The sequence below is a fragment of the Humulus lupulus genome, chromosome 5 (genome assembly GCF_963169125.1).
Source record: "Humulus lupulus chromosome 5, drHumLupu1.1, whole genome shotgun sequence".
In the NCBI taxonomy this organism is placed as follows: Eukaryota; Viridiplantae; Streptophyta; class Magnoliopsida; order Rosales; family Cannabaceae; genus Humulus; species Humulus lupulus.
In genome coordinates, this window is record NC_084797.1 from 70,929,965 (window position 1) to 71,002,053 (window position 72,089).

A 72,089-nucleotide genomic window follows, 5' to 3' on the forward strand; every position below is an offset into this window, starting at 1 on the left:
TGAGGATGAAAGGTTGTACGGAACTTCAACTGAGTCCCCATAGCCTTTTGCAAACCACCCCAAAACTTAGAGGTGAATATGGGATCCCGACCTGATACTATAGATTTAGGAACCCCATGGAGACGCACAACCTCCCTCATATACAACTCTGCGTTCTGATCCACGGTATAGGTCGTCCTCACTAGTAGAAAGTGAGCTGACTTGGTGTATCTGTCTACTATCACCCACACCGAGTCATGTAACCCCACTGTCCTAGGTAAACCTCTCACAAAATCCATGGTAATGTCCTCCCATTTCAATTCGGGAATACCCAAAGGCTGTAGCAACTCCGCTGGTCATTGGTGCTCAGCCTTCACCTGCTGACAGGTCAAACACTTGGCCACGTACTTCACCACATCCTTCTTCATTCTTAGCCACCAATATAAGGTCTGTAGATCTTGATACATCTTCGTGATGCCTGGATGGAGTGAGTATTGTGTGTTATGGGATTCATCAAGTATCTCTCGTCTAATACCCACATCTATCAGGACACAAATTCGATCCTTATTCCGTAATAAACATGTCTCTGAAATAGAATAATCCTAAGCCACTCTGGCTAAGACGTTCCCTCTAACCTTCTGCAATAGTTCATCATCCAACTGACCCTCTCTTATCCTCTCTAAAAGGGTCGATTGTAAAGTGATATTGGCTAATCAGCCCACAACCAGCTCTATCTTCGCTCTAGTCATCTCCTCTACCAACTCCTTTGATATCTGTGTAGAGCTATATAACTATCCTAGGCCCCTCCAGCTCAACGCATCTGCCACTACATTGGCTTTCTCTGGGTGGTAAATGATATCAAAATCATAGTCCTTCACCAACTCCAGCCAATGTCTCTGCCTCATATTCAAGTCCTTCTCAGTGAAAAAATACTTCAAACTCTTATGATTAGTGCATATCTCGCACTTCTCTCCATACAAGTAATGTCCCCAAACTTTTAGTGCGAATACCACTGCTGCTAACTCCAGATCATGGGTAGGGTACCGCTGTTCATAATCCTTCAACTTTCGTGGCACATAAGCAATAACCTTTTCATTATGCATCAACACGCATCCTAATCTCAATCTCGATGCATCACAGTATACTACAAACTTCCCTTCCTCTGAAGGGAGACTCAACACAGGAGTGGTAATCAGTCGTCGCTTCATTTTTTGGAAGTTATTCTCACACTTGTCCGACCAGATGAACTTCAAATTTTTCCGCGTCAATTTTGTCATTGGTACAACAATCTTCGAAAACCCTTCTACGAATCATCTGTAATACCCTGCTAAACCAAGGAAGCTCCTAACCTCTGGGGCATTCCTTGGCCTCGACCAATCTCTCACTGCCTCCACCTTAATCCCATCTTCACCAACAATGTCTTCAAGGAATGTTACTTCTGGTAGCCAGAACTCGCACTTCTTAAACTTGGCATACAACCGATGCTCTCTCAATCTTTGCAATACCTGTCGAAGATGTTGTTCATGCTCTGCCTCTGAATTGGAGTAAACCAAGATGTCGTCAATGAAGACAATCACAAACTGATCCAAGAAGTCCTTGAACACCTTGTTCATCAAGTCCATGAATGTTGCTGGGGCATTGGTCAGACTAAAATACATGACCAATAACTCATAATGCTCATACCTTGTTCAGAAGGCTATCTTCAGTATATCCTCGTCCTTGATCCTTAGCTGGTGATAACCAAATCAAAGATCAATCTTCGAGAACACCGTCTTTCCCTGCAGTTGATTGAACAGGTCATCGATCCTCGGTAAGGGGTATTTGTTCTTTATGGTCAACCTGTTCAACTCCCTGCAATCTATACAGATCCTCAGAGTCCCGTCCTTCTTCTTCACAAACAAATCTGGAGCACCCCTAGACGAGAAGCTAGGTCTGATAAATCCCAAGTCTAGAAATTCTTGTAACTGAATCTTCAACTCCTTCAGTTCCGAGCCATCCTATATGGTGCCCTCGACACTGGCTCTGTACTCGACACTAACTCGATGATGAAATGAATCTCCCTATGTGGCAACAGTCCTGGTAAATCCTAAGGAAACACATTCAAAAACTCACGTACCAATATGGTCTCTTCCAGCCCCGCTGGCATAACTCTGGTGGTATCCACTACGCTAGCTAGAAAAACTATACAACCTCCCTATAATAGGCCCCTAGCCCTCAATGCTGATATCATGGGTACACGGGGTCCATGCACAGTACCCACGAAAACAAAGGGATCCTCACCTTTAGGCTCAAAGGTCACCATCTTCTTCTTGCAATCTATAGTAGCCCCGTATCTGACTAGCCAATCCATCCCTAGAATCATATCAAAGTCATCCATACTCAACTCGATCAAATCTACTGATAGTTGCCTACTATCTACCATCACTGGTAGTGCTCTAATCCATCTTCTAGAAACTACCTATTCCCCCGTAGGCAGTATACTCCCAAACCCCGCAGTATAATACTCAATAGGTCTACACAATCTATCAATTACCTTACTATAAACAAATAAATGTGTAGCACCACAGTCAATCAATACAATATATGAAGAGCCAACGCTAGAAAGTTGACCTGTCACTACCGAGAGGCTAGCCTCAGCGTCTGCCTGCATCAAGGTGAACACTCGAGCTGGAGTCAAGCTGTCCACCTTCCATGGTTCCTCATTCTTCACTGTTGGGAAATCCTTCTTAAGGTGTCCCACCACCCCACACAAATAACAAGCCTTTGCTCGACATTCGCTTGGATGGCGCTTCCTACATCTCGCGCACTATGGGTAACTTCTCCATGTCTCACCGCCTCCCTGGCGGCCACCCTGAGCACCCCGACCCCTCCTATCAAAACCAGCAGTGGTCGAAGTGTCAGGGGTCTTTGTCTTCAGATAACTGGGGCCTCCGCCTGTACCAGACCCTGTAAATGAAGGCACCGCCCTACGAACATCCCGTCTCGCAGCCTCCCTCCAGATCTTATTCTCTACCTCTTCAGCGGTAAGAGCCTTCTCCACAGCCTGGGCATAGGTCGTTCCCTCAAGTATTGTTGTGATTCTCACATCTTGGGCTATCGTAGCATTATGCCCTCGAATAAACCTTTCCTGTCTTGCTGCATCGGTAGGCACTAAGTCTGGTGCAAACTTCGCAAGCCTATCAAATTTTAGGGCATACTCAGTAACTGTCATGCTGCCCTGCACCAACCCAACAAACTCATTCACCTTAGCTGCCCTGATAACAATGTTATAATACTTCTGCTTGAACAGATCTCTAAACCCATCCCAACTCAAAGTGGAAACATCCGGGTCTGTGATGCCACCTCCCACCAAATACGAGCATCCTCTCTAAGCATATAGATTGCACAGGCCACCCTGTCATTACCTTCCACCCTCATGAAATCCAGGATGGAGGTGATCATGCTCATCCACTATTCACCCTTAGTGGATCTGGTCCACCCTCAAAGGTTGGAGGATGTTGTCTCCTAAACCGTTGATAAAGTGGCTCCCACCTGTTCCCAACCTCATGTGGTTGTACAACTTATGCCATAGGAGGTGGTATAATAGGGGCAGCACTCCCTGACGGAGCCTGCTATCTCCGAAGGCGAATCTGCTCTTCTTGACTCTGCAATCAGGCTTGCATATCAGCAAGTATCTGTTGCCAATTCCAGGGATTGGCGAAGGGTTCTGGCCCTGGTCATCATCTCTAGCCTCGACCCTTGTGTGGGCTAGTCGTATTGATCGCCTTGCACGCATAGTTATCCAAGTTTATCTACAATCAATGATTCGGAAGTCAAGCAATGATGACAGGTTAACAATATTTACAAATTCCACCATTGCAACTCAACCAATCTTAAGCAATCAAGATGCAAACAATTCATTTAAACATTCATTCACATGCAACAGCAATGCTAATAAGCATGCCTCATTATAATCACACAGCAGTCAAGGGCCAAGCCCTATCAGTATCTCATGCTCCCTATTAATCATACAGATTGAAACATTTATATTTCATTCAAGCATTTCAGCATGTAATAACATGTATACAATTTACCAAACCCTGAGTCGAGCATGTCTTTAGCGACGAGTGTACATGCCCAGCCAGTCTTCAGGAACCCTTAAACCTAGATCGTTACACTGTATATTTTAAAATAGTGCAAGACTTTCTAATCATGTGGTTTGAACAATAATATGTTCCTAAAGTCAACTATCAGGTTAGGGTTAAAAGATTTTGGTTGTAAACAGTTAATTTTCATTTAAAAAAAATGTTTGGTACATGGGATCTAAAAAGCAGGGTTTAAGTGACAATTTACAATCCTCTTAAGTTTAATACAAACAAAAGTGACTCTCATGGCAAAATACAAGTTTTAGGCCTCTGTCCCTGTACTTTCCCTCGGCCGTGGCGGTCGAGCAATTGACTATGTACACTCCACCCCAAGAGCTCTCCAACTCATGGTTGGTCCAGCTTTCCTTTGCCTTTACTTTCACCACGTAGTACCCGTGAGTCCCAGCATAAACGGTGGTAGCATCAAATTAATCTTAAAACAATCATTCAGAAACTCAGCAGATTATAAGCATCAAGCTAATAAAAGTAAACATGTACTTAAATAATATATTGTAACCAACAATACAAATGTTCAGAGTCAGCGCCCTTAGGCCGAACCCTTTGTTTACTAAGTTGACCCCGCCTCGCTTAGGCCTAGTCCACTGTTTTTTTAGTTGACCCTGGCTCACAGTGACCAAGCCACGTCCAATGCGCTAATTGTCAACCCCGGCTCCCTTATGTCGTACTTTAACATTTCACATAATAATAATACAGTTACATAACACATATATCCAGATACAGGGAACCTTAGTCCCAAACACAACCACATGGGTACAATTTTCTTACCTCGAATCTCGACCGAAGAATACAGAATGGTCCCGAGCACAATCCTCAGTCTTGAGACTTGGCAATAATCCTACTCACATTGTCAATGGGTAACCATCAATTTCTAATCCAAATTAATACTTAGGGAGCAAATATTAGTCTCCATGACCCCTTCCTCACTTCCTCCTTCAGCGAGCCTAACCACCCCTCGTCCGACCGGCCCGAGCGAGGCACTACGCACTGCTAGTACCATTGGGAGGGGGGCAGTTGATCAGAATCTGCACGACGCTTCAACGATTCAAGGCTTTGAATACTTCCCTCGACTCAGTGTTGATGTCGTCTTACAAAGAGGGATTGCTCAGTTGGCGAATGTAATTACTCTACCACAAGATAGTTTGTTACTTATGTTCATACTTTGTAGTAACCTCTTATTTTTCATGCAGACGCTCATGACCATCTGTCATGCCCAGCACCGATCAGTAGACTACAAGGAGTTGATCAAGGTCTTAAATGATCAACTAGTGGAGGCTCGAGCTAAGGTGGATGCTCTTCAATCCAAGTTGGAGCGGTCAGAGAAGACTGTGGCTGAGCAAGAGGACTCTCTTAAGGGGTTGGCTGATGGGAATGACCAACTAACCCAAGCCAACAAGTCACTGACCGATCGGCTAGACAGACTGACTCGTGAGAACGAGGGGTTAGCTCGCGAGAACGAAGGACTAATTCGCGAGAATGAGGAGCTGAAACAGGAGAAGGAAGCTGATCTGACTTGCTACGAGGAGATCTGCTTCAACTATTTTTATCAGGTGTGGAGGCTAAACAAGCCTCTCAACCTCGACTTTCTCACCGAGGAGATTAAGGCAGAGGAGCTCGCCAAATGTGAGGCCAGGGCTGCTGAGGAAGCTGCTAATCCTGCCGGCACTACATCTGCTTCCCCTACGCTATCATTCCGACTGGAAGGAGCAGTTGATGCCGAGGAGGGGGTTGATCAACCTACTAGAGCCGACCAGTGATCCCTCATCCTACCAAAGAAGCTTCTGCCCGACCAGACAAGTTGTTGTCCTACCAGCCTTCTATCATACTTTATTTTGTTTTTTTGTTATATACTCTTGCTTGTATGATCAAGCTGTTTGGCATTTGCGGTTTACTTTTCTTTTTTAGCTAACTTGAAACATTTAAGTCTTTTTACACTTAAAACATTACAAGTTTATTGTGAATAGTAAAGTCTCTATATGCCCTTTATTTTCACATGAGTACTTAGTTTTCTAACTTAGAAATTCTAAAGATTTCATAAGTCCATACTAAATATACTTTCTCACGCTCTTATTGCTCTAACATTTTATGAGCATAACGTTTATTATCACACGAATATCTGCTTCTAACTTAAAATTTTAAAAATTCTAAGTTACTTAAGCTTTGTCAAACAAGTTAGCTTAATGGCCTTTTTGGACTTCAAAAATTTACAAGTCAGCCTAAAAACAGATATCTTTGCTCGTGCTCTTATTGCCTGTGTTGAAGTGCACGCTAGTATACCCTATGTGCCCCCCAAGTGATTGAGGGTTGAAAAATCCTTGATCACTTGCTACTTGACCGAATTTGTCCGAGCAATTACTACTCGTGAAACACATAGAATATACAAACATATTTCAGCAGTTAACCACTGCAAAAAAATGTAACTATTTAAGCGTTGGTCATTCATCTGATGGATACCGACCAGTTGAACACTGCCCGATATATATGTATATTTATTTTTAGAAGACCTTTTTTGTTTAAATTGTAATGACAGTTGAACACTGCCAAGCAAGAATAATCAACACATATGCAAAATTTGTAGCAAGATTCGACCACGCTGCGCGTGATCTCTTTTATTACTCGTAAAAAATAAATGACAAAACGTGTCTAATAACGAGTCTCAAACAAAATAACATTGTTCAAAATAACATGACTGGTTAGCAAATAGCCAGTTCACTAACAAACTTAAATAACAAGTTAAGCACTTGATACAAAGCTACTACTCTGTAAGCAGTATTCACTGATAATATTTCCTCAAGTGCTCGCCATTCCAGTAGTTCCTGATCAGCTCTCCATTTAACCGAGCAAGCTTGTAGGTGCCGGGTGGCAAGACTTGCTCAATTTGATACGGTCCTTTCTAATTTTATCCTAGCACTCCAGCTGTCGAGTCTCTGATGAACACCTTTCTGAGGACCAAATCTCCGACGTGGAACTTTCGATCTCGGATTTTGGAATTGAAATAGCGCACCACTTTTTGATGATGAGCAGCAACTCTCAGGCTTGCCTTCTCTCGTCTCTCCTCGAGGAAATCCAAAGATTCTGCTAGAAATTGATGATTCTCCTCCTGGTTGTACATGGTCCTTCGGTGAGATGGGGGGTTTACTTCCACAGGTAACATGGCTTCATACCCATACGCCAAGGAGAAGGGGGTATGACCAGTTGCTGTCCGAGCAGTAGTCCTGTATGACCAAAGGACTTCTGGCAATTCTTCCGCCCAAGCACCCTTAGCTCGTTCTAGACGCTTTTTCAGGGTGTCCTTCAAAGTTTTGTTTACAACTTCAACTTGCCCATTGGCTTGTGGATGGGCCACCGAGGAGAAAATTTTTGTGATGTCATTCCGAGTGCAGAAATCGGTAAATATGTCACTGTCGAATTGGGTGCCGTTGTCAGACACTATCTTCTTGGGCAGACCATAGTGACATATTATATTCTTAACCACAAAGTCCAACACTTTCTTCGAGGTGATCGTGGCAAGTGGTTCGGCCTCAGTCCACTTAGTGAAATAATCCACTGCAACCACTGGAAACTGCACTCCTCCTTTCCCTTTGGGAAATTTCCCGATTAGATCAATGCCCCACACTGCAAAAGGCCATGGGCTCTGCATTTGCTTTAAGACATTCGGAGGCACCCTGGGTACTTTAGAAAATCTCAGGCACTTATCACACTTCTTTACATACTCCATAGAATCCTTGTTCATTGTAGGCTAGAAAAATCCTTGCCGCAAAATCTTTTTAGATAGGCTCTGCCCCCCAGCATGATCTCCACAGAACCCTTCGTGCACTTCAGCTAATAAAGTTTTTGACTGGTTGGGTGTTATGCACCTGAGTAGAGGTAAAGAGCACCCTCTTCTATACAACACCCCATCTATCATAATGTACCTAGCAGCCTGCCTCATAATCTTCTTTGCTTCATTACGATCATCTGGGAGGGTTCCTTGCTCAAGGTAAGCAATGATGGGCGTCATCCAAGTGCTAGCTATTGTGATAGGCATGGCTTCTTATTCATTAATGCTCGGCTCCGCCAAATATTCCACTGGTACTATGTTCAGAGTTTCGGCATCTTTTGCACTAGCTAACTTTGCTAGAGCATCTGCGTTAGAGTTCTGCTCCCGTGGTACCAACTTGATAGTGTACTCCTCAAATTGTGCTAGCAGATCCTTGGTCTTATTTAAGTATGCCACCATGCATAGGCCCCTTGCCTGATATTTCCCCAAGACTTGGTAGACCACCAATTGGGAATCGCTGTTCACTTCCACTGACCGGGCACGCACATCTCTAGCCAGGCGCAAGCCTGCTAGGAGGGCTTCATACTCCGCCTCATTATTAGAAGCATTGAATCTGAACCTCAGTGCACAATGAATTTGGTGCTTCACTGGCATGACCAATATAATTCCAGCTCCTGAATGATGCTCATTCGACGACCCATCAACAAAAAGTTGCCAAGTAGGAAGTTCATCTTTCTGCTCGGTGACACGCTCTTGCTGGTCGGGAACATCAGCGATCCCGGTACATTCAGCAATGAAATCTGCCAAAGCCTGACCCTTAATAGCAGATCTTGGTTGGTACTTGATTTTGAATTGGCCCAACTCAACTGCCCATTTAAGTAGCCGACCAGACGACTCCGGCTTCTATAAGACTTGGCGTAGAGGCTGGCCAGTAAGGACTTTAATGGGGTGTGATTGGAAGTACGGCCGCAATTTTTGTGATGCAAGTACCAAGCAATAAGCCAACTTCTCGATCATGGGATACCGGGATTCTGCTCCTATCAACCGTTTGCTGACATAGTACACCGGGTGCTGCACTCTATCCTCTTCTCGTACTAGGGCAGCACTAACAGCATGCTCCGTGACTGCTAGGTACATAAAGAGGTCTTCTCCATCAACGGGCTTCGAAAGAACAGGAGGTTGGGCCAAATGTTCTTTTATGGCTTGAAAAGCTTGCTCACATTCTACCGTCCACTCAAACTTCTTGCTTCCTCTAAGCAGGTTAAAAAACGGGACACACTTGTCCGTTGATTTAGAGACGAACCTGCTTAGAGCTGCAATCCGCCCAGTCAAGCTTTGCACATCCTTAATTCTGGCCGGAGACTTCATTTCTATGAGAGTCTTTATCTTTTCTGGGTTTGCCTCTATTCCTTGGGAGTTCACAATAAACCCAAGAAATTTTCCAGAACCCACTCTAAATGAGCACTTGAGGGGGTTTAACTTCATGCTGTACTTTCTCAGTATTGCAAAGCACTCCTCCAAGTCTCGCACATGCCCTTCAGCTTCCTTTGATTTTACCAGCATATCTTCTACGTACACCTCCATGCTCTTGCCGATTAAGTCACGGAACATACCATTTACCAAACGCTGGTAGGTAGCTCCTACATTCTTCAACCCAAAGGGCATGACCCTGTAGTAGTATAGCCCTACATCTATTCGGAAGCTGGTATGCTCTTCATCAGGAGGAAGCATGCTAATCTGGTTGTACCTCGAATATGCATCCATGAAGGACAATGTTTCATGACCAGAGGTTGCATCTACCAACTGGTCTATTCTCGGTAAAGGAAAGCAATCCTTTGGGCATGCTTTGTTCAAGTCAGTAAAATCTACACAAGTCCTCCATTTTCCATTGGGTTTGGGCACCAACACTGGGTTTGAAACCCAGGTAGGGTAATATGCTTCCCTTATAAACCCATTCTCCTTTAGCCGCTCTACCTCCTCCTTAAGAGCCTTTGCTCGATCTTTGTCAAGCAATCTCCTTTTCTGCTACAACGCTGGATAGCTTTCATCCACATTGAGCATGTGGCTGATCACAGTTGGTGAGATACCCACCATATCCTTGTGAGACCAGGCGAAGACATCTTGATTCCTTCGCAAGAATTCTACCAGCTGTGCTCTCACCTCTGCTTTCAACTTTTTTCCAATTTTGACCCCTCTGGTCGGGTCATTCTCATCTATTAGGACCTCCTCTGACTCTTCGGACGGTCCCACATCACTTTCATAATCCCCAAAGCGAGGATCAAAGTCCCTTCCCTCGCTTTGGGCAACGCACTATTTGGTGACTTCATCACCGGATGGGATTTTCTACTCTTTTAAACCAAGAGTGCTCTCTTGGCCAAACTCCTCTAACATCTCTTCCCGATCGGTTATGACTGCAAAACTCAGGTCGACATCCATCTTGTCCACCTCCTCTCTCTCAGCACATACAATCATGTTGCTCTCCTTGGCCCCCTTCCTTGCTTTAGCTACCGAGGCATTATAGCACTCCCTAGCCTCCCTCTAGTCTCCTTGGACGCAGCCTATGCCCGCACTGGTCGGGAACTTCATGGAAAGGTGCCAGATTGAAACTGCTGCATGTAATTTTGTGAGCAGTGGTCAACCAATAACCACATTGTAGGCGGACGGGCAGTCAACAATCAAAAACTCGGTCATCACTGTATCATGTTTGGGAGCCTCCCCCGTCGTAACTGGCAACTTGATCGTTCCAGCTGGTGACAATCCTTCTCCAGTGAACCCATAAATGACTTGAGAACACGACTTCAAGTCATTGATAGATAGCTTCATCCTCTCGAAGGATGACTTATAAATAATGTTCACAGAACTCCCTGTGTCGACCAAACATCTCTTCACCTTCATATTGGCAATTTGGACTGTCACAATAAGAAGGCCGTTGTGAGGATACCTCATGTGTCAAGCATCTTCTTTAGCGAAAGTGAGGGACTCACTTTCGTATCGTGGGTTCTTCGGTGGTCGCTCCTCCACTGTCATAACTTCGGAGGTTGATGCTTCATCCAACTCATGACGAAGGGTGCGAGCATACCTCTCCCTCGCCTTATTTCTATCTCCAGCAAGATGTGGACCTCCACATATGGTATCTAGTGTGAAGTCCACAGGTTCAGGTTGCAAAGGTGGGGATCGTTGCCGCTTGAACCCAGGATTGTTGTTACTCCCCTCTCCCTGGGTCTTCTCTGCTCGATGCTTCTTCAGCTTCCCCGACCGGAGGAGAAACTCTATCTCATCTTTGAGATGATTGCACTCATTCTTGTCGTGACCATAGTCTCCATGGAAGCGACAAAACTTGTTCATATCTCTCTTACTCATCTCCTTCTTGATAGGTGGGGGTTTTCGATAAGGGACCTCTTGATGACTAGCCAAATAGATCTCTGCTCAGCTCGCCGAAAGAGTGGTGTAGTTGGTGAATCGAGGTTCATACTTAGTGGGCTTGCCGTTTGGTCCCAACTTAGCCTTCTTCTCATTGTGGCTGTCAGCCCCGTTATTCCCATGTTTCTTACCACCATTTTGATCATTTCCACCATTCTTGGGAGGATCAGTCGATCCGCTTGGGTTGTTCAGGCCCTTCTCTCCCTTCTCAATCGCATCATCCAACTTCATGTATTTGTCCGCCCGGTCCAAAAATTGTTGTAATGTTGAAATTGGATTGCGATGAATGTTGTCCCACAAAGGACTCCAATAGATAATGCCAGAAGAAATTGCCACCATCTTCCCCTCATCTCCAACTGCAGTAGCTTGGTTAGCTTCTCTCATGAACCTTTGTATGTAGTTCTTGAGAGACTCATCCTTTCCTTGCTTAATATCTGCCAAGTGATTGGCGTAAACAGGAGGGGTCCGAGCAGCACTAAACTGCCTGCAAAACTCCTTTCTAAAACTTTCCCAAGAAGTGATGAGATAGGCTTAAACTTCCAATACCACTCTTGGGCAGTGTCGGACAATGTGGTGGGGAAGACTCTGCAACGATAGTCATCACTCACCCCGAGCAGCTCCATCTGATCTTCGAACTTTCCAACATGCCTTATCGGGTCTTCCTTTTCTGTATAAACTGGCAGTACCGGTGCTTTGTATTTCGCTGGTGGTTGAGCTGCTCTAATTCGAGCAGAGAAAGGGTTGCCACTCCTGTGGTCTACTGGATCAATCGCAGATGGCTGTTTTGACAGACTCTGGATTGCTGCTGTCAGAGCATCAAGCTGGGCTTGAATTCCTGGGGCCACTACTTGGGACTCATTTTCGGGACCGCCTGGTCGGGCACTCCTATCCAGCAGACCATCATCGAGTATTTCTACTCGACTGGTAGGTCGGATTGGCTCTTGCCCTTCGACCGGGACGATCCTTCTTCTATCAGCAATGACGTCCCTTAGATCCTTCTGAGTGGTGTGCTTTCCCAATCGATCGAATACTATACTCCGAATCTTCTCGAAAGGCTTGCTGGGTGGAACATGCTCCTTGCCATTGCGCTAGTTGGGATGCAGTGGTTGCCTTCCTGTCTGAGCCGGGCGATCTTTTCCTCCTCGATGATTGTCATTATTCTTCTCCTTCGACTGGTCAGTCTGATGACTGTCAGCTTCATCACGCCCATGCCCATCTTTGAAGTGGGAAGTTTCTTTACCTCGAGGAGCTCTATTGTGCTCCTGCTCAGGAGGTGTTTTCTTGCTACCTGACTTATGACTTCCTGTCCTGGAAGTCTCTGATCGGTGGCTCCTTGAGGGGGTTCTGGAGTTCCCCCTTTGAGTTGAGGCAGTGTCTGACCGGACTCCATCTTCCTCACGACCAGGTGGGTTACTACCACCCCTACTTGGTTCGCGAGAGTGGGGTCTATCAGTGTTCTTACGACCAACTTCTGTGGTCCTTGCTCCTGGGGTGGCTGCCACTCCAGGTACAACTTAGGCATTGGCCCGGGTCAGCTGCGTAGCTACCTCCAGAGCGAGTGAAGCCTCGCGATGTCGCCTATCAGCCTCCTCCTGCAGTCGCCGGATCTCCTCACTCCTGGCGTCCATTTCTCGTCTTTGCTGTTTGAATGCGGCATTCTGCCTAGCCATTTCTTCAGCGAACGACTCCTGTCTGGCATTGAACTGTGCCATCTCCTCCTAAAAGGCACTCATGGCTTCCTGGAGCTCTTCAACCTCTGGGGTTACATCTTCGAGCACGACTCTAGGCTCAGTTTCATGATCTTGAAGGCTAGGACCTTCTGATCTGGCAGGCTCTTTAGAGGAGCCTGTCTTCTTGGAGGCCGCATTGGTGTTCTTAGGCGCCATAATACTTCAGGGACCGTCTGTCTTTCTCTTCAGGCTCTCAATGAAAGCACCAAAATGTTGATCGCGTTTTTGGCCAACGACATGAGAACGTCAAAAACGATAAAACATTCAAGAGAAAATAAACGACACAGACGATTTTATAGTGGTTCAGCCCCAATGTGATGGAAATAGCCTAATCTACTTAGAGTTATTATTATATATCTACACTCAAGATCAGATGAACCTGAGTCAACTGAGTTTCTTCAGTGTAGATTCAAAGAATACAAGAATTCTCTCAAATACAAGTACTATCTCTCTCTAGAAAATTCAGATCAAAAGTTCAAAATTCCAAAAGTCCTCTTTATGATGCCATTAGCCTTGTATTTATAGGCTTAGGATCGTACAGATGATATCCCCATAATCGGGATATTTTATTATTCTCATTATATTTAAATTACACTAATATTCAAAATGTAACAATACACAATATTCGGGGGATAAGTTGAGAGATTCCTGTGTACGCCAAGACCGATTCTTGTTGAAACCGTTTCTGGGAATCTTGACGTAGTCCTACTCTATCCAATCGATCCATATCTCACTCAAGCTAGTCCACCACACCTTCAATGGGCAGACACGCTCTTGCTTGGGCAATCATGCACTTGACTGGGCAGACATGCACTTAGCTGGGCAGACATGCACTTGACTGGTCGTACATGGTCATATCCGATCGGCCAAGTTCATGCCTGGGCAGACAAGGTCATGCCTGGGCAGACAAGGTCATTCCTGGGCAGACAAGGTCATTCCTGGGCAGACAAGGTCATGCCTAGACAGACAAACACGTGACTGGTCGGACAAGGTCATGCCTGGTCGGTCATGACACTTCTCAAGCTAGTCAAAATTCTTCATCGGTCTACTGGGTTACTCCTAAGCCAGGTCACCCAACCATTCCTTGCCACTTGTCATTTCTATCGCCACATCATCATTTTCAAATTTTGGGGATAACAATGGGGGACACGGGTCGCGATCTGCCCTCATCCGAGTTGCGGTGCGCCTGACAAACAGAGGCCCCCAGCCTCAAAAAATCATGCAAGCCATGACGCCTGAAGAACAGGGCCTGACCCGAGCCCCTAAACCTAGAAAATCCTCCATTTTCTTAATGTTTCCCCTTGAGCCTGACCTCAATTCACACCCCAAACTAGTAGCCAAACCTGAATTTAAGCCAAGAACTCCCATCCCTTTGGTCTAAACATTATACCCAACTCATAATCAACTTTTACTCTTATTAAATACTCAAATTCAACCAAAACCAGCTAACACAATAGGACTTATGCAAACTCTAGTTTCCAACATAGTCTTAGCATATAGTTCAACATGCTCTGTATAAATTTCTTACCTCAATTGTAGCTTAGATCCTCAGCTTGAACTTGATTGATCCCAGCTTAATTCCCTCTATTTTCTAGCTCTAATCCCAGCCTAACTCCTTGAATTCTCCTTCTTCTAGCTGCAAGTTCTCCTTAGAGTTGTAAAGAGGGAGTGAGAACGTGAGATGAAGTGAGAGAAAATGAGTTGAGGTCTTGTATATTCTTGTGGTTTCTATCCTACCTAGAACCAGCTGGGTGGGTTACCCTTTACCGAGAAAAGACTAAAATTCCCTCTAAAACCCTCTTAGCGTTTTTATTGCCCTGAGGGTAAAGTGGTCTTTTTCCATATTCCCGCTAGCTCCTTAAGTCATCTTACCGCTTGCCAATTAATCCCATCACGCCCAACTAATTACCAAATACTTATTCAATATCTAATAAATCCCAAAATATTCTCTAGTTTCCCAAAATACCCCTAGGATCCTTCCGAGCCAGGTATTAAACCCCGTTATGACTATTTTGCTAACCCGCTCACTAGGACTGTCTCGAGCCATATACTACAAATATATCCACATAATAATGTGGTCTCAACCATATATCACATAAAATTACATTTATGCCCTTAAAAGCTATAAAGGGCCCACATACATATAATATATATTCCTATAATTATATTAATCATGCATTCCACATAATCACACATTTAACCAATTAAAGATACATATATCTAGTTATGCCCTCCCGACACGCTAATCAAGGCACTAAGCCCTATTAGCAAATTTTGGGTCGTTACATTTACCGTGAACTATTTAAATTCATTCCCCACAATCTTAATCCTCTCATACCAATACAAGATTGTAGTCACAATAACGAATTAGGGAATATTTTGTTATTCATATAATATTATTCAAATAATAATACTAAACAATCAATATATGCAAAAATTCATTTCAATTATTTATTTCATAAAAACATTGTGCAATAGATATGCTTTAAAGGGAACCATTCCTATCAATTTCTTGGTACTTTCTTCTTCAATTTTCTACTTCTTCTCAAGTGCATCCCAAATTTTATTTTCCGATGTAGTGTTTGGGTAAATATCACAGAGACGATCTGAAAGAACATTGAGAATGTGGCCTCAACATATGAGCTCCTGTTTTTCCCACTTCTTCCTTTCTCTAATTAGTTATTGAGAGTCATCATCCTTTGGAGCATCTAAAGTCTACAAATCTTTGTCAAGTATGTAATGAAACTTCAAGGTTGAAAGAAGGAACTTGATTGTCTTGCCATCACACAAAGTTAGAACCATCGAATCGTTCTAGTCTTACTGGATCTTAGGACACAAACTTGAAGGCTGAAATGGATGAACTTTCCTCCACAGTGTCTGATTAGTACAAGAACCTTAGAAAAAAACAATCTTGGAATATAAAACTAGGGTTTGAGGTTAGAGATTTTTTATTGTTGGGGATATGGCAATACACAAACTTTGAATGTTACAATTCAAATAAACAAACCCAAGATGACCAAGTTCACAATAGATGTATAACACATATAAGAACAAGTGATAGAATAGACCTTTGGAGAGAAAAACCCTTAGTTACATAAAATCATAAAGACTATGATTTTTTGTGAATCATCGAAGATGACAAAGGCTTGACACAAATTGATTTTTTTGTCCAAAAATCTCTCTTCCTAGCCTCTTCTTAGAGATTGCTTGAAGCTACTACGAGTTGGAATGAGATTGAGATTTACAAGCCTTAATCTTCAGGCAAGTCTGGCATTCTTAATGAAGCTCTTGGAGAAAACTAGTAATCTTGTGAGTTAGAGAGAGAGAGAGAGTGTGTGGTTAGTGATCAATTCACCAAACTCTCAAATGAACCCCTTAAGTAGTATAGGAACCCTCATTAGTCTCAACCAATGAGATTAGAACTAAGTTTTGGAGCAAAAATTATGTAATTGTATGATCCCTACGGACCACATTGACGTTGCGTTGCCTGCACCCAGGCGATGTGTCGCCACCATACAAGTGATGCATCGCCTGTCTGAGGGTTTGTCTCCCAAATGATGTGTCGCCTCCTACAGGCAATGCAACATAGGTACCACTGAATTAACACCTCCAAACTCGCCCGAAAACATCTCAAAATGCCTCCAAAATTTTTGGGTGCTCTTATACACTTCAAAGAAACACTTTGGACCAAAAAAGATGATTTATAGATGCCTCTACCAAAAGTCAACCCGCTCATGTTAATGTTGGTGGAATTTTTATGGTTTTTGCACCCCCTTTGTTCCTAACCAATTTCACTATGCATTTAACCAATCATAACAGCTAGCTCATTAAAACACAGGTGCAACTCAACAGATGTCTCAAAATAGGGTCGAAGAGAAGCTAGAGGTAGAGAAGCAGCTCAAAGTTTCCTCCTTAAAGGGAGACCAGAATTTGTGCTTAGAGAATGAGTATTTATTCTAGGCCTTTTGAGAATCCCAAGACCATTCGTTAGCCTTAGAGACTCACAATGGCGAAGTAGAAGCTCACAACTGGGAGCTTGAGGTTTGCCATAAGGAGTTGGAGGTCCATCTTTCAAAGATGCCTGGCTCATTCCCATAATCCTTGGGTTCCACTAAAGCTAATATTACCCAGAAGATTCTCCATTCTCTGTGATTAAGTCATTCAAAGTATTACTACGCTACTCTGAAGAATGTGTGGCTTCTCTTATCATCGAGTGGGAAACTTTGGCTAAGGATTTCTAGGATGAAGATGGGGGTGAGGTGGTTCGCGAAGATGCAGATACAGAGGCTCGGAGCAGAGAATGTTTTTTAGGGGATCGAGCCTCCCAATCTTGATCATTTTAATAAATTTCTTTTGTTGTAGAGACTTTCTTAAAGTTCTCCTGTTATAATGTGTAAATATATATATTTGAACTTTTGATACTTGGAGGGGCTTTTCGTTCCCTTTTTCTTTGTGAATGAACATGCCTATTTCATACACTTATTCAATTTAGCTTGTTGAGTATTATGATCTTTTTGATAGCCCCATGGCCAATAATTCTATCGATCTTGACACTTAATATTTTTTGTATGCACACACTTTTATTATTTTAGTTGAGAAGCCTCCTTCCTGATTGTACTACTTTTGTGAAAATCATTTTGGAGTTCTCACTTTTCTTGACAAATTTTGTGCGAGAAGATGATTTGTCTCTTGTGTAGTTTCTCCTAATTTTGGTCTATAGAGTGAGAATGTTTAGTTCTATATGTACATTTCCAACCTTTTATGACCTGATGGTCTTGGGAAAGTGCCAAAGTATTTATCAAGCCTTCTCTCATACTCATTATAGTGTTCTAAAGATGAGCATGTCATCACAAGTGTTCTAAACTATGTAGTATGTTTTTTCACATCCACACGTTACATCCAAGTGAGCAATATGATTTCTATTTATAGAGGTCTCTTCCACCATTTGATACGGGAGTTATAAATATGCACACAACAACTATAAAATATTATAGCTAATGGAAATCAAATTCAAGATATGTAACTCATTTTACACATCAATTGGTGAATATTTGTGAGAGTTACAAAACTTATGATCATCATTTCTTAAGAATTGTAACTCCACTTTATATGTTACAAAATTTATTATGATCATCATTTCTCAAATTGTAACTCCACAATATATGTTACATTTGACAAAATAACATTTGTCACACTCTATTATTTGTCACATAATTCATTTAATCAAAATATTATATTATTCATGAAATAATATAACATTCCCCACTTGATTAAATGACACTTCTCTAGTGACAAATAGTTTGTAACATTGATTTAATCAATCAAGAACATTATATTATAAAATAATATAACATTCCCCCACTTGATTGAATAATTCAACTCTCTAAAGGAACCAATGCATTAGTACATAAAGTAAAATGTCTTTCGACTTGAATTTTACCTTAGTATAATTATCACAAAGTTTGTTGAAATTTTTGTTGCGGAAGCATTGAATCACTATTCATTGATAACAAACCGATGATAATACACACACTTTTGCTATGTTCACTTGAGAACCTCATAGATCGCTTTTGCAGCGTCAATGGCCATGTGCACAAATCCATTCATGAACTTTTCTTGAGAATGAACTCCCAATTCCCATGAGAGACGACACCACCCCTCAGTCCATATAGGTGAAACTTTTATTGTATCTTGTTACTCTTAAGATACTTGTCATTTCAACACTAAGTTCCATTAAAAAACCTTTCGGTTTTAACCCTCAAATTAGTAACATTTAGAACTAATATCTTAGATGGGACAATTTTAAGTACTATACACATTCACTTAATTGACTAGTTTTTACCTATTGAACCTAACACTAGTTTGAGTAACTAATATTAAGATAGGTTACCATCAACCATGAATCTCTTTAGAGGGTTTTAGTCCTATCCCTCAAGATGTACTAAATCTTTTGTAAGAGATTTGGTTATTTGTCAAGTGTTCACTTAGCTTCTCAAAATTTTGATTCCATTTTGAATCATTTTCTTTTCTCCTGTATGCATACTTAATGAGTCATCACTCTCTCACTATTTTATTCAAATGTGTGCTAGCTATAGTTTGAATAAAATATTTACACCTTTAATTTATCAAAATAGTGAGTTTGACCCAAGTCAACACCCCCACTATTTTAACACTTTAATACTCAAGATAAACACATCTTCTTGAATATTGATTCTAGAAGCTTCTTTGATTCTATTACTCCTTTCTTGTTATAAATTGATTATTTCTTGAACAAAATATATCACAAACTAACCTTAGACATCAAGCACAAAAAAAAAAAACGTAGACGTCAAGCATTTCTATATCACCCATATTATTTACATAAAACTTAAAATGTTTTAAAATGTGGAATTCCAAATCACATAACTTGTATATATACACTTTAATAAGATGACCAAATCAATTAATCACTTCTAAAAATAAATTGACTAATTTTGGAGCATCAACCCTACATTTCCCATAGATGATAAAATGTCAAGCACTAGAAAATACCATTTACGAGTCACCTTTTTAGGACACGCACCTAAATGCAAGCCATAAAAATTGTCTATGAGAGTCCTTAAAAAAAATTTAGGACACGCAATGAGTATCCTAATAAAAAATATAGGGTCATAAAAAAAAGCTGAATAGGAAATTTGAGTGTGAAAATGAGTGGTGATTTTTAAGGGCTCACTTTGGGTGTCCTAAAAGAGTATTACGGGCGCCCAAAGAGTGCCCTTAAAAATATTAAGTAAAAAGGGATAAACTAAAATGGTTTTCTATAAACTAAATGTAATACTATTGAAAAAGTATTATGGTTTCTAAAATTAAAAAATAAAAAGCGCTCTAACTATTTTTTTCACAAAAAAAAATTGCACAGAACACCAAAGTCTTAGGCAGCAAATAAATAAAATTTTAAACTGGAAGACTTTCAAAAGAATAATTTATGAACCCTAACACTAGCATTGATTCTCTTCCATTGTTACTGAGCAGCGGCAAGAGCTACGAGCTTCTCCTCTTCATTAAGGATGAAGCCTCCATTAACAACCTTTCTGTCATTGTTTTTGAATGGCTAGTTTCTTATCTTTAGCTCTTCACTGGTCAAATGGAATGAAACCTAAAGGTCGCCTCTTCACTGTTATTCCCCACCGTCTACTGAAAGGAGCAACTCTCACTGTGTTAATCCTCTTTTTCTTGTTGATCTAAGATTGCATATTTCCTCTTAGTCTTTCTTATACTCGATTTCAGTATCTCTTAGGGCTATACACATGATGATTATGTTTAGCTTTTTTTTTTTTTGGATTTGTTTTATTTGATCATATTGGTACCAAGGTTATATAGTAGACTTTAAAATTTTCTTTCTTATGATTTCTTCTTCTTTATTATATATATATAGATGAATATGTATATATAATGGGTTTTCGCCATTTGAGATCATAGTGAGAAAATAAATTTTAATTTGCCTTTAGATGAAGACACCCATTGATGTGGTAGCAAGTTCAATTTAAGGACCTGAAGATTGGAAAAAAGAAAAATGCTTGTGGAAGAGGAAATCTTCTAAAAAGAGCCCTTGCGAAACCAAAAGTCTTGGTTCTTTATCTTCATTTATGAGAGGTGCTTTGACAATTAAGTAATATTTAGCTGAAATAGTTCTAGATACTTTTCTTTTTTGATTGTTTAAATTTATATTAATTTACTATGGCTTCAACGTTTTCTTCGTTGTTGCCACTCAGTGAGTTGACCCCTTGAATAGGACTGCTGCAAAATAAACGAGTTTAATATGTAAATAAACCTGCCTACTAATGAATTTTAGAGACTATAGTGATTGATGACCTCTTTGATACTCTAGAAAACAATGAATAACAACTTTTACAAAAGTCTAGTTCTAGGTATATAACCTATCTGGTTATAGTTTATTTTTTCTTGTATTTATTTTTTGAATAATACAAATTCTTATAGATTTTGATTTTAGTCACTTTGACAGTGTGGGGATGAATTTAGTTAGAGACATGCAAGCAAGACATTCATACCATATTATTTAATATATTTCTTGTTTTTAATTTAACACTAAATTTCGTTAAAATATGATTGCTAGTGCATGTGAAGAGCATTTAATAGTTTGATAACATGGTAGAAAAATGAAGCACGACATTCAAATGTTAGCTTATTCTTTTAATTTTTATTTGGCAGCCTTTCACAAGTATTGAAATTGTTGACATTTGAGATTGAGATGTTTGCTTTGGATCTAGTTTTTTATTTTTTTATAATTAGGACATTGTTATATGTGTGTATGCCTATCTTTATTTAGTTTCCTTTATGTGACATGGGTATAATTTTTGTTTTATATAAATAAATATATATATATAGTTTTCTTTATTTGTTTGCACATAATATGTTTGTTGAAATGTCTCTAAAAGATAGTTTGAATGCCAAATAATTTTCTTTTGTTAGTTTGAATGGAATTTTTTTTCATTTTCTTTCTTTGATGATAATGACTACCATTGTTGATTTAACAGAAAAATTACAACATTTAAGAATACTATTTTATTTTCTAAGATTCTAGTTGGTGTGTATTAGGTTCTAATCATTAATTCATTGAAACTATTTTTTATGCTTAAAGGTTGTGTGACTTATGTCTTACTATTTATTGACGATTTTTTTAACATAGCTATTTATGTAATGTATACTCTATGCTCATAGTTTGTTTGGACTTGATTATAGGAGATACATTCAAATAATTCAGTTATGGGCTGAGTTAGAGTTTTAGGTCACCAACTTATATATGAAGTTTTCAATTTCTTCTTCAATTGTTATGAGTTTTTGAGGATTGAGTTTTGTTGTCTCTTTTATCAATTTAACTTTGCTTGTTGTTTCAACATCTCATCTTAACAGTTAATGCAATTTTTCATTATATATATATATATATAGAGAGAGTGAAGTTGGCTCCTTGCATTTACTTCATAAAATGCCCAAGTTATGGAAATAACAAGAGTATATAGCTTTTCTGTTTGGGAATTAATTTTTGTTAATTAGTTATTATTTTTTTCTATGGGTTCGTTGTCAAAATTATTCCTTTCTCGTTTAGTAGAGTAGTTTGACTTCTTATTCTTTACGGAGGATCTTTATGAAAGATCATTTTTGTTAGCAAATATAAAATTAATAGAAAGAACAAAGAACTCATCAGTATAAAAATATGCTTTCTTGATTATCTTATCCATAATTGATTCCTCTTATGTTTATGCAACGCTAGGCTCTTATTTTAGATCATTTGAAGATGCCTCTTCATATTTATCTTTGCTTAAACTTTAACTTAATGAGAGGTGGTAGTGTAAAATTTATTGTTGTGTTTCATTGAAGATCAATTAGAATTTTGGGGAATATTCATATAAATAGTTTTTATGAATATGGAATAATTTCCTTTAAAGCATCCATCGATGAAGGTGCAAGACCTAATAGAAGAAGGGCCTCACATAGAGAGGCACTAGCCATCTACAGGCGCATAAGTGCGCAATCTCCCTAGGACAAGGGCCTCACATAGCGAGGCCCAATCTTTGTGTGCTGGCGCATAGGTGCGCATCTCCTTGCGAGGCCCAATCTTCATGTGCAAGTGCATAGGTGCGCATCTCCCTCAGCCAAGGGCCTCACATGGCGAGGCCAAATCTTTGTGCGCAGGTGCATATGTGTGCATCTCCCTCGGACAAGGGCCTTGTATAGCGAGGTCCAATCTTTGTGCGTAGGTGCATAAGTGCGCCATCTCCCTAGGACAAGGACCTTGCATAGCGAGGCCCAATCTTTATGCGCGGGCGCATAGGTTTGCATCTCCCTCGGACAAGGGCCTCGCATAGCGAGGTCCAACCTTCTTACACCTTCACATCTTGACCTCTCACAACATGCTTTCCCACACTTAGAAAATTACAAGAAAACTTGGAGAAAAGATGTATCTTGGAAATGTTTGAAGGAGCATCCGGTACAAAGCACACGTATGGGTACAAGATGTACAACCTTGAGGAAGGCGAAGCAGTGACTCTGACATCTGTATCCGACAAGTAGGGGTGGTACTAGTTAGTACAAAGAGTGGAGGCACTACATGAGCACCCCTAACCACGCACCAGGGCCGACACCACGACCTCTGCACCACTACCCTAACAGTGTACCAATGTACTATTTTGTCCCAGGGACCACCATGTATCAGGGGCCATTATAGCCCAGCTATTAATAGACCTCAACCCCTCAAACTAAGGGGTTAAAAAATTTATGGTATACATAGGAAGTCAAGCAGTATACGTGTTTTCCTCAATTGTTATTATTCTACAGTCTTCTTTTTCAAGCTTTTCTTAAATTCTACCTACCTAGTTTTTATAATACGCTTTGAGTTATCCGATCTTATATCGTTGACGAGTTCTCACCGTCAACAGTTTGGCGTCATCCGTGGGAAGAACACGTATCAATCCATTGTTCTTCCATCAATTTCAACAAGGAAAAATTCAGAGGTGTTCAAGATATGCCTACGTGAATCACAAGATGTTGAAATTCATCTGGATGGGGACAAGATGTTGAAAGACCCTCCACCGCCGGAGAACGGAGGTATGCTTGAGGAGCATCCAACCCATGGATGAGAGAAAGAGGCGTCATCTCTGGCTGTCCAACCTAACGGAGGCCATCATGAACCATTGCCCCCCCATAAGTGGCATGGGTACGTACCCTCCTCCTCGACCTACGACTGCACTGTGCTCTGGCGCCCGGGATCCAAGTCCCTCTACACACAGGCCGGGCAAGAGTCCCCTAATACACTCTGTGAGTTCTAGCTTAAGAACTCACTTCTATGAGGACGAGACACGCGAGTTACACATTGAATCAGAAGTTGGAAACCACACTGGAAAACATGCAGGAAGTGTTGAATGGCCTACTGCAAGGAAAGTCGAGCATGTCCCTTCCCAAGCACAAGGAAAAGGTATGTGGGAGAGGAGAAACCTATGTCCCCGTAGGCAACGGGAAGACCCGACTTTCCACCAACAACTCTCCCAAAAAAAAAATGCCATGAGACCACAAGTTCAGCGAAGACCCCCCACCCCCCCCCCCCCAAGAACCAAGGTGGAGGGACGACACTGGTCATCGAAATGAAGCTAAGATCACCTCTAAGGAGACTCCCCCTGACCTAAGGGAGAAACTCAATAGAAGGTCAAATGTAAGGAAAACGCCCCCTATGGCCCCTACAGAGGACAAGGGGAAAGGAAATGCCAAACTGTTAGATTTGAGGGACTCCTTGAATGAAAGGAGACAATAGCTAGACACTGAGATGAGGAGCCTTTGAAACAAAATATTCACCGCGTCCAAAGGGCATATTATCGATGATGGTTCGACTATGAATCACCTTTCACAAGCAAAATTCAAGTTGAGCCACTCCCCGCCAACTTCAAAGAGCCTTACATGACCCCCTATGAGGGCGTTATCGACCCTAAGTACCATCTTGATGCCTTGAATGACCTAGTGAAGCTGAGGGGGATCAATAGAAGAGCAAGATATCATTGCTTCGTTGTCACGCTAAAAGGGGCTGCAAACAAATGGTTCAAGAGGATAAGGCCAAGAACCATCTGGTCATGGTAGTAGTTTTCTAACAAATTTCTCCAACTACATCATGCAGTGCGTGATTACACCATGTCGGGCACCAGTCTTGCTAACGTAAAGCAGGGCAAAGATGAAAGCTTAAAAAATTATATTCACAGATTCAACATGGAAGGGGCTAAGGTGTGAAGCCTGACTCGAGGGGAACTAAAAATGGCTATCACCGTCGAAGTACATCCCGACACCAAGCTATGGGACAATATGCTCAACAAAGAGGTTGCTGACTTAGACGACTTCTATGAAAGAGCACAAAAGTCGAGGGTGGCCACGAGAACCTTAGGGAAGGAAAAACTGAACCTTTCTCCAAGCCCTCGGCCCATGAAAGCTCAAATGGTGCAAAAAAGAAGAGAGTGTATGAAGGGCCAAGGGATGACCACCAGAGAAAGCACAAACGCTTAGGTGACCCCAGTCAAACATCATAGACCTTCTATACATACCTGACAGACATCGGGGAACATATCTTCATCATGAATGAAAGTTAGGACCCCTTCAAAAGACCCCCCCCCCCCCCCCCCCCGATGAGAAAATACCAATCCAAAAGAGACCCCAGTAAATATTGTCAATACCACAAGGATATTGGCCATACAACAACAGAGTGTACCCATTTGAAAGTGGAAATTGAGGAGCTCATATGCAAGGGACACCTGGGCAGATATGTCAGAAGGGAAAACCAAAGACCAGAGGATGGGTAGGCGTCACCACGAGCTCGAGAAGGAGCTCCAGAAATACAAGGAGAAGTAAGAATGATCTTCGGAGGCCCAATATTTGGAGGAGAGTCAAGGAAGGGTGAGATAGGTATGCTAGGGAAGCTAGACGAAGTTCACCCCCATGCATCGACCCACCATGGAGAGGAAAATTAATTGATAACTTTCATAGAGGAGGATGCACGAGGGGTGCATTTCCCCCACAATGATCCCTTGGTACTGACCGTCCATCTGGCCAATATGAGGGTACATCGAGTCCTCGTGGACAATGGAAGCGCTGTGGTCATCTTGTATCGACCCACCATGGAGAAAATGGGCTTGGGCATCAAGAACTTGAAACCTTTGCATTCCTCCTTATAGGAATTCACTGGGGACTCAATACAACCCCTAGGAATGATCGAATTGACCCTCACCATGGGAGAACAACCTAGTCAAACCTTTGTCATGGAAAACTCCATCGTAGTAGATTGCGCTTCAGCTTTCAATGCGGTATTGTGGAGACCATCCCTAAGAGAATTGAAAGTGATACCCTCAATATATCACTTAGATGTCAAATTCTCGACTCCTGGGAGAATAGCAAGAATGAAAGGGGAACAGAAAGAAGCGGGGGAGTGTTATAACACCTCCCTCCGCACGGTTGTAAGGCCACGAGAACCCATGGCGATGGTAATACATGGAGGCTCAAACGCACATGAGCTAGACCACCGAGTTACAGAGGAGCCTAGTGTCGAACTTGTGGAGGAGTTGGAAGAAATTGTTGTAATGGAGGAACCATTGAGAAAGTTGAAGGTAAGAAAAAATCTTCAAGGAGATGTAAAAGAGAAATTAGTAAAAATTTTGAAAGATAACCTTGATGTATTCGCTTGGAGTCACAAAGATATGGTAGGGATAGATCTTTCCATCATGTGCCATCACCTAAATATCAACCCCAAGGCAAGATCTGTTAGGAAGAAGAGTCAAGCACTTGACCCCAAGAGATATGCAGCCCTGAAGGAGGAAGTCGAAAAATTTTAGACAAATGAATTTGTTATCCACAAAATTTTAGTTTAATGACGCGATAATCAGAGGTGACAGGTGGTAACTCATGGCTACCAAGTTGAGCATTAATGGTTAATAAATGTGTCAACTAAGGGAAGTGTTTTACCCAACCAGATAAGAATTTACCTGGTCCGGAAGTGATTTACCCGACCAGGTATGAATTTTCCTAGTTAGGAAGTGATTTACCCGACCAGATATGAATTTGATTGGTAAGGGAGTGTTTTACCTGACCAGCAACATGAGAAAGGAGATTTACCCTACCAGCAACATCAGAGAGGAGATTTACCCAACCAGCAACATAAGAAAGGAGATTTACCCGACCAGCTACATCAGAAGGAAGATTTAGTCAACCAGGTATGTTAGAGTCTCAAGAGTTAGCTGCCTAATTACTTCTTTACAGAATCTCAGTAACAACTAAAACCATAATTGCCCATAACTACCGCGCGACTCTCAGATATCGCGAACTAATAGCTATATTGTTGTAATTTTGATTTGTTTATTACTTTGTGAATTAAAATTAATTCAAACAACCAATGACTCCATCAAAACGAGAGATTTTTAATGTAAGATCCATGAGCCTAGAAATAAAGAGCTCATGGCAACATTTTAGGGGATCTAATATTTTGGAGACTTTTAGAATCTCTAATTTTGAGACTTTGGGACTGTGACTTGGGGCATTCTTGAGGCATTTTCTGAGAGAACTTAGAGAGAGAAACTTTGTATTTTTCAACTTATACTTAAGAAACTCAGTTGGCTCATGTTCATCTGTTCTTAAGTGTAGGTGCATATATAACCAACTCCAAGTGGATTAGGCTATTACCAACAAATTGGGGCTGAACCACTATAAAATTGGTCGTGTTGTTTTTATTTTCTATTCAAGGATATAGTCTTCATTGTCGTTTTTGCGTCTACTCGCTGTTGGCCAAAATCATAGTTAATAGGATTCATTTGCGAAGTGTTCTATCCAGTATGGGTATCGAACCCCGTGCTAGTACCAAAGGATAGCTTCCCGCTTCCAAGGATAGATCAATTCGTGGATGTAACAGTCGGGAATGAGTTACTTAGTTTCATGGACGCTTATTCTGGATACAACCAGATACCCATGAACCCAGCTGATGAAGAGCATACTTCATTCATAATGGATAAAGGACTCTATTGCTATAGAATGATGTCTCTTGGGCTGAAGAATGCAGGCGCCACGCACCAGAGATTGGTGAACAGGATGTTCACTAATCAGATAGGAAGGAATATGGAGGTATACATAGATGATATGTTGGTGAAGACCAAGAAGGCCAAAGAACTCCACTGGGACCTAAGTGAGATGTTCGACACACTCTAAAAATACAGGATGAAGTTAAACCCACTCAAGTGCACTTTTGGAGCCTCGTCAGGAAAGTTTTTGGGTTTCATGGTTAACTCCAAAGGCATTGAGGCCAACCCTGACAAAATTAAAGCCCTAGAAGAGATGAATCCACCCAAGAACAAGAAGGAGGTGTAATGTCTAACTGGAAGGGTAGCAGCGCTCAACAGGTTCATTTCGAGGTTCATGGAAAAGTGCCCCCCTTCTTCAACATCCTAAAAGGGAGCAAAGAGTTCACTTGGGATGAAGACTGCGAAGAGGCCTTTGACAAGTTGAAGGAGCACCTCAGGAGGCCACCCTTCTTGGATAAACCAAAAAAGGGTGATAGGCTATACCTATACTTGGTAGTGTTCGAGCATGCCATAAGTGCTGCCTTGGTTAAAGAAGAGAATAAGCACCAAGAACCCGTATACTACATCAGTAAACGTTTAGTAGACGTGGAAATCCGATCCCCAGAAATGGAGAAGTTGGCCTATGCCTTGGTCATGGCCTCAAGAAATTTAAGGCCCTACTTCCATGCCCATGTGATTAAGGTACTCACTAATAACCCTTTGAGGCAGGTCTTGCACAAAGATGAAACCTCGGGAAGATTGCTGAAATGGTCGATTGAGTAAAGTCAATTCGATATCACATATACCCCAAGGGCCTCCATTAATGGGAAAGTGCTTGCAAACTTCATAGTCGAGTTCACCTATCGGCCAAATGGGGATGGAGCGTCCAACGAAGGGGGAGCTGGGGTAGGTATCATGATGACTAGGCCAGGGAGTACAAGATGTTTAGTGTGATAAGGTTTTGATTTGAGGCTTCGAACATAAAAAATTATGAAGCACTTCTAGCTGGTTTGCGATTGGCCAAGGAGCTAAAGATAACACATTTACACATTTTTAGTGACTCACAATTGGTAATGTTTCAGGTGAAAGGTTAGTGTCAGGCGAGGGGTCCCAAGATGGTTGCATACCTGGCAAGGATAAAAGGCTATTTGGATCAACTGGAGGGGTATACCATAGAGCAAATTCCAAGAGAGAAGAATACCAATGCTAATGCCCTCGCAAAGCTGGCCTCCAGCAAGGATGATCATATGCTCAAGTATGTACCCGTGGAGTACTTATCCAAGCTGAGTATTGTTGAACCAGAGGTTCACATGATCAAAACCCCTAGAGTCATGGGTTGGCCCAATTATGAAATACCTGAAGGATGGAACTCTACTGACAGACAAGAGAGAAGCTCGGAGGCAGGTATATGAAGTTGTCTAGTACACCCTAGTAGATTGAGTCTTGTACAAGTGAGGATTTTCTGTTCGACTTTTGTGATGTGTTGGTGAGGAGGAAGCATTGAATATTATGTATGAAATACATGAAGGCAAGTGCGACAACCATGCGAGTGGACAATCCACAACCAAGAAAGCCATGAGATAAGGCAACTACTGACCCTCTATGGAGAAGGATGCTAGCGACTTCACATGAAAGTGTGATAAATGATAGAGACTGATAAGGTCATTTTTGTATTAATATTTGTTAAGTTTTTCTATGCTTGGATGGTGTTATGATAGCATTTTTAATAGTTTTCACTAAGTTTTGTGATTCTACTACATATTTTCTACATTGCGTTTTATGATGATAAATCTGACATTTTGATGGCAAGTGTAGTTAAAATAAAGTTTTAGGAGTATTCAAAGCTTTCAGGATTGAAATGTGAAAGTGCTGGCAATGTGGAAGCTTTCTAAGATCAAGAATTGAAGAATTCGGAGGTAGGTCGCGACTCATAAAACTCAGGCTGCGGCACTTTAATTGGAAATTGCAATGTCAGAATTTTTTCTTCCAGACAGGCCGCTGCCTATGGTGCCAGGCCGCTGCGTGAAATTTTCAGGCCGCTGCCTGAGGGACAGATTTAGGCATAGATTTCGTTCTAGGCCGCGGCTCGCGACGTCGTTTTCAGAATTTTTATTTCTTTTTAATTAGAATTTAATTGAGACTATAAATAATTATTAGGGTTAATTTTAGACTAAGTTTTTTTTATTACGGTTTTAAGAGAGAAAAGGACTGAAAGGAGGCTGAAGAAAAGACTACAAGACTACATTACTTTTGTTCATCAATCTAGTTCTTTTCTTCCCTTTATCTCTTTAATTTTAATTATAATTATGTTTGTGGTTATGATTACAATTATGGAGTAGATTCTTTTTAGGTTAAGGGTTAATTCAAAACCCAAGACATGAATTCTTGATTATTAATAATGAATATTGTTCTTCAATTTCTCTCAATATTAGATTGTTTCTATTTTTCCAATTGAATGTTATGAATCTTGTAATTTCTTGTTAGGTGGCCAACTAATTAAGGTTTTACATTGTTCAATTTTCATCTTAGAATTACTACTCACCTAATAGTTTAGGATTCTAAGTGTGTGTGATAAATTGCAATTGATAGTTAAGTCAAAAGAATTGTTGATTGTGATGAAAAATAGAACCTAGGTTAAATGAATTATATGCTTCATTAATTTATTGCCTAGATTAACTTGTTTCCATAGAACTTAATGCTTTATCTAAGTTAAATAGATTGTATGCTTCATAGATTTATTGCTTAGATAAAAGAGTTAATTATTGAGCGCTTCGCCTTGATTACTTATAATAGGGAGACTGGGATAATTGACTGCTTCATCGTTATCTGCGGGGTTAATAGTTTAATTGAGAAATTGGAATAATATTTATTATTAGTGATTAGGAATGATTGTTGAGGGTGGAGGTTAACCTTTAACTGTTTCTTAATATCGTAATCCCAATCTTTTATTTTGCTTTCTAGTTTATGCTATTTAATTTTGAGTTAAAAATCAAAATCCCCTTTTAAGTTTTAGTGTTAATTTTTTAATAATAAAGTGAACGATAGTCCTCGTGGGTTCGACCTGTGCTTGCTATTATACTGAAATAATTGGAAGTATTGAAAGAAAAATCATTGTTAAATTTGTGTGGTATACGACAGCCATCAGAGACACGCAAAATACTCCCACAAACCTTAAATGAGCTAATCAGCTTAACCAACCTTTGGACCTTTGTTATTTTGGGAATATACCTAATTAGCACCCTTCCTGTAGGTAGAAGAGGAGATTACTTCACCAAGTGGGTTGACATAGAACCTCTGGCAAAATAACGGCCAAGCAGATCACCACCTTCGTCAACAAGTCCATTGTCTGCAGATATGGAGTGTCCTATAAAATAATTTCTGACAACGACGCCCAATTTGAGGGAGAAACCTTCGAGGGGTACTATAAGGAGATGCTTCTCAGCTGTGGTACATCCGCAGGCCAATGGGCAAGTGAAGGCTATTAACAAGGTTCTCAAGAAGAACTTATAAACAAAGCTAGAAAAACTGAAGGGAGCCTTGGTCGATGAGATACCCAATGTGCTTTGGGCCTATAGGACCACACCACGCTCGACTACCGGTGAGACCCCTTTCGCCTTAGCATATGGATGTGAGGCTATCCTCCCAGTTGAGATGAAGATTAAATCTTTTAGGGTAAAGGCATACAAGGACCAAGTCAACCATACGACAATGGCTGAAAATTTAGACTTGTTGGAAGAAAGAAGAGAAAGGGCACAACTGAGAGTGGCAACATACCAATGAGCAACGAGATACTACAACTCTAAGGTGCGAGAAAGAGCGTTCAGAGTAGGATACTTAGTGTTTAGAAAAGTACTCCCCAACATGTGAGACCCAGGGGCGGGTGTACTAGGGGCGAACTGGGAAGGACACTACCAAGTCGCCCAATGGATACTGCCAAACACTTACAAACTTGCGCATATGGATGATACCGTAGTACCCGAGCATGGAATGCAGAACATCTCAAGAAATAATATCAGTAAAACTTTTGCATCCAATGCAAAAATTTCCATACTTGGTTTGTTTATGTTATGATAACTTCAATAGATAAGAATCAAAGATATTGTCGAGATAACCTCATAGTAGATGTAATGTTGTTATATATATCTTTGTAATCTTCCTACTATAAATGAAAGTGTTTCTTACCTCACATGCTATATTTATTCTCTATGCAATCATTTATATAACAGATAAAGTCTGACATGGGGGTAGGATAGGAGGCATATATATATATAAAGAGAAAGAAGAGAAACTCGACAAGCTATCTCTTGGATTCAAAATGATTAGCTACCCTTATGCATATAAAAAGAATTAAGAAGCTTCACAAAGATAACCTCCTACCAAAGGCTGACACCCCCACAGGGGGTGAGTCTTCAAGGAAGGTATCCCCCAATAAGTCTAGAACGACCACCAAGTCGTCTAGCAAAAAATGGTCCTAAAAGAGACCCTTGTAAAAATAATATTATATATAATGACGAGAAGGACGCTTCTCGCACAAAATAACAAGCGCAAGCAAAGAATATAAACTGATGCAAAGAACCCAAATGGTTAATATGTCCTTACAAGTATAGTTAGGGTGCACCAAAAAGACTATCATCATCAGTCCATGGAAGACATAAGAAATTCATCAAAAAAAGGACTTCTGAAATTCCCTTACGCATGATAACCAAAAAAAAATGACAAAGACTCAGAATTCCAATACATCCTTGCAGTCAATACAAAAATAAGCAAGGACTTAGAGATAAAGAGTCCCACATATTATCAAAGACTTATAAGGAGTTCCTTATAGAAGAAAAAAGATAGAGGGTTACACAACAACAAAATATAGATATATATATATATATATTTAAATAAGCCTCAGAGAGAGGCCTATGGGTTTCCACCCCGACCTTTCCACTCAACAATCTTCTCGATTGCATACTCTCCAATGGGAGACAGGTTGACATCAGAATTGATCGTCCACAAGACATGCAATGTGCACTCGACTATGCCATTCTTAGCATTTACCAGCTCAGCCTCAAGAGCATTAATCTTCTCATTCAGGGTATGAATATTGGCTTCGAGCCTAGTTTTGGATCGAGAGGTCGATGTGGCCTTAGCAGTATTCTTTTGGCGCACCGCCTCAGCAAGATGGCCCTCCAAGTCGCTGACCCATGCAGTCAACTCATCTTTCTCTGCCAGGCCAAGGAGAGGTCCTTCATCGCCCCTCAAGCTCGAACTGTAACCGTTGCATGGATGAGGAGCTCGATGCGACAAAATGGTGACCCAAGATGGAAGCCTAAGTAAGAACAAAGAAATGAAACAAAACATCAATGATCAGGCAATATCAAAACTGAAAAACATACATTAAGTGTTTTGACAAGCACCTGCATAGAGGCTCACATATAAGCCTCACCCAACTCGGCATCTAGAATATCATACATAGAGCCTCACTCGCCTTCATAAATACTCCCCATGTAATGGCTCATGGCCTCTCCGTGCTGGCTCGCCAAAGGATGCCCCCAGGAAGCGGAAGCATGGGCTTGGCAGGGGGAGACTTGTACACTTGTCGATGCATGCCTAGATAAAGAAGGGACTGGGAAGGTCCTAATCCGTCCATAGAGGCACGAAGAGAGGAGGTGCGCGGAGTCACCTCTTCAGGAAGCGAGGCACCCGAAGACACCTGTCCCAAATGCGTTTCCAAGGGTGGAAGAGCATCGTCAAAGGAAGGAAGGATGAAATTCCTCTTCGGGATAGGAGTAGGATGATGGATGTTGAAAGCAAACTCACCACTTACTACCGACGATGAGATCCAGGAAGTGACGTCATCAGTATATCCATCTTCGGAGGATCTTAAACAGGAATAGTTCTCGGACTCCACCTTGACCTCATCTTTAATATCCATCAGGTCACCCTCAGAGTAGAGATAGTATTCATCATTGTCATCAGTCTATGATCTTCGGGATGGTAGACTTGGATGAGATGGAACAAGAGAAATGGATTGATCTGGAGACAGCAACATGGACGAATAGAGATTGCACTCAGTGAAAAGGCTGTAGGCCTGTTTGTGTGAAGCCGGCATAGCCAAGACCTTTGCCACACAATCGCGGGCTGCCAGACACAAAGCAGAGTCGACCACCCCTTCAAGACCTATGGTCAAGGAAAAGAAATATGTATAGTTAGGAAAACCTGAGGAGAGGGGTAAAGACAAGTAAAAAATTACATAAAAAAATTATATGTATATATGCAAGTAGAAAAAGCTTACTTGATGTGTTAAAACGTTTATGCTGAGTGGATACGCTATTGGTGAAGAAAAAATAGCTTTTCTACGAACCCCTATTTGAAATGAGCTCTCCATGAGGGGGTACCCTGTGAGAGCCACAACTTTCTGGAGATGATAGAAGCTAGAGGTTGTTAGGTTCGCCCTAAGAGTGTACAGATGATGGACATCACTCATGGAGGGCCCACAAAGGTGCACTTGCTTGTATAACACATACAAACAACTAAGCACAACCCAATAGTTGGGAGACAGCTGAAGAGGTGCTAGCTCAAAATAGTTGAGTATCTTATCAAAGAAGTGGTGAAGTGGCAAGACCCCTCCAGACTTTGTCACTGAGTCGCTGAAAGATACAAGTCCCTCATGTGACTCAGACGCACGGTCATTACGAGATGGAATGATGAAGTTGATGTTCGATGACAGTTGATGGGCCTTCAACATGTTAGAAAGCTTAACCCGAGTAAGAGTAGACTCGATGCCCGCATTCTTAGAATCGTCAAGGATCTCCCTCAACATGTTTGATACCTGGACAGAAACAACAGGCGGTTTGTGAGCAACTGACTTCATCAACCCTCTGAAGGCCATCTACATGTTCTACGTCTACCTGCATACTGCTTGACCCTTTGACCCTATGATGTTTGGTCGAGGACATATGAAGAAATGAGAGAAAGACCATGGAGAGAAACTCAGGTTCAAATGGGTCACAATCAGCACCCCCATGGGCAGGACCCCCAGAGCTTGGGGCTCCATCGCCATAGGAAGATGGAGGTTCAGGTGGCAGGTTTTCCTCTAAGCAAGCGATTTCGGCTATGCAATCTTGAAGGGTTGATTTTAGTTAGGCGACATATGTTTCGTGCCATGGGAGAAACCTAAACCCCCACCACTGGTAACAGATTCGAGTTCACTCTCAAGGTCTCTTGCTTTCTTCCTGAGGAAGGATAACCTTTGCAGGTAGAGCATTCACACACCCGCATTTGTAGAGGGTTTACAAATGTCGACCTCAAAGTTGGAAGATGACAACTCAATAAGCTCAACGTCAGGCGCGACTTTAAAAGATCGTCCACACGCCATAGGCAAGCTAAGACTCGACGCCGTGGGTGCGTGAAGATAACCCTTTATCTACAACATGAGTGTAAAGGGTGTAAGATAGGGACCCATGTATACACGCCTAACAGGCAATGGGAATAAAGAACTCTTAAGGAACATGTACATACTAACCTATTGCCCTACCCTTGTGTAAAAGATAAAAGAGACATGCATATCACTAGGGCAAGAAGGTATACCTGGGTGCGTGTATGCGAGTCTGCATATTTACGAGGACAAGCTTTTGGCGTATTACGAGGGATCAAGCGATAAGCAAGAGTGGACCCTTAGAAATGTTAGAACACCTTGTACCCCTACAATGCAAACATGGGACAAGGAAGAATAAGTGTTTTTTTTTTAAAAAAAAAAAGAAGGGAGATGAATTTAAGTAAAAGGGGCGAAAATTACTTCAAGAATGCTTCTATGGAGGATAGAAACTTGGAACCCCCTGAAATAGCTTCAATGAGATACCACTAGGCTAAGTAATTTTTGGTGTGAAAAAATGAATCCAAGCCTTGAGGTATTTATAAGGAGAGTCAATAATTCCTAGCCTTTGGATCAAGTCTAGGATGAATGGTGGAGATCAAGAGCCTTGACAACTTTGGGATTCGTACCTAAAAATGATTGGCCCCCAATCAGTTATAAGGATGCACCTGGATCACCACCCTAGCTATTTGGTTTTTGTGTTTTTTTGTACATTACAAAGAAACACACTACTCAAATATATTTTGTATTTCTTCATAAACCATTAGATAACACACCAATGATGAGCCTCCCAAACTCCTAAAGTAAAGCAAAGCTCGAATGTCGTTCATATCATACAAGGAACATAGGAAAAATTCTACAACACTTAAAAGTATACTTATAAACTCAGGAGCATGTGTGAATATGGAATAATTTCCCTTAAAGCATTCATCAATGAAGGTTCAAGACCTAACAGATCAAGGGCCTCGCATAGAGAGGCACCAGCCACCTACAGGCGCATAAGTGCGCCATCTCCCTCGGATAAGGGCCTCGCATAGTGAGGCCCAATCTTCGTGCATAGGTGTGCATCTCCCTCGGACAAGGGCCTCACATAGCGAGGCCCAATCTTTGTGCGCAGGCACATAGGTGCGCATCTCCCTCGGCCAAGGGCCTCGCTTTATGCGCAGGCGTATTAGGTGCACATCTCTCTCAGACAAGGGCCTCGCATAGCGAGACCAATTCTTCGTGCGCAGGCATATAGGTGCTCATGCCCCTCGGCCAAGGGCCTCGCATAGGGGGACCCAATCTTCGTGCGAAGGCGCATAGGTGCTCATCTCCCTCGGCCAAGGGCCTTGCATAGCGACGCCCAACCTTCTTACGCCCTCACATCTTGACCTCTCACAACATGCTTTCCCAAACTTAGCAAATTACAAGAAAGCTTAAAGAAAAGATGTCTCTTGGAAATGTTAGAAGGACCATCCGGTACAAAGAACATGTATGGGTACGAGATGTACAATCCTGAGGAAAATGAAGCCGTGACTCTGACAATTTATCCGACAAGTAGTGGTGGTAGGAGTTAGTACAAAGTGTGGAGTCATTGCCTGAGCACCTCTGACCATGCACCAATGCCGACACCACAACCTCTGCACCACTACGCTTTGCACCACTTCCCTGACGGTGTACCAATGTATTATTTTGTCCCAAGGATCACCGTGTATCAGGGGCCATTAGAGCCCACCTATAAATAGACCTCTACCCCTTAGACTAAGTGGTTGGAAAATTCATGGTATACACAAGCAGTCAAGCGATATACATGTTTTCCTCAATTGTTACTGTTCTAAACTTTTCTTTTTCTAACTTTTCAAAAATCCTACCTACCTAGTTTTTATAATACACTTTGAGTTTCTGATCTTATATTGTTGACAAGTTCTCACCGTCAACAATTTTTATGATTATTGCTGAAAATTTTGATGATTATTAAGATATTGATGGAGAGATAGCTTTTTTTTAATGCTTAATAATATTGAGTGGAAGTTGTTTGGCTTTTGATGATAGAATATGCTAGAATTTTTTATGAAGTATGTGTTTTTGAACATTTAATGGTGTCTTTTGTAATTGCATAAGAACCTTGTATATTTATATGTATATATATATTTATTCTTGTAGTGAAAATAACATTCTGTTAGCATTAGACCGTAGGTAGAAACTCGAACGTTCGTGGTGATATTGATGAGGATGAGTTTTTTCAAAGGGAAGAGAAGTTGCTTGAAGAATCCATCATCATGTCAAGTTGTGATATTATGTGGTTTTATTGTTAACTCAAGTTATTATTATTAGATTTCTTAGTTTTGTATTATAAATGTGATAAGATTGATTAATTGTTCCAAATTTTGAATTTTTAGATTTGTAACCATCGCATTGAATGTACAAGTTTTGTTATTTTATCTATAAATTTTCAAATTTGTATATAAATTTTCATTTCAATCGTAATTTTTAATTTAAAATAAATATAAATTATTTAATAAAAAATTAAAAATATAACTTCTAAGTACACACGTTGCAAGCCCTAAAAAAAATTCTTTTAGGGCATGCGAAGAGAGTGCTGAAAACTTTATTTAAGGCACTCAACAGAATTTTTTAGGACACGCATTGCGAGCCCTAAAAAATCTAACTTTTTAAGGCTCTCAAATAGAGTGCTCGCGGGGGGTGTGCCCTAAAAACTTTTTAAGGACTCTCGTTGCTTTTTGTTGTAGTAGTGGTCATTTTATAATAAAATCTCCTCATTTCTATTAAGTCCTTTACATTATCCTCCAAGATAATACTAGACTTATATTTCTCAAAATTGATCACGAGTCCTTAAACCATATGATAATTTCACAATAAGTTAAAATAAACAAAATCTCAATTTTAGTTTATTTTGACTCATTTACTTACTAAATCAAGACACATCTCTTTGAAAGTAACATTCACTTGGTTTGCTTTTTTTTCATAGTTCACATGATGAAATATGTAAACACAAATACAATGTGAAAGTTTCTCAAGCAAATAATCACTAAGTTTCACTTTCAGTTGTCTAAATAATTTCAAAAACACTTGAACAACTTTTGTGCATTTTCTAAGAGTCTCTTTGAGATTATTTTGAAACACCACTTTGACTTTCATTGATTTTCTCATCAAAATCAAATTTGAAGATCTCAAATTTTAAACACATCAAAGAAAATAAACTCTCATTGACTTATTTAAACACTTTGATTTCTCATCATTTAGTTTAAAACTATCTCCTCATTGCAATTAATTTAAACATATCACCATCTTTAACCAAAATAAATAAAATTCTCTGCAATCTATTCACCATTGGTGTAAATTTTCAAAATTGCTTCTCCAATTTTGTAATGTCTCCTCATTGAGACATTGAATATTTAAGAATTATTGTCACTAAATCATTCTAAAATATTTTCCTTTTGACCACACTTTACACTCCGACCTATAGGTCATCAATATGTCATCCCATAATTTTGGATCCACTTTGATCCATCTTGCAATAACAAGACACACTTATAAAATAGATGTAACCCCTTTAGATTTATCTTTTCTTGTCTCATAATTGAGATGCTCAACACTTAAATAAGAAATTTAAACTTTTCAAATAATTCTCTTTTATTCACCAAATAAATGGTAACTCATCACAACATAATAGGATAAACACATTCCTATTATCTTTACTTTAATTATCATATAACACCATATTAATATGATAATTCACACACATATATATATAAATCACATGTAGCTCATAAAATTATTATTCAAATCATTTCTCATTACCATAAAATAAGACAATAAAATAACATGCTACCACATTTCCCAATAATTTACTAGAGATTATTTACACAATATGTTAATTAATCACATACTAATATATCATATATCTTATATATCTCACATCACAAAATTACCCCAACATCTGTATCCCCAAAATCACGAATCAACATGTGAATATATCACCACACTATAGTGTATTATAAAATTAAACCACCATGCCTACTCATGAGTGGCTTGGTACACCAACCTTTATACTTACCTATACCATGTGTGTTCTCCTCTTTCTTTTTAGCCACTACCTCTTGTGATGTGTCAAAAGTGTCACATTGATCCTTCTCCAATGGGAACTTTGATTGTATCACCTTCCAAGATAAATAGCTTTTAGATTGTTGGAAATATATAAAAAAAAAAAATGAAAGATGATTACAATCTAAATGACACAAAATATATATAATACGAACAAATGATAGTGAAGGAAAAAGATGAGAAGAGATTACATAACTTATAACAATTATCATAAGAGTAGAAGGTAGAAGTTGAAGATTCCAAGGGCAACACAAGACTTAAACAAGGTTCAAGGTCTTTGTCCTAAAAGTTATTTCCCCTTCATAAGAACACTTTGGGAATACTATTTAGAAATGCTTCTAATGATTTATCAATCCTTCTCTCATACTCATCATAGTGTTCTAAAGATTAGCATGTCATCACAAGTGTTCTAAACTATGTAGTGTGTTTTTTTACATTCACACATTACATCCAAGTGAGCAAGATGATTTCTATTTATAAAGTTCTCATCTACCATTTAATTTTCTAATTCCATCAAACTCTCTTGGGAGTTAGAAATATGCACACAACAACTATAAAATATTATAGCTAATAAAAATCAAATCCAAGATGTGTAACTCATTTTACACATCAATTAATGAATATTTATGAGCGTTACAAAACTTATAATTATCATTTCTGAAGAATTATAACTCCACTTTATATGTTACAAAACTTATTATGATTATCATGTCTCAAATTATAACTCCACAATATATATTAAATTTGACATAATAACATTTTTCACACTCTATTATTTGTCACATAATTCATTTAATAAAAATATTATATTATTTATAAAATTATATTCAATGCTCCAAGCTCGCGTAATGACAGTGTCATCTATTCAGACGAGCTTGTAGGTGTTCGGAGTGCCCTCCTTCACGATAAATTATATAACAATAATTACTGCTCCTTCTATATCACCAGCTTGAAAATAACTCTCAAATTGTGTGATCTCTTTCCATTTTATTTTATTATTTTGTCACTTTACATTGTTACTTTATTATCTCTTATTCTTCGTCATCATTTGTTATAAGTTCCCATCACACGATTATATCATGTATTCCTCTTCCCTGAATATCAATCTTGTCACTCTTTTCCGTATTTTTCAATTCGAATTATTTTTTGTCATTTGTTTCCTTTTCATCACATAGTCACCTTCTTCCCTAATAATATATATATATATATTTACATAATATAATTCTTTTATACAAAAGAATAACCACAAATATGACTTATTTCTATTTATTGATTATGTAATTAACTTTAATAAGAACATTACTTCATTATCATATGTGGGTATGCAAACTGGCAAGTAATTGGTCACTAGTTCAGATTTCATTCAACAATGTGACATGTTTTCATTGCAATCACATTGTTTTATTAACTTTGTTAACACATCAATTCTTACCCATCCAAGTAATAATGCAGCAACTAAATTTAATTTGAATCAATTTTTCTTCCCAACTTACACAAAGTTTATAGTTTAAGAATATCCACACTACCGAATTTAGTCTTCTTGTGAGGACTTTTTTATTTTTATTTTAAATGTTATCACATAATCTAGAACTAATGTTGCGACAAATTTCCATATTCTCTCATCTAACTTTTAAGTCATAAGAAAAAGAAATACTCTTAGTCAAGAGTGGATACATCAACCATACTTATCTAAAACCTGGCCCCGATTGAAACCCCACTAATGGGGCATAGCATCAGAAATTCAGACAGAGTACAAGTGTTCTCAAGTCAAGGGTGTTGTGGAAACTAGCGACTGAGCTGCTACTATATGGCTGGGCCAGACTCAAGGAGAAAAAGATGTGTTTTGAAACATGTATAGGTTGAGATGTAAGGCCAATATATAGGACTGCAGTGCAACCACATATAACAAAAATAATATTCATGGATTATGGAATACCACAACAATAGTAGCGACAAAATTTCAGCCGTAGAAAAAATCTAAACAAAACTTCTCATTGCTTCCGTAAGACACAACAGAATAATTTGGTCCATTTGGAGAAACCTTGAAGCTGAGGTGATATATGTAAGCTTTAATTTTAGATTATTAGAATTTATGAAAATTAATTTTACATAAATCATAATAGGCAAGATCATTCGAACAATTTGATTTTCACAATTTCATAATAGATTAAGGGAACATACCTTGATCCATAACAATAGTAATTGATTTCAAGTGAACAAGTAACTAGAATTGTGTTTCTCCCTCTTGACCCCTGTAGATTGACAAGCCTTCTTTAATGGAGAGAAAACTAGATGAGTTGGTAAAGAGAAAGCTAATCCTATTAGGGTTTTCTTTTCTTTATATATACCTTCATCAAGGTGTTGATAGGAAATTACTATTTATTAATTAACCAATAGAAATTATTATCCTTATTTAATTAAACCCTAATTTTTATAATTCACTTGGATTACTTAATTTTAATGTATTGGGCTTTATGTGGATAAAAGTCCATCATTTTCCCACTTGGTTCATGTGACATTATTTACCGTAATGGTTCAATAAAACATAATATGCATAGTGTACAAAATAAACCCATCATCATATTGGTCACATCATAAAATCATCATTAAGGAGAAACTAATAAGGATCATAGCAGTCGTATACAAATTTATCAAAATAGTCCCTTACATGTATCACAATATTAGTCTTACACTTAAGATGACACGTAATAAGATATTTAATAATTACTCAACAATAATGTCTTTGCTAGAAAAAAATTCCTATTTAATTTACATAATGCATTCATGTGTGTATATATATATATCAATCATACAAAACAAGATTCATATATTCATATCAGAAAAAATAACTAAATTATATATATACCAATCATACAAAATAAAATTCATAAATTCTTATAAAAAACAATAAATAAATGAGCTGAGAGTATCAAATACATAATAACATAAAAACATAACATCAATAATGATATCTAATAATGCCCATCCTTTCGACATGTTCAATAAATGTCTTTGGGGGTAATCCTTTTGTCAACAGATTCGCAACCATAAGGTTTGTGCTAATTTGCTTGATGACACCCTTTGTTTATGAACTTCTTTAACAACGAAGTATTTTAATTCTATATGTTTAGCTCATTTTTAATACTCGTCGTTTTTAGAAAAAAAGACTGCTACAAAGTTATCACAATAATTTTCAGCGGCTTGGCAATAGTATTGACAATTCCAAGTCCTGAAATTAAGTTTTGCAGCCATAAACCATGAACTGTGGCCTCAAAACATGCCACTAACCCATTCTCCATAGTGGATGCAGCAATGACCCTGCTTTGTACTCTTCCATGAAGCTTCTCCTCCAGCTAATAGGAACAAGTAGCCAAATGTGGATTTTCTAGTATCCACATATCCAGTAAAATCTAAATTTGAATATCCAATTACCTCGAGATGATCAGATGTCTTATAAGTGAGCATATGATCTTTCATTCCTTACACATACCTTGGATTACTTTGATACTTGCCCAACATTTCGACAACAAAACTTGTGTCTGGTTCGGTACAAGTTTGAGCATACATCAAGCTTCCAAAACTAGATGCATAAGGAATGTGTTCCATTTGACTGTGTTCCAATTCATTCTTTGGACATTGCTTAAGACTAAATTTGTCTGCTTTCTAAATTGGAACAACACTTGGAGAGGATTTTTCCATCTTAAATCTCTCTAACTAAAACTTTATTAATGCATGCTTTCTGAGACAATACCAACAATCCTTGTGATCTATCATGGAGTATTTATATTCCAATCACATAGGATACCTCACCCGTATTTTTCATTTCAATGTTCTTAGAGAGGAAATCCTTGGTTTGACGTAATAAACCAAGATCATTAGTAGCAAGCAAAATGTCGTCAACATAAAATATCATAAATATAAACGTACTCCCATTGATCTTTGGATATTTTTGAAACTTAATCAATTGACAAGTGAAAATATCTAGAGATTACTTTCAACAACCTTCGCACTATAAATATAATTGTTTAGTCTCTTAGAAAGATACACTTTTTATCTTAGTTAAGTTTATGTTTTTTTATTTAATTATGTTTAGTTAAGTTCTATTTGGTTAAGGGGCTATTTCAAAGCCCTAAATATGATTTATTATTTTTAATAATTTTCATTGTTCTTTTTGTTGGTATTGATTGTGCAAATCAGAGTGTGCAATGAAAGAGTGACTTAAAAATTTAACTAATAACAAAGTCAAGATTACATACATACCCATACGTTAAATCAAAATTCACAAAAGATAGAATCATACCTCTCGAGCCTATCAAGAATCATTGCTATCTTATCGTAAAACAATAAAGATTGTTCAATCCAATGAGACAACTTTGAGATTCACATCGAAATCTTCAAAGTCAATCTTCAACACACAAGGACATGTGTGGGCACGTAGGATATTATGAAAAAATTTAGGCTCAATTGATATTCTCATCACATGAGATTAAGAGAGGTTTGAAGAAGACAAGGCTCTGAGAGAGTTTAGTAGTTTTTGCAGGTCTTCTCTAAAAACTAAAAATCAATCGTTTTTTTTACAATACATTATTAGGCTTTTTATAAACCTTAAATAATCTAACAAATTAGACTGAGTAAAAATGATTAGGTTTAAGATATAACTATTTAATCAACATTTTAATCAAATTAAAATATATATTTAATAAATTTATAAATAAATAATTCAAATTCTTAATAATTAAAATTTGATCTGCACAAACTGAGCTATGACATGTGTCACATGCTAGTCACTCTACATAGTGATTGGGCATGTAACACATGTGTTTCTCCAATTTTATCTCATTTATTTATTTAGTTAATGAGATAAAATATTTATGCATTAAAGTAATATAATATTTCATAAATACATAAATATGAGTTTATTCAAAACTAACTTTATCTTTTAATTTAAATAATTTATTATCATATAATAAATTAATATTTTTCTCTCCCTTTATTAATTAACCCATAATTAATTAATATTTAATACAACTAATCTGTAGTTTTTAAATAAAATATATTAGTTAATTTTATTAATTAATTCACAATTAATTAATTACACATAACTATCACATAATTACAACTTAGCCCCAGAAAATTAATTCCTCGACAATTAAGTCTTTTTATCCTTTTAATTTGTCAATTATATCCACACCATTGCTAGTGCAATATAGAGGTGACTTAGGGACCATAGACCTATAATACTATTAAGCTCCAATAAACTAGATTATTAATTAAATTGTTTAATTAAATAATCTTATTTATTAACTCCACTATTTCTCCACTATAAATATAATATTTTACTCTTATATAATTATGTTTACATAATTATCTTGTGTCGTCCATTGATATAATCACTTCATGTAGGTCTGTCCTCCAATTTATTGGTTTGCTAATTAGAGAAAAATTACCATTTCACCCTTCTAATTAACACTTGTTCTTTAAGAACCATTAATTCACTAGTGAGAAATTAATTTATAATCATATTATAAATTTGAGCTCAATAACTATTCAGTTCCAAAATTAACCCTTAAGAGATCCAATATTCGATCCTTTAGGAAAACTTGGATTCCATTCTTGTAAGATCATGTCTCCAACCATTAATACTATTGAATCTCCAAAACAAAAGTCACTAGGCATATTATACTAAGAGACCTTAATGAGTGAATCAAAAGCCCCAATATATATGAACATGTGTTCATGACTACTCAGGATTCAGACTGATCTACATATGATCATCATTTTGATATGAATTAAATATTTATGGTAAATTGTACATTTATAAAGAAATCAATTCACATCGGTCAAATCATATACAATCTAATTATATAAAGTACATTTACTAAGATGTTTATCCACGTCAGCAATCTGAATCTAGAACACATGCATTAATAAAAATACTTAGTAAACCGTATTAGCAACCATTGATTAAAGATTCCATACTTGAATATGTTGTTGACAGTTTTATTCATTATCTATGATTTTAATCCTCTCGTGCTCATACAATATCATACTCTCATTAATGAATATAAAATTTTATGATATTTATAATAATTATCAAACATTCAATTATAAAGAAAATGTACTTTTATTTAATTTCAAACAAAAATGTCTTATTACATGCTCTTAGGGCACCACCCCTAACACTTTTTTTCCTATATGTTAAATTTATTATATTCCTATATGCTTAATTTTATGATTATTATTTTATTCTTATTTAGATGGCTAGTGAATAGGATTTTTCTTTAATCTAATATCACATAAGAATTTCTATTCACAAAATCGTTTAGAATTCTAGGGTTTGAGTGATAAAATTGTAATTGAGATTAAAGTAAGTGGATTTTTAATTATTATGAGGAATATGATCTAGGTTAAATGAATCGCATGTTTATGGATTTATTGCTTAGATCAACCTATCTTCCTTGAACTTCATGCTTTCATTAAATTAAATCTTTGGAGTTTTCATTTAACCTATTTAGTGAATAGAATTAATTAAGAATGATTGCTTTAATTAATTATATTGGAAGATTGAGGTAATGAAGTTTTTGTGTTATCTACGATTGATAATTTGATAGAAAATATAGATCAATATATTTATCAAATGCTTGAATGATTGTTTAGTAGTGGAGATGTAGTTCTTGACTATCTTTTATTATTGAATTATTCTTTGTATTATTCTTGTTTGTTTTTAATTTTTATCTTCTCAAAACCCCTATTTCTTTAACTTCTTGATTCTTGAATTATAAATTGAACTGATAGTCCTTGTGGGTTCAACTCTTACTAGCACTGTACTGAAGCAGTTGGTAAAATCTTAAAATAATTGTTAAATTTGATACGACAAATGACATGCATCACAACTCGTGAACATGATCAACATTGACAATAACAACAAGTTGAGAATAAGCTATAGGCAAAGGAACTTGCATTCTAAATTCTTCCATTTCCACTTTACGTGGTTCCGAACTCCCACTAGCTTAACCATTCTCAATGAACCTAGCATTTCCAATTTCAATAATTCTTGTACTATGGCTAGGGCAATAAAATCAATACCCCTTAGATTTTTCTGGATAACTTGAATCCAATTTATTTTCATGTGGATTATAAATTCTTACTTCCTTCAGGCAACCTCAAATATGCAAGTGCCTTAAACTGGTTTTCCTTCCTATTCGCAGTTCAAAAGATGTCTTTGGAACTTCCTTACTAGGAACCCTATTTAACTAATATAAAACGATCATTAAAGTGTCCATCCACAATAATTTGGTTAAAGATGAATTGCTTAACATACTTCTAACCATATCCATTAAAGTACAATTGGCCTTTCTAGAACACCATTTTGTTGTGGTGTTCTTAGCATTGTGTATTAAGCACATACACCATGAATTTCTAGGAATTTAGCAAATGAACTTGGGCACTATCCACTTTCATCATACCTTCCCTAAAATTCACCAACTCTATCAGATATGATAATTTTTACTTTTTTGTCTAATTGTGTTTTTAACTTCATTAATAAACACCTCTAGAGTGTCTACCGATTGAGACTTTTCATGCAGTAAATAGACATATCAATAATGTGAAAAATCATCAAGAAAAGTGATAAAATATTTTTCTCCACCAAGCGATGGAACATCAAAAGCCCCACAAATATAAGTGTGTATTATTTCAAGGATTTTTGTGCTTCTTGTGGCTGCTTTCTTAATCGTGTGTCTTATTTGTATCCTTAATGCAATCCACACAAATTCCAAGATTAATAAAATCTAAATCAAGTAGTATTTCATTCTTTACCAATCTCTCAATTCTTTCTTGGGATATGTTGTTAAAATACAAAGTCCAAGTGGTCTTACACAAGCTAGGTGTAAATTACTAAATGATTTCACATAGTGAAGATATGAAATTTGAATTTTTCTTGTAGGAATTTAATAATAGTGTTTTTGGGTCCAAAGTGATACATTGAGGTATCTAAGGGTGCCCAAAAAGTGTGGGAGCATTTGGAGGTGTTTAAAGTCACTTTTGAGAAGTTGGACCTTCCTAAGTGGCGTTGCGTTACCTCCTTGGAGGCGATGCATTGCCTAAAACCTTAGGGTTTTGGTGATGAACAGCAGGTGACACAACGCCTATAGACAATCGATGTGTCTATACAAACACGTGTTTTAAGCTCCAAATGTTGTTTTTAAAATCTCCAATCCTATAGGTTGGACTTAATTTTGATACCTACACTATAAAAGAGTTCTCATAGAGTTTTGATAGATTTGATCACTCTTTCAAATCTCTGTCTAACCCCTCTGTCTCTCTAGCTCTCAAGATCATAAATTTTCTCCAAGAAACTCATAAAGAAAGTGCTTGTCTTTGTAAATTTCAAGACTTGTTCAATCCCAATCCCCCAAGGGCTAGGAAATAGAATTTGGACAATGATACATCTCATGTATAAGCATTGTGTTTGATTCTCTCTATCGAAGGTCAAAAAGTGGTGTTCTAACAAGAGCTTGAAGCTTGCAAGAAGAACAAGGGTTGTATTCTACAAGTAGGGTTTGCATATCTCTATCTCAATCTTTTCTTGGACTCTATGAAGTGTTATCGTGTATAGATTCTTATTATTGTGGTGTGTAATCTCACTCTCTTCCAACAATCAAATTTTCTATTGTCTGAGATACATCATCATGGAAGAATCTTCTTCGATTTCATCTTTGAAATTTATGACACAAGACTTTGTTAGATTTGATAGATTTGATGGAATTAACTTTGTGTGATGACAAGACAAATTTAAGTTTTGGCTAACTACTCTCAAGGTGTTTTACATCCTAGACAAGGTTCTAAAGGCTATAAAACCCGCCAAAGAAGATGACACTGAAGAAGTCATCATAGAAAGGAAGAAATGTGAAGAAGATGAAATTATTTGTAGAGGTCACATTCTCAATGCTCTCTCAGACCAATTGTATGATCTCTACTCCAAAAAAAAAAATTGATAAGGAGATATAGAAGACATTGGAGAACAAATACAAAGCGAAAGAAGAAGGTACAACGAAGTTCTTCATTACTCAATATATAGGTTTAATGATGTGAAATCCCTTCTACCTCAAATTTATGAATTAAAAATTATTTTAAATAAGTTATCTACCCTTATTATTGTATTTCTGAAAACAATTCCTTGTTGGAGCTGTCATAGCCAAGTTACCTCCATCTTGGAGGGGCTATAGAAAGAAAATCCTCCACAAGAATTAGGATATTTCATTGGAGGAAATTCTTAAACGTTTGAGGATTGAGGAGGAATCTCGTTCTAGAGATAAGAACATGGAGGAATCTAATGGAGAGACTTCTAAGGCCAATGTGGTGGCTAAACCTCCAAACAACAACAAAGGCAGATGAATTGGGAAGCCTAAAGGCAAGGGTTACATACTCTTGGGACCTAAGAAGAATGAATGTTAATTCAAGAATTCCAAAGGACCTTTCTTTGTGTTGGGGATTTATTGCTTGCATTTTCTAATCCAACAATGAATAATGGAAATTAATTCAATATTTCAAATACTAGAGACTAATCAAGAACCATATTCATAACATGAATTAAAATCATGATAATTAAAGAAACATATTCAAAGTATGAATGCAAATCTTGAAAATAAAAGATTAAGTAATTAAATAATTGTAACATGAATTTACAAACATTTAATCACAATACATCCATGGGTTTAATAATATAAAATCAAAAAAATTATCATGAAAAAGAATAGACCTTTGTGGAGTGAAAACTAAGTTACATAAAATTATAAGTCTCTGATTTTATGTGAATCGCAAAATGTAACAAGGCTTAACACAATTTGAAATTTTTTGTCTAAAATTCTATATTCCTAGTCTCCCCTTTGAGATTTCTTGAAGATACTACAAATGAAATGAGATTGGGATACACAAGCCTTGGATCTTCTTGAAAGTCATGCTTTCTTGATGAAGATCTTGGAGAAAACTTGAGAGCTAGAGAAAGAGAGAGGATTTTTAGAGTGAGAGAGACATGAGTGATCAATTAACCAATTAACTCATATCAGCCCTTTAAATAGTAGAAGACCCTCATTGGACTCAACCAATCAGATTAGAACATTTAAATTTAAGTTTTGGAGTTAAAACATGTAACCGTACGACCATGCATGTATGGCCTAGGCGATGTTTCATGTGGCACCAGGCAATGCATCGCCTAACACCAGGTTATGTATCGCCTGGTCCGTCTTGGATTATTTTTCATGGGCCAGGCAATGCTTTGCCTCCCAGGGGCGATGCATCGTCGATGCCTCTGACTTTGTGCTCCAAAGTTTATCTCAAAACATCCCCAAATTCTCCCAAACTTCTTGGATACTCTTATATACTCCAAATAAACATTTTGGACCCAAAAAGATGATTTATAAATGCTTATACCGAAGGTCAACTTTCACATGTTCACTTTTGTGAAATCGTTATTGTTATTGCACCTCTTTGTGCCTAAACAATTTCACCATGTATTTAACCAATTATAACATTCCCCCACTAGTTTAAATACATTTTCACTTCCCTAGCCAAAACAATATTAGTGCATAAAGTAAAGTACCTTTCAGGTTTGAACTTTAGCTTAGTGATAACTCTACAAAGCATAATTCGAAATGCTAAGGTATTCTTAAAATATTGAACCCAACATTCCTAGTGATAAAAACTGACAATGTCTCACACACCTCTATATAATTCCTTATCTATTTTCTGTTGTTCGCGCCTAGCACTATTAATGGCCTTGTGATTGATACATTCATGAACCATCCGGAGAGAAAACTCCTAATCTCTTGAGAGGCCGCACCACCACACGGCTATTCTTACAGCATCTTTGCTACCTTTAGAAATGATTGTTGCTCTTCAACTGAATATTATTAAAACCTAAGGCTTAAACATCATATCTGATAGAAGAAACATTACCTCACCCTTGATGAGACCTTTAAGTTATTAATGTTGAAATTATTCCCTTATCGGATGACTTATTGCTGTGAAAATTATGTACGCAAGTATACACAATTGTAACACAAGTAATAGAGTAGTAAGTAGAGTATCATTCCCACGAGGACTGTAACTAATTAACAAGAATCAACCTTTGTTCCTAATTGATTTGAAGAAAAATGAATATAGAATTTACTAAACTAAAAGAAATAAATAATTAATCAGAACAATAGAGAACTCAATAATAAATATATTAATTCAATGGACAAAGATATAAAGTTATTAACTTCATCAACTATCCACCTATGCATCTCTAATGTGAATTTACGAATTCGTATCTCTATCGTGATAGCAGAATATAACTGTAAATTATATTCTTAGTAGGACTTATAACTCTCTACAATATGAAAATCTCTTACATCTGTGTGATAAGTTAACATATTGCAGGCATTAAACACTTAATCCCTAAGCTACACAAATCATATGGGTATTCTCGTCCAATATAAATTTATGATTATTTGACTATATCCTATTTATCATTCACTTCTCAGATCTGATGTAAAAATCATGTAAATCATGAAAATGGTGATCAAGCACTCACAAGCAATAAACACTAGACAAATAATTCGCAATATTGATAGGAAATTTATAAAAACTGCATTAGATAATCATAAGGTTTGAAGAATAATCCATTAACACTCTAAATAAGAAATTAGTTCATTATAAACATAATCAAATCCATTATACTAAGTATAGACATCACTACACTAAAAAGTAAAAGTAGAAGAAGAATGATAAAAACTAGTAGATCTTCAATCCTTTGCCAAAAGCTAGTAGATCTTCAATCCTTTGCCTCCACAGAGTGTTTTCTTGAATCTCTCCTTAGGTTTTTTTTCTTTCAAAAATCGCCATAATGTTTGTTACATAGCTATTTGTGTTTTGAATGTGAAATTACACGTTTTCCTCTGATTAACATGCCCTCATTCGCACTCTGATCGTTTGAGGTGCCACGACCCCATAATGAAGCGCTGCGGCCCATGTCCAAGAATTAAAATTTGTCTCGTCTCTGCCTCGACAAGCGCCGCAGCTCAAATGCAGGTGCACTACGACTCTAATTTCCCAATCAATTGCGTCGCGGCTCAACATGTCCTCATTGCGGCCCTCGACTTCTCAACATTTGGCCGTCTCTGTCTAATCGCAGTGACGGGACCCTTAAGCTCAGTGCTGCGACACAGATTGCCTTTTTTTTTCCACCAAATCACATCTTCTCGAGGCCAAACATGGTCATTTCTCCATTTTCCATAGATCCTGAAATATTATCAAACACAGGCAACAAAAGCGTCATACTACACATACATATGGTACTACACTCCCTTAATTTCCCCATTCTATCTTGTTTTGAAAGAGAATTCATAAACCTGATTTTTTTCCTCTTTTTTTATTCATTGATTTCTAATGGTACTACACTCCCTCAAACTTATTTCTTTGTATCTTCAATTTAAGTGCAATTCATTTTTAATATATTTTTTTTCTCTCAACTTTTCTTATGAAGACACAAATTTCCAAATATAACTTCATTACAAACCATCCCCCAATCAATTTTCATATACATCAATGAGAAGGAAAAATAACAAAGTTTCAAATAGGCTCAAAATAAGTGTCAAACAACAAAAAGATTCACAATTATCTCAAAATTGGGTAACTAGGGATTTAATACATCATAGGGCTTGAAAGTCTCAACTGTTCCAATGAATTACCTAACTCATCTTCCTAAGCATGTATCATCTAGGATTTCTTCTTAAAAAGAAAGCAAACAAGTTCTAAGATAACAATATTTTCATATTTCACTTTCATTTTCAAAATTCAGCAAGCATAAAGACTGTTCAATCACAAAAAAATTATTAAAAATCATGATCAAACTCTCAATTATTTAAGTAGACCCAATTAAACATGGTAATAAATACTCAACCAAGCACACAGATTTTGATAGGTTTCATTCCATTCAATTTATACAACATATCATTCAACATATTGTCATTGGCTAATCATTGTCAACTCGATTCACACTAACACACTAAACAATACATAAAATAAATATAAACCTAGCAAAACTTAAACAAACTAAGATATCTACAATGAGAAAAGCAATAAAAATCAAATCCCTTCCCCCAAACATAATCTAAACATTGTGCCCAATGTATAAATAAAAGAAAAGGAAAAGAAAACTTCCTTGTAATCCAATGCATTACTCCATTGTAGTGACATTCATTGCCATCCTTCTTAGTGTTTCATATGTCGAAATACATCAATAAGTGGTTGACGCCCATAATAAGCGTCATACAAGATAACTTGAATGTTGTCACTGTGAACGCCCTTAAGCTTGGCTATATATGAATCTATTCGGAACGTCCCACCAACAACACAAGACTTTGAATGATGAGATTGGGGAGAAAACTTTGGTAGCTCATAAAGGATGTAGAATAGTGGAGGTATCTTCAATTTAAAAAATGGATCCACTAGAGGTATATATAATTGTACATTTGATGAACTCAAATCAACGATTGCAGGTGCTTCAGAATCCTCCAAAGTCATATTTTGCTCATCTTCATTTGTGAATTCCTCATATTACCTTCTGACTATTTTTCACTCGCGACTCGGCTATCCATAAACATGCTTGTGATTTGAACTTCAAAAACTTCATGATCATGGATTGACTTTACTTCATTCACCACACCATAATCATTATCTATCAGGCAAGTATCCAACTTAGCAAAATTTTGAGTGAATATAACTTCGAGGGTCTCTTGTTCATAAACTTTACACTTAATCTCTTCTAATGGCTCAACCATTGGTGCTTCTACAGTATTCAAATAACTCTCTCAAACTTGATTATTTGAGTCATTATCCTTAAACCACTCCATATTGTGCACCATTAAATAGCCACCATCAAAATTTAAAGTGTTCTTCAATCGATCCATTGCTTCTTCAAAAACTTATTTATGCTCTTCATGCTCGAATGTTTGGGGTATAATATTAGGATCTTGGAATGATGGAGGATATTGGTAATCAAAATCTGCCATATCATTCAACAACTCCATTATATCTTCATGACATCTTCTTAATAAAGGTTCTTCAGATACCTCTGCTCCATAGTTTACCCAACATCTTGTTGCATCATCTAATCCATGGTAAATGAAGAGTGTAAGACACCCCCTTGAGAAATTGTGATGACATCTCTCCACCAATTCATTAAATCTCCGCCAAGCGGAGTAAATCGGATTATTGTGTTGTTGGAAAAATCTCACGATGTAATCTTGATTGAGCATTTTTTTACCTCACAAATAAAACAAAGCAAAGAAATATAAGTTAAATAATAAAAAAACTAAGTTAGAATAATAATAAATGATGTTGATATTAATAATATAGTCCCCGACAATGGTGCCAAGAACTTGTTTTGAAAATTAAGTACACAAGTATACACAATCGTAAACAATTAATAGAGTGGTAAGTAGAGTATCCTTCCCATGAGGACTGTTACTAATTACTAAGAATCAACATTTATTTCTAATTGATTTGACGAATAATGAATATAGAATTTACTAAACTAAAAGAAATAAATAATTAATCAGAACAACAGAGAGCTCAATAATAAATATATTAATTCAATGGATAAAGATATAGAGTTATTAACTTCATCAACTATCCACCTATGCCTCTCTAATGTGAATTTAAGAATTCATATCTCTATCGTGATAGTAGATTACAACTGTAAATTATATTCTTAGTAGGACTTATAACTCTCTACAATAAGCAAATCTCCTACATCTCTGTGGTAAAGTAACATATTACAAGCATCCAACACGTAATTCCCTAAGCTACGAAAATCATACAGGTACTCTTGTCCAATATAAATTTATGATTATTTGACTATAGAAAATTTATCTTTGACTTCTTAGATCTCAGCTTAAAATCATATAAATCATGCAAATTGTGATCAAACTTCACAAGCATTAAGCACAAGACAAATATTTCACAATATTGATAGGAAATTCATAAAAATTGCATTTGGCAATCATATAAGGTTTGAAGAATAATCCATTAACACTCTAAATAAGAAATTAGTTCATGATAAACATAATCAAATCCATTAAACTAAGTATAGACATCACTACAATAAAAAGTAGAAGAAGAATGATAAAAATTAGTAGATCTTCAATCTTTTGCCTCCACATAGTGTTTTCTTGAATCTTTCCTTAGGGTTTTTATTTTCGAAAATCGTCATAATGTTTCTTATATAGGTGCTGTTTGGTAACAATTAGAAAAGTAGTTTTTATTTAATTAATTAAAAAATTGACAATTAAGCATAACATATTGTTTGGTAACTCTATTTTATTTATTATTTTTTAAAATTTTAATTAAAATTCATTAAATTTTAAAAATAGAATTTTTCACTTTCAAAAATTTTTTAAACCATTTTCAATTTTTCATTTTTTTTCTTCTATTCTTCAAATCAACACCTAATTTTATATTGTTAAAAAAAATAAAAATAAAAGTTATCAAACACATTTATTAATTTTTGTTTTTAAAAACAAAAAACAAAAATAGTTACCAAACATATTTTTATTTTTAAAAAATAACGAAACAAAAATAAAAATAATATTTCCACATTTGTATTTAAAAAATTCAAAAACAAAAATTTTACCAAACACAACCATAGTTGTTTGTGTTTTGAATGTGAAATTCCACATTTGTCCTAGCTTAAATTGCCCTAATTTGCAATCTGACCGTCTGAGGCGTCGCGACCACATAATGAAGCACCACGGTGCGTTTCCAAGAATTGAAATTCCTCTCCTCTGTTCCTCGACAAGCGTCGTGGCTCAAAATGCAGGTGCATCGCAACTATAATGCCCCACTCAATGGCATTATGACTGAACATGTAGGCTGTAACGACCCAAAAATGCTAATAGGTTTTATAGCCTTGATTAGCGTGCAAAGAGGACATAATTGAATATGTATGTGATTATGTGATTTAAATGCGTGACTATGTGGCATGCATGATATATATGATGATGTGAATATATTATATGCATGTTTATGAGTATTAGATATGCATGTGGGTCTTTTATTGTTTATAAGGGCATATATGTAATTTTGGCCGGTTATGGCATAAATGTGATTATATGCGATAAATGGTCGAGACCGCATTATTATGTGGATATATTTGCAGTACATGGCTCTAGGTGTTCCTAGTGAGCGGATTAGCGAAATAATCACAACAGGGTTTAATACCCAGCTCGGAGGAGCCTAGGGGTATTTTGGGAATTTAGAGAATATTTTGGGATTTATTGAATAATGAATAAGTATTTGGTAATTAATTGGACAAGTCGGGATTCATTGGAAATTGGTAGGATGACTTGAGGAGTTAGCGAGAATCAGGAAAATGACTGTTTTACTCTTAGAACAATTAAAGGGTTAGGTTATCTTGAGGGGTATTTTTAGTCTTTTGACTAGGATATGTGATCAGTTGGGTTTTAGGAAACCACCAAAAGTCACTAAGGAACCTTGCATAATACTCTCTCTCCCTCTCACCCATGTGCTCTCTCTCTCCCTCTCCGTCTTCTTGTGTCTTGAAACTAAGGAAAACAGAAGGAAAATTCAAGGATTTTGGTTGGTTTAAGCTGGGGAAAATCAAAGCTAAGATTAGCCAAAGAAGAACTTTGAGGATCAAGCTATAATTGAGGTAAGAATTCAGTTGTGTCTGGTTGGATTTAGGTTTGTTAGGCTGAATTCAGCTGAATTGTTATTTGAGTTTAGAGTGTGCGTGATAGTGGATTTCAAGCTCATGTTGGGTATTTGATAGGTGTAAGAATTGGTTTACAGGTTGGTTGTAATGTTTAGGCTATAGGGATAAGATTCTAAGATTAGTTCTAAGTTTGGATGTTGATTGGGGTTAAATTTTAAGGTTTAGACTTTAGGAAAAACATTGGAAAAAGTGGAATTTCTGGGTTTGGGGCCTCGGACCGTGGCCCTATTCTTCAAGCACCGCGTCCTGCTTGCTTGAAGAGGCTAGGATACCTCTGTTTTGCCAGGCGCGTCGCGACCATGGGGGGTGCAAGTCCTAGCCCGTGTCCTCCAGCAGGGAGTGCCTGGCCTCTGTCTAAGGGGTGGGTGGGCCGTGACCCTTAAGGGAAAGTCGCGATCCTAAATAGAAAATAAGGGAAGACAAGGTTTTTAAGCTCGGGGAGGCTAGGGGATTCAAACCTAAGCACTCGAGATGAATTCTACTACCTGGTTTAGTATAATTCGAGCTCCCGGAGGATGGTATTTGTTTCCAAAACATTTAATTGAGATAGAAATTTATTGTTATCCATTGTTATTTGTGACTAGGTTTTCCATTAAGGCTCAGGATTGAGGATCATGCTCGGAACCGTTCTTTATCCATCACTTGGGATTCGAGGTAAGAAAACTGCACCCATGTGGTTGTGTTTGGGACTAAGGTTCCCTATAATTGAATATATGTATTGTGTAATTGTATGGTTGTTGTATACAATATGAAAGTATGGCCTAAGGGTACCGGGGCTGATGATAAGGGTACTGAATGCAGCTCGGCCTAAGCGAGCTAGGATCAGCTAAATAACCAGAGGGCTCAGCCTAAGGGTGTCGATTCCTAATTGCTTGTATTACTGATTGAAATATAAGTTGAAAGTATATGTTTATTGTTGTCTAGTGTTATACCTGTATTCTGCTGATTAGTTGAGCTGATTGGATTAAAGTTGATTATATGCTCTTATTGTTATCTATGCTTGTTGTTTATGGTTTTCTTGCTGGGCCTTGGCTCACGGGTGCTACGTGTTGCAGGTAAAGGTAAAGGGAGAATGGGCAAACAATGAGTTGGAGAGCTCTGGGGCGGAGTGTACATTGTCGACCGCCACGGGCGAAGGAAATTTTACAAAAATTAGAGCTCTAAACTATATTTTGTCGTTAGATTGGCTTATGTGGTATCAGTTTTTTGCACTATTTTAAACACACAATGTAACGATCTTGATTATCGAGGGCGTTACATAGGCGCCGCGACCCTCGACTTCTCAGAATTTGGTCGTCTCTCTCTAATTGCCGTGTCACGACTCAAATTGCCTTTTTTCATCTCCAAATCACATCTTGAGACCAAACACAGTCCATTTCTCCATTTTTCCATAGATCTTGAAATATTATCAAACACAAACAACAAAAGTGTCATACTGAACAAAAATAAGCTTAAAAATTCCCTAAAACAACTCTCTAAAACACTGTTGTTGATGCCTTCTTTCGCAAATTAGATATGAAGAGCAATAACAATGTTGTAGAAAAAACAGAAGAATTCACAGGCTTTTTACGTGGTTCAGTAGTTAAAATCTGCCTCGGTTTAAGTGGTGTTTGGAGTGGAAATTATTGATTTAGGGTGAGGAAAAATGTCGTAGAATGCTTTATTTTTGGGTTTCAACGGCTCGTGTCACGTCCCTGTTCATCAGGTGTCGCGGCCTACTTGAGCGCAAAGGCTTGGGGGCCTCAAAAAATTTCCCAGGCCTTGCAGCGCAGGGTATAGAGCGTCACAGCCCGTGTCTGTTAGAAGAGGGGTTTTTTTTCAACTAACTTGAGCACACCGCGACACTTAAGGGGCTGGGCCACATCTGAAATGCAAAGTAATTGTTGTTTGAGGGTGTTAAGCTCGTGAACCCAATTGTTAAGGCTCGGGAAGGATTCTACTACCCGGTTTAGTAGAATCCATGGTCCCAGAGAAATTCTACTCTCAGCATGCAAAGTACCTCCACTAAAGTGTCCTACTACACTAGTGACCCGGATCTAGGTCACATGTATTCATAATACTAGTGGACCGTACTAGGAGAAATTAATCTAAAGATTCCATAACTTTATTTTACTGCGAATTGTTTTAAGTTTATTATCTTAATCTCGATCCTCTTATACCAATATGAGATTAAGACCACATAGATAAGTTTGTAATTTTCTGACATTAACTTAATATTATCAATATAATATCGGGAGTAGGCTATATATATGTAATAATTCAATTCAATTATTTATTTCATTTAAAACATTTGTCAACTACAATTGCTTTTTAAGGGCAGTATTCCCAACAATCTCTCACTTGCCTTAAAGAAAATTGAGGCATCTCTATCAATATGTCAATCACATTCTCCTGACTGATATTGCCTAACAAAGTTATCTTCAAGTTCATTACATCAAATTCGTAAAATTATCTTGAATTGAATAATACTTCATTTAATGTGCTTTACCCTTTCATGATTTCTAGTTCTTCTAGAATAGTTGTAACTCCATTGCTTTCGCAATGAGATGCTTGTTGTTCATTCTAGTCTGAAACCCTTTCTAGAATGACAAAGAATTTAACTAAATCAAATAGCCTATTTAACTGCTTGTAACTATTATATTTCGGCTTTTGTGGTGAAACATATAAATCTGAAATGTCTAATACATTTCCTTATCAATGTGTCTCCTCCATAGTTATGGAGGCTAATTTTGATATTAATGTTTGAAGATTTAAAATCTGTTCATCTTTTGGGAGTTTAGGTCTCTGCCTAAATGCACATACATATAATCTCTATTATATTCAAGATACTAAAAATTAGGTCTTTATAATTAATCATTGACTCAATCTATAATGGATTGACAACTGCTGATTATTACCACCGTTTAACGAATGTCAAAACATAACATTTTATACATTAAACAGTCTATCACTGAGTTGTAGTAATACCTATCTCATGTGCTCTTTTATAGTAAAAGAATAAATTGACATTTATTATTTAGATAATACATTCTCCTTAATGGGAAGGAAAAAAGCCTTTCTAGGATTTTTGTAAACTAAAGTATTTAAGCTTCTTATCTATATAAGTCGCTTGAGATAGTGCATAAGGATTGTTCTTTCAATCTCTATAGAATTGAATGTACATAACATTCTTGGCTTTTCTAAATCTAATATTTAGAAATGTTCATGTAACACCCTCACTTATTTTAGTTAAAAACCATATTTGAGGTGTTATTTCTGCGGAAGTCTGGACATATATATATATATATATATATATTTTTTTTTTTTTAAAACTTGAAAACTTATTTCACCTTATTTACATTAAACATAAAGTGTGTCTCAAACATATTATACATAAGTATTAAATAACCCAATTTATTTTCAAAACATAACTTCACACTTTATTACAAACATCTCACTGATAACTGAAATAACCCACAAAAAGGTCGATGTGTTCATATGTACAAATCAGGGTCAGGACCATGCTTCAGTTCTCCTCATATCATTCACATATTTCTTTCTCTACCTGCAACACAAGACAACTGTGAGCCTAAAGCTCAGTAAGCAAAGTAATGCATGCAATGCTAATGATTACCCAATATCAATGGACATATACAACTTCTTTTTTTTTTAAATTTTGGGCCCCTTAATATTGTGCACACTGTTTGAATTGGTCAATGCCTGCAGGGCTTGTTACACATATAATACAAAATCCCATGGGTTCTCCTCCGGCTAGCCTTCACCACAGTAGGGCACATTAAAAACCTTATTCCATCGTTGCCCCGTCAGGCTCAAGAGTTAAGGCGGCCACACACTGTGGTGTCAATACATATAACAATAACTCATATGGAGGAGAATAAAAACGGAAATATGGCAAACAATATAATTGGTTCACTAAACCTAGCCCAAATTATTGGGCAGCCACTATAAGCCTACTATAGGCATCCGTTTACACTTATTAACACTTTCATTTGCCTTTTCAAAACAGTGGCACTGAACTTAAACTTCTTATTACAACTTTCTTTTATGTTGCACAAAACTTGCAAAGGCATTATATAATTAATCATCATAATATCATGCATGGTCTTATATCATATAATAATTTACCATATCACTATTATGCCATGCATACAAATTTATGATGAAGTGTCACTGTATGTTAATACCACTTACTCACAAAATATTCATATAATGCATACTTTCACATAACACATAATTCTTGTGTTGCAGTTGAGTACTTTACTTACCTTTTGTCCACAATATATTTCACCGTGTAACAAGTGATGTCTTAGGTATTGATGTGCTTATCCTGACAATAGCATGGATTTCTCATCATAATGATGGCAGTAATACATTGAACTCTCATTTAAAAAATACCCATAAGACTTCATATCAAATTTCATACCCAAAACATGCCTAAAATGCCTTAAACCACCTAGATCGAGCATTAGATTTATCTTAGACATTTGGGGAAATTTTGACAGAGTTTCCCCTTAATTTTAGCTATCCTCAAATATCAAAATACACCAATAATGAAAATCAATTAACCTGCCATAACCATATATCCCAAATACCAACATGATTCATCATAAAGTTATCATATACCGATTTTGATAAAATTCTTATCTCCTAGATCATCACCCAAATTAAATGAGTCTCCACATATATTCAAACATTTATAAACATATATACTCTCTTATAAACTCAATCAAATAACCAAAAATCATCTTGTACTCCAAGAACCCCAAAAACCTCATAAAACACAAAATTTCACTTACCGAGCAACTTTTCGGCGAAAACAATCTCTTCAAGCTTTTCTAAACCTCAAACCACTTGGAAACCCCAAGAAATATCTTAAAAATGATAAAACACCATATATAAGTTCTCAGAAAAATTCAAAAACATAGTTTAACTTCCAAGTACAAGAACTTACCATAAAAAGGCTAGAACTAAGCTTAATCTACTTCTTTGGCTTTGCTTTCACTTGGATCTCCTTAGAATTTCTTCAAACCAACCAAGAAATGGTTTTTGGTTTTCTTTTCTCTCTGTTTTTCAGAATAATGGTCGTGCAAAGTGATAAGGTTTGATGAAAATTCCTTATTTTCAATGATTTAGCCTTATTGTCAAAAGTTGACACCTTTCATCTCATCATTTCACCTTTTGACTTATGAAAACCTTATCACTTCAATAATTTCGACTTAATCATCTGCTAGGCCTATTATCCTTATTTGTAAAACACTCACACCAAACCTTAGGTCCATATGACTTCATACCCAATAGTTATGCTTACCCGATCGAGCGTAGCGCACTTATGCTAAGCTCGTTTTGACTTTGCATCCATACCACTGATTATGTATACCTCCCATCAAGAATTGATCTAATGGTTCTAAAACCATTTTTACATCATCAATGAGACCTTAATCCTACCTCGATTACATTTGGTAAATCCATAAATACTCAATTTTACACCGAAATACTAGTAATCGACATTGTACTATTTTCCACTACTTAACCTATTTTGCCTTCTATATCTCACTTTCAACACTTAATTCCATGCCTTGTCCATATTTTTCATACTTTCTTATATCTTGAGCACATCAAACACCCATAAAAGACAACTCAAATGCCACAAGGTTAATAATATTGAGCATACATATAGACATCACATACACAACTTTTATACTTATACATGAAAACACTTATAAGAATATGCATAAGCTCAAATTATACATATTGTATGATATGTAATGCAATGCAATCATGTGATTATTGGCTATATATATCAAAATAATGTGGGTGCTACAATCCTCTACACCTTATAAAAATTTCGTCCTCGAAATTTCTCTTACCCAAATAGCTCTGGGTATTTAGATCTCATTTCATCTTCCCGTTCCCATGTCATTTCCTCAATGTTTGAACTTCTCCACAAGACCTTAACCAGTGAAATCTTCTTATTTCTCAACTCTTTCTCTTTTCTGTCAAGAATTTTCACTGGTTTTTCTTCATATGTTAGGTCTTGTTCAACTTCTATTGGCTCGTAGTTTAGCACATGTGAAGGATCTGGCACGTATTTTCTCAATAATGAGACATGAAAAACATCGTGGACATTTGACAGTGATGGCGGTAATGCCAGTCTATAGGCTACCTTTCCCACCTTTTCTAATACTTCAAAAGGTCCAATAAATCTTGGGCTTAATTTCCCTTTCTTTCCAAACCTCATTGCTCCTTTCATAGGGGCAATTTTCAGAAATACCTTGTCCCCAATGTTGAACTCCACATTTCTTCGCTTTCGATCAGCGTAACTCTTTTGCCTACTCTGAGCAGTTAACATTCTTTTTCTTATCTTCTCCACTGCTTCAGTTGTCCTTCTGACCAGATCTGGACCAAGATACTTTCTTTCTCCCATTTCATCCCAATGAATTGGTGATCTGCATTTTCTGCCATATAACATTTCATACGGTGCTACACCAATCGTTGCATGAAAGCTATTGTTATAAGAAAACTCTATCAGACACAAATACTTCTCCCATGATCCTTGAAAATCTAGGACACAAGCTCGAAGCATATCTTCAAGAGTTTGAATGGTCCTTTCAGATTGTCCATCAGATTGGGGGTGATATGCCGTAGTAAACTTCAATTTTGTGCCCAATGCTCTCTGCAAACTTTCCCAAAACAATGAAGTAAATCGAGCATCCCGGTCTGAAATTATAGATACTGGCACTCCATGAAGTCTAACAACCTCTTGAACATATAATTCAGCCCACTGATCCATAGTATAAGTCATGCGTACCGGAAGAAAGTGTGCTGATTTGGTATATCGGTCTACTATAACCCAGATAGCATCATGTTGTTTAGAAGTCTTTGGCAATCCAACTACAAAATCCATAGTAATCTCTTCCCATTTCCACTCTGGTATCCGTATTGGTTGTAGTAAACCAGCAGGTTTCTGATGTTCAGCTTTCACTTGTTGACAGGTTAAACACTTGGCTACAAACTCGACCACATCCTTTCTCATGTTGGGCCACCAGTAGTGTCTTTTCAAGTCATTAAACATCTTGGTCGTCCCCGGATGTACTGAATACAAGGTATTGTGAGCTTCGGTAAGGATTTCTCTCTTCAACTCCTCATTATTAGGGACACAAACTCTTTCCTTGAACTTTAGCATCCCATTACATGACACACTAAACTCATTGACCTTCCCACTTTCCAATTCACCTTTTTGTTCCACCAAGTAAGGATCCTCACATTGACCTTGTTTGATTCTCTCTAACAAGGTAGACTGAATAGTCATCACTGATAATCTTCCTGTGATCACCTCAATCTCCGCTCTGCACATGTCCTCCTGAAGTGGTCTTGTCAGTTTCCTCAAAAATGACACATTACCATGAGACTTTCTACTCAGTGCGTCTGCAACTACATTTGCTTTTCCAGGATGATAAAGTATTTGACAGTCATAATCCTTCACTAGCTCCAACCATCTCCTTTGTCTCATATTTAATTCCTTCTGAGTGAAGAAATACTTGAGACTTTTATGATCGGTATATATTTCGCACTTCTCACCATACAGATAATGTCTCCAAATCTTTAGTGCAAAAACAACTGCTGCCAACTCCAGATCATGTGTTGGATACTTCTGTTCATAGTCCTTCAATTGTCTAGAAGCATAAGCTATGACTTTGCCATTCTGCATCAACACACACCCTAAACCTTGCTTTGAAGCGTCACTATAAATCACAAGTCCTCCTGATCCAGATGGAATAGTAAGTACTGGAGCAGAAACCAATCTTTGCTTCAAATCTTGAAAACTTTTCTCACAAGCTTCAGTCCATTCAAACGTATGATTCTTCCTCGTGAGTTGTGTCAATGGCATTGCTATCTTGGAAAATCCTTCAACAAATCTTCGGTAATAGCCTGCTAATCCCAGAAAACTCCTTACTTCTGAAACATTTGTTGGTCTATTCCACTTACTAACAGCTTCAATCTTTGATGGATCCACCGCAATACCATCTTTTGAGACTATATGGCCCAAAAATGCCACCTTCTCTAGCCAAAATTCACATTTCTTAAATTTGGCATAGAGTTGTTTTTCTTTTAATTTCTCCAACGTCAACCTCAAATGTTCCTCATGTTCTTCTTGGGATCGAGAATACACCAAGATATCATCAATAAACACTATTACAAACTTATCAAGGTAGTCCTTAAACACCCTGTTCATCAAGTCCATGAATGCAGCTGGAGCATTAGTTAATCCAAATGGCATCACAAGGAACTCATAATGGCCATACCGAGTTCGAAATGCGGTCTTTGGTACATCCTCTTCTCTAATCTTTAATTGATGATACCCAGATCTCAAATCAATCTTTGAAAACACTCCTCTTCCTTGTAATTGATAAAAAAGATCATCAATTCTAGGAAGTGGATACTTATTCTTGATTGTCAACTTGTTCAATTCTCTATAATCAATACACATTCGCATCGTCCCATCCTTTTTCTTCACAAATAGCACCGGAGCTCCCCATGGTGAAAAACTAGGCCTGATAAACTTTTTATCCAGGAGTTCTTGCAACTGTATCTTTAATTCCTTTAGTTCTGCTGGTGCCATTCTATAAGGTGCCTTGGACACAGGGGCTGTACCAGGAAGTAGCTCAATCACAAATTCAATTTCTCTGTCTGGAGGCAATCCCGGTAAATCTTCTGGAAATACTTCTAAGAAATCTCTAACTACCGGTACATCTTCCGGTTTTAACTTTTGCTCCTTATACGTGTCAACCACACTGGCGAGATAACCCACACATCCACTTTCCAACAGTCGCCTGGCCTTCATAGCAGAAATTAATGGAATGCAACCTTTCGATGTCGCTCCAGTAAACATAAACTCATCTTCCTCCGAAGGCTTAAATATCACTGTTTTCCTTCTACAATCAATAGTGCCATTATACTTTGAAAGCCAATCCATACCCAAAATCACCTCATAATCGGCCATCTCTAACATTATTAGATCAGCATATAATTCCCTACCATCAATGCAAATAGGAACCCCCCTTAACCAATGAGTAGAATACAGAATCTCTCCAGATGGTAACATTGTACTAAAAACTTCTGACAATTTTTCACACGATCCACCCAACCTTTTTACATATGTCAATGATGCAAATGAATGCGTGGCACCTGAATCTATTAATGCATGAGTGAGAATACCAGATGCAAAAATATCACCTGACACAACAGAGTTGTTGGTATCAGCATCAGCCTGAGTAATCGTGAACACCCTAGCATTTGTCCTCTGAGGTTCATCCTTCATTTGTTGGTTCTTCATCAATGGACAATCTTTGATAAAATGATCCCCCTTGCCACATTTGAAGCAGCTCTTAGTTAGAAGCCTGCACTCCCCGAAATGATTCTTTCCACAAGTTTGACATCGTGGCATTTGTTGGAATCCAGGTTGCCTGTTTTGCTGACCTCCTTTAAATTTCTTATTCTGTCCTTGTCTAAATTGGAAATTCTGGGCCCCTCTTTTGTTGTCATTGTGAAAGCGGCTTTGTTCTTTGTTGAATGGAGTGTCTCTACGAGGCGTGCTAGTAGCAGCTTTAGCTTTTGTTATTTTTTCTTCTCTATGTTCAGCTCTCAAAGCTTTCTCCACAGCCTGAGCATAAGAAAGAGGCCCTGTACGTCCCATATCTACATCTCTAGCCAATTCTGGTTGTAGACCCTCCAGGAAGCGATTCACTCTACTAGTTTCAGTGTTAACCAAGTCTGGTGCAAACTTGGCTAACCGGTCAAATGTCCTGGCGTACTCAGCCACTGATAGATTCCCCTGTTGCAATCTAGTGAACTCACTTACTTTGGCAGTCAACACAGCTTCATTATAAAACTTCTCATTGAAGACCAGTTCAAATTCTGCCCAAGTCATCTGATTCACTTCTCTAGTCTGCTTAACCACTTCCCACCAGATCTTAGCATCCTTTTTAAGTGTATGTGCAGCACAAGAAACTTTTTCCCTGTCACTTAGTTGTATGAACTCAAAGATGTCTTCTAAAGAACTCTTCCAGTCTTGTGCGTCAAGTGGGTCAGTGCTACCTTCAAATACTGGTGGGCGTTGTTTTCGGAACCGTTCATATAATGGTTCCATGGGGTGCACTGCAGGTGGAGCTTGTGGAGGTGTTGGAGTTTCAGTAGGTGGTGTTGGTGCTTGCCTTTGTCGTTGTTCTGCTAACAACTTCTCAATTTGTTCAGCCTGTCTATTCACCACCGCTCGAAGTTGAGCCATTTCTTGTTCATATTTATTGCTGCAAGAGCCTTCAGTAGCCCCCATACCATGTTCATGATCCATCTGTGTTATTATATATCTTTTAAGACAAAATGTCCATAACTTATGTCATTTAGCCAATAAAGCACATGATGCATGCAACCAGCACATAATAAATGCACACATAAAACTTACAGATAAACTGAGCATTATCCTTTCCTCAATGTGTACATATGAACGGTCTACAAGAACATTTTAACCATGGCGCTCTGATACCAACTTGTAACACCCTCACTTATTTTAGTTAAAAACCATATTTGAGGTGTTACGTTTTAAAACTATATCATAATTTATTTCTGCGGAAGTCTGGACATATATATATATATATATTTTTTTTTTTTTAAAACTTGAAAACTTATTTCACCTTATTTACATTAAACATAAAGTGTGTCTCAAACATATTATACATAAGTATTAAATAACCTAATTTATTTTCAAAACATAACTTCACACTTTATTACAAACATCTCACTGATAACTGAAATAACCCACAAAAAGGTCGATGTGTTCATATGTACAAATCAGGGTCAGGACCATGCTTCAGTTCTCCTCATATCATTCACATATTTCTTTCTCTACCTGCAACACAAGACAACTGTGAGCCTAAAGCTCAGTAAGCAAAGTAATGCATGCAATGCTAATGATTACCCAATATCAATGGACATATACAACTTCTTTTTTTTTTAAATTTTGGGCCCCTTAATATTGTGCACACTGTTTGAATTGGTCAATGCCTGCAGGGCTTGTTACACATATAATACAAAATCCCATGGGTTCTCCTCCGGCTAGCCTTCACCACAGTAGGGCACATTAAAAACCTTATTCCATCGTTGCCCCGTCAGGCTCAAGAGTTAAGGCGGCCACACACTGTGGTGTCAATACATATAACAATAACTCATATGGAGGAGAATAAAAACGGAAATATGGCAAACAATATAATTGGTTCACTAAACCTAGCCCAAATTATTGGGCAGCCACTATAAGCCTACTATAGGCATCCGTTTACACTTATTAACACTTTCATTTGCCTTTTCAAAACAGTGGCACTGAACTTAAACTTCTTATTACAACTTTCTTTTATGTTGCACAAAACTTGCAAAGGCATTATATAATTAATCATCATAATATCATGCATGGTCTTATATCATATAATAATTTACCATATCACTATTATGCCATGCATACAAATTTATGATGAAGTGTCACTGTATGTTAATACCACTTACTCACAAAATATTCATATAATGCATACTTTCACATAACACATAATTCTTGTGTTGCAGTTGAGTACTTTACTTACCTTTTGTCCACAATATATTTCACCGTGTAACAAGTGATGTCTTAGGTATTGATGTGCTTATCCTGACAATAGCATGGATTTCTCATCATAATGATGGCAGTAATACATTGAACTCTCATTTAAAAAATACCCATAAGACTTCATATCAAATTTCATACCCAAAACATGCCTAAAATGCCTTAAACCACCTAGATCGAGCATTAGATTTATCTTAGACATTTGGGGAAATTTTGACAGAGTTTCCCCTTAATTTTAGCTATCCTCAAATATCAAAATACACCAATAATCAAAATCAATTAACCTGCCATAACCATATATCCCAAATACCAACATGATTCATCATAAAGTTATCATATACCGATTTTGATAAAATTCTTATCTCCTAGATCATCACCCAAATTAAATGAGTCTCCACATATATTCAAACATTTATAAACATATATACTCTCTTATAAACTCAATCAAATAACCAAAAATCATCTTGTACTCCAAGAACCCCAAAAACCTCATAAAACACAAAATTTCACTTACCGAGCAACTTTTCGACGAAAACAATCTCTTCAAGCTTTTCTAAACCTCAAACCACTTGGAAACCCCAAGAAATATCTTAAAAATGATAAAACACCATATATAAGTTCTCAGAAAAATTCAAAAACATAGTTTAACTTCCAAGTACAAGAACTTACCATAAAAAGGCTAGAACTAAGCTTAATCTACTTCTTTGGCTTTGCTTTCACTTGGATCTCCTTAGAATTTCTTCAAACCAGCCAAGAAATGGTTTTTGGTTTTCTTTTCTCTCTGTTTTTCAGAATAATGGTCGTGCAAAGTGATAAGGTTTGATGAAAATTCCTTATTTTCAATGATTTAGCCTTATTGTCAAAAGTTGACACCTTTCATCTCATCATTTCACCTTTTGACTTATGAAAACCTTATCACTTCAATAATTTCGACTTAATCATCTGCTAGGCCTATTATCCTTATGTGTAAAACACTCACACCAAACCTTAGGTCCATATGACTTCATACCCAATAGTTATGCTTACCCGATCGAGCGTAGCGCACTTATGCTAAGCTCGTTTTGACTTTGCATCCATACCACTGATTATGTATACCTCCCATCAAGAATTGATCTAATGGTTCTAAAACCATTTTTACATCATCAATGAGACCTTAATCCTACCTCGATTACATTTGGTAAATCCATAAATACTCAATTTTACACCGAAATACTAGTAATCGACATTGTACTATTTTCCACTACTTAACCTATTTTGCCTTCTATATCTCACTTTCAACACTTAATTCCATGCCTTGTCCATATTTTTCATACTTTCTTATATCTTGAGCACATCAAACACCCATAAAAGACAACTCAAATGCCACAAGGTTAATAATATTGAGCATACATATAGACATCACATACACAACTTTTATACTTATACATGAAAACACTTATAAGAATATGCATAAGCTCAAATTATACATATTGTATGATATGTAATGCAATGCAATCATGTGATTATTGGCTATATATATCAAAATAATGTGGGTGCTACAGTTCAGCTAACCATTTCTTTTCTATTGACGATTTATCTACATCATTACCAATGATTATAACGTTGTCAATATTAAGAATAATAATCACAACAGAATCTTTCCGGTCGAGATTTTCAAATGATTTTGTTATGTCAGCCGTTCAGTAAAGACTATTTAGACATCAATTTTAATTAATCTCATAATCCATGCATGAAGCAGTGGATAAATGTAACGCCCTGGATAGCCAAGACCGCTACACTATGTGTTTATAAAGTGCCAGACTTGCTAAGCAAGTCATTAAAGTAAAATCGTGTTTTGAAACAATAGAGGTACTAGGGTTAAAAGTGTTTTGGTCTCAAAAGTTATGTTCTCATTACTAAACATTGTTTATGTACATGGGATCCCAAAATTGACAGTTTAACGGCCATTTACAAAAGTTACAAAGTTTAAATACATTGACTGGCCATACTAAGGCAAAAACGAGCAGTTAGGTAATTCTCTGTCCTAACACACTTCTCGACCATGGTGATCGAACAGCTGGCTATGTACATTACACCTCGGAGCTCTCCACCTCAGGCTTGGTCCAGCTTGCTCTTGCCTTTACCTGCACCACGAAGCACCCGTGAGCCAAGGCCCAGCAAGAAAACACAGCAACAACAGAGCATGAACAACTAGTAGACAGGTCAATTACACATATAGCATCTCATAAACTCAAGTATATCATCAAACAAATATTCCATACACAAAGCATCTCAGCTCATAATACATAATGCACAAATGATAACCAGGGCTAGCGCTCACAGGCTGCTCCCTCTGTTATCCTATTGTTTCTGGCTCCCAGTGGCCAATTCGCGCCCCGTGCGCTAAAATCATGTACGGTACTCTTAGACCGTTTGTACGTGTCCCTTGGCATAACACCAACATTGACACAATGCAACTCTCGGGAACACTTAGTCCCATTACAGTCATACATTCGGGTGCAGTTTTCTTACCTTTCAATTCACTGGTTTCCGATGCCACGTAGCCGCAAGCACGGTTCTCTACCCCGAGCCTCTCCAAAGTCCTAATCACAACACAAATATAACATTCTTTGTCATTAACCAATCCAAGACTACCTTCCCGGTACCTAACCCACACTCTTGGAACCCCCAAAACCTTAAAACAACACCCCGGAGACATCCCCCGAACCTCCGGAGCAAAGGCCTAAAATTGCCGAAAATGACACCCTGAAATTGGCCTTGTGCCGCGGCACAACTTTCTTGTGCCGCGGCACCCAGCAAGTCAGGGGCTCCGTGCCGCGGCACGAAAAATGGGTGCCGCGGCACACCTTCGCAGGCCCAGAATTCTGGGTTTTCCTTCGCGTTTTTCCCGAGCCTAACTCACTCCAAATCACCCCAAACTCCATCCTAAGTCCCAAAACCAACTCTAAACCCTTAATAAACCTCACAGCAACCCAGAAACATCATTCCCAAGCTCATTCACACCACCATTCCTAAAATTCACTCTTGAATTTCATACTTAACAACTTAAACCAGAAAATTAAGAACACCTTGAACTCAAACACAAACCACACCCCAAACTCCCTAAACCTTAACAGAAACAAGCCTAATAATCACACAGAAACCTTACCTTGAGTGGTGAGTCCAACCTCCAGCTCTAAACCTCCTTCCCCCTTGATTTCCCAATTCTGAATTCACACAAAACCAGCCACCAACTTGCTTCAATTCACATTCATCATCTAAAAATTCAAACTTAAAACTTGGATATATATTATAATCAAAATCTTACCTCTGAGTATTCTTGATCTAATCTTGCTTGATAACTTCAATCACCCTTAATTCTTCTTCCAAAAGCTAAGTTCAGCTTCTCCCTTCTTCTTCTTAGTTTTGCTCTTCCTCTAGGTCTCCAATTTTCAGCATAAACCCATTTCTCCAAGTGTTATACGTATATGATCTTTTCCCTTCAGCTAAGGGTCATTTATCCTATCAAATGACTATTCTACCCTTCCAACAATACCCCTTCCTAACTAAACCTCAAGGGCATACTAGTCCTTTCATCAGCTTTGCAATTCTACCACTTCCCCATAAAACCTGTTACTCTCTATGGTTACTAACAGTTACGCAGGTTACCAAATCACCAGTTACCATTATCTAGCTTTCTAGGACTGTCTCGGCACGTGCATCACACTGGTATCACAACATCCACGTGGTACAATTCACACATCATAATTATCACATAATGTAATTCACATAGTCATATAACATGCTTAAAATCATAATCATGCATCTTAATCATAATAATCACACATAATTCCCATCATGACCTCCCGGCACACTAATCAAGGCCCTTAAGCCTTATTAGTGAATTTGGGTCGTTACAATAAAAGTATGTAAACAGATTTAAGTTTGGTTACAATAGAAGATATTTATTCAAGTAATAAATTCTTCTTTCTGTTCATAGCCTTAGGTTATTAACCTAACTTTGAAAAGTCTGTACTTTCCTCTGTTCTCCTCTTCATCTTGAATATCCTCTTTCAAATAGAAGTTCAATGAACTTTAGTTGGATGTTCAAGAATCGAGATGACATAGAATTCCAAATTACATTCTAGATTCATGGTATGTGAATGAAGTATAGTTAGATTGTCTTACATAATTTAACTATCTTTACATTTATAATGGAGTAGTTACTAAGTAGCACTCCCACTACAATAATGCTTTACAAAATATGTGATATTCTTTGGTTTTATCATTGTTAATTATCAGTAACTTTCTTACTTGACTTGTAGTCATTATTTAGTACAACTTAACTAGAAAATATAGTGATTATAATAATCATGCTTCATTAAAGTAGCATTTAAAAAGATACAAACTCTTTTTTAGTCTTTTATGATTATTAAACTGTTTCACTAAATGACTCTGTGGAAATTTTTCAATTTATTCACATAACCACTTCTAAATCCCAACTTCTAAGTCTTTGATGTTGTACAGCCAAACATGTACAGAGTATAACAAATGTTAAAATTATAGAAACAATAAAGACGATAATGATTACTCATTATCTATTTAATCTTATCTAATATGA

The 72,089-nt window shown here is 37.5% G+C and overlaps 1 protein-coding gene and 2 long non-coding RNA genes across 3 annotated transcripts; all 3 read right to left on the reverse strand.

Annotated features, from left to right (window-relative positions):
- Positions 1-32,333: 32,333 nt before the first annotated feature.
- LOC133780451 (uncharacterized) lies at positions 32,334-36,818 on the reverse strand. Its single transcript, XR_009869325.1, has 2 exons — positions 33,007-36,818; positions 32,334-32,918 (listed from the first exon to the last, which is right to left on the reverse strand). It is a non-coding gene; the product is annotated as an uncharacterized LOC133780451 (long non-coding RNA).
- Positions 36,819-38,783: 1,965 nt separating this feature from the next.
- Positions 38,784-41,430, reverse strand: LOC133777433 (uncharacterized). The gene is made up of 2 exons (XR_009868561.1): positions 41,253-41,430; positions 38,784-39,127 (listed from the first exon to the last, which is right to left on the reverse strand). It is a non-coding gene; the product is annotated as an uncharacterized LOC133777433 (long non-coding RNA).
- Positions 41,431-64,830: 23,400 nt separating this feature from the next.
- LOC133779215 (uncharacterized) lies at positions 64,831-68,381 on the reverse strand. Its single transcript, XM_062219203.1, has 4 exons — positions 68,159-68,381; positions 67,473-67,534; positions 64,904-66,212; positions 64,831-64,851 (listed from the first exon to the last, which is right to left on the reverse strand). Exons 3-4 carry the CDS (start codon positions 66,194-66,196, stop codon positions 64,831-64,833), a joined length of 1,314 nt encoding a protein of 437 aa, XP_062075187.1. The 5' UTR covers positions 66,197-66,212; positions 67,473-67,534; positions 68,159-68,381.
- Positions 68,382-72,089: the final 3,708 nt, after the last annotated feature.

Excerpts from the sequence above, each read along its gene's own strand:
- LOC133779215 (XM_062219203.1), bottom strand. The coding sequence starts at position 66,196 with ATGGATCATGAACATGGTATGGGGGCTACTGAAGGCTCTTGCAGCAAT. Across the intron at positions 64,852-64,903 it reads CTACTCATTGGTTAAGGGGG|AGATGGCCGATTATGAGGTG; the intron begins GTTCCTATTTGC and ends TAATAATGTTAG.